The sequence below is a fragment of the Rutidosis leptorrhynchoides genome, chromosome 10 (genome assembly GCF_046630445.1).
Source record: "Rutidosis leptorrhynchoides isolate AG116_Rl617_1_P2 chromosome 10, CSIRO_AGI_Rlap_v1, whole genome shotgun sequence".
In the NCBI taxonomy this organism is placed as follows: domain Eukaryota; kingdom Viridiplantae; phylum Streptophyta; class Magnoliopsida; order Asterales; family Asteraceae; genus Rutidosis; species Rutidosis leptorrhynchoides.
In genome coordinates, this window is record NC_092342.1 from 34697293 (window position 1) to 34769381 (window position 72089).

At 33.4% G+C, this 72089-nt stretch overlaps 2 protein-coding genes across 4 annotated transcripts; both read right to left on the minus strand.

Moving 5' to 3' along the window:
* Nucleotides 1–42964: 42964 nt before the first annotated feature.
* LOC139871933 (uncharacterized) lies at nucleotides 42965–45559 on the minus strand. Its single transcript, XM_071859691.1, has 3 exons — nucleotides 45481–45559; nucleotides 45178–45355; nucleotides 42965–44696 (listed from the first exon to the last, which is right to left on the minus strand). The coding sequence occupies exon 3, from the start codon at nucleotides 44600–44602 to the stop codon at nucleotides 43244–43246; it is 1359 nt and encodes a 452-aa protein (XP_071715792.1). The 5' UTR covers nucleotides 44603–44696; nucleotides 45178–45355; nucleotides 45481–45559; the 3' UTR covers nucleotides 42965–43243.
* A 471-nt stretch (nucleotides 45560–46030) lies between these two features.
* LOC139871932 (uncharacterized) lies at nucleotides 46031–50728 on the minus strand. 3 transcript variants are annotated; one of them, XM_071859688.1, is made up of 9 exons: nucleotides 50554–50728; nucleotides 49413–49851; nucleotides 48404–49089; nucleotides 48083–48240; nucleotides 47653–47703; nucleotides 47486–47536; nucleotides 47319–47369; nucleotides 47152–47202; nucleotides 46947–47034 (listed from the first exon to the last, which is right to left on the minus strand). In XM_071859688.1, exons 2-9 carry the CDS (start codon nucleotides 49812–49814, stop codon nucleotides 46967–46969), a joined length of 1518 nt encoding a protein of 505 aa, XP_071715789.1. In that variant the 5' UTR covers nucleotides 49815–49851; nucleotides 50554–50728; the 3' UTR covers nucleotides 46947–46966. The 3 variants fall into 3 exon arrangements, with proteins under 3 accessions (XP_071715791.1, XP_071715789.1, XP_071715790.1); XM_071859689.1 differs by lacking the exons at nucleotides 47486–47536; nucleotides 47653–47703; XM_071859690.1 differs by lacking the exons at nucleotides 46947–47034; nucleotides 47152–47202; nucleotides 47319–47369; nucleotides 47486–47536; nucleotides 47653–47703 and adding exons at nucleotides 46031–46200; nucleotides 46483–46533.
* Nucleotides 50729–72089: the final 21361 nt, after the last annotated feature.

A 72089-nucleotide genomic window follows, 5' to 3' on the forward strand; every position in this document is an offset into this window, starting at 1 on the left:
TTACCGAAAAGAGGGGCGCATATTTTTGATAATATTTGATTGATTAAAGTGGGATAAAAAGACAAAAAGATTTTTAATTTATTTTTACCATGTTTTTAAAATTAATATTTAAATCTTAAATTAATATTGTAAACTTTGTAAAAACAATATATTTAAAATTGTAAATATTTGAATTTTTAAATTAAGTTTGGTGTGAATTTTTAATTTTTAAAATATGAATTTTTAAATTAAGTTTGGTGTGAATTTTTAATTTTTAAAATATTAATTTTTAATTTTATGCATTTCAAATTTTAAGTTTGGTGTGAATTTTTTAATTTTTAATTTTGAATTTTATATTTATGTTGTGTGAATTTAAAAACAAAAATTTACTTTATCTCATTAAGTTAAAAATATGATTTTAAAATTCGTCGTAAGTTGAAGACTAGGTCTTTGAACCGAAATTGCTTTACCCGAGGGAGGGACGAGAACTTTTATTATCATTATTTTTAATCTTATTGATTTAAAGTATGCCAAAAACATTAAAAAACCCAAAAATCTTAGCTTTTAAAACAATCGCTACAAAAAGACAAATTTTAAAATTTTGTCGGAGGACGGACTAGGACATCGATCCGAAACGACCTCGTCCTAAATAACAAGGGAAACAAAATTTTAAAATTAATTTCTTAATTGTTTTATAAGTTAAAGATTATAAAAAAAAAAAAAAAAAAAAAAAATAAAAATAACTCCGCGACTCGCGGAGTTTTCAGTGAAAACCGCCGCGACTCGCGGAGGGACAAAATTACAGAAAAAAAAATATAACCAGCTGCACGATCTGTACACACAAAACACAAAAACACAGAAAAAAAAAACTGCGAAAAAGAGCTCGAGAAAACCCACGAAAATCATCCCAAAAACTCGATTTTTCACCGTTAATCTTCAAATTTTTCACTACAATCATGTTGAGGAGGATCTTATCTAAGAATTACTCAAGAAAACAGGTACAATTACACCCCAAATCACCTTTAAATCCGAATTTTAGTGTGTTCTTGAGCATATTTTCATAATTTGAATTTTGTTAATTTTTAGTGTAATTAGTGTTAAATTGTTAGTATATTATGCATGTATAACCTAGATTGATGCTTGTTAACATGATTTGAAGCCAAAAACTTCAAAATCTTTAGAATCTAGGGTTTGTGTTCTTGAGCAAATTTGGGGCTTTTTGATATAAACAGGTTATGGCCGATTTTTGTCATGAATTGTTGCTAAATTGAGTAGTGTAACATGTCTAGGTAGTTAAATGATCCAAACTTTGAGCCTAAACATGATTTTGAGAATTAAAGTGGACTTTTTCAAGTCCAAAATTCATGAACTTGATTTTTGAAAGATAATGCCATTTGAGACTTGTTTATTTTCTAGTAATGATTATTTTGACATGTTATTTGAGTTGAATGCTTATGAACTTGGCGAAAATTTTCGTATATGCTTATTTGAAAAAGTGTAGATTTGATAAAAATGTGAAAATGAGCTTAAGTTTGATATAAATTGATAATGTCATTGTAATTATTTTGATTGATGATTTTGCTGACACTAATGCATATTTGGATGCACAAAATTTGTGTTTGATGTGTTTTGCAGAATGAAAGGGGTGAATCTTCATCCCAAGCCCGTCATGCTCCTGCTGAGAACTTGGAACAACAGGAGGTAGATAACTACTACAAGCAGGATGTACCTCATCCAGTCATGACCTTTTCAGATATGCACTTGGAACAGTTGCACCCGAACCTGAGATTTGACAGACTTTGGATAGATTATCCAAAATATCAACGGGGTTTGCATACTCTTCATTCCAAGGTTGTTGAGGTACCGAGGGTCATAGAATGGGGACCCTTGGAAGCTGTAGAATTGGCCGGGCCAATTAGGGAATTACTGGTACAGAGGTATGGTAATTCTTATTTTAATGACTGGATATGTTTATTCACCATACGCAGACCTGTATATAAAGTATGGTGTGAAGAGTTGTTATGTAGTATAGAGTTGAATGATCGGGTAGCTAGTTTAACCGATCGTTCTTTTGTTAGATTTTTGTTAGGCGGTTCGATGCGCCACATGTCTTTACTAGACATGGCTCAGGCTTTACGTATATATACGCCTGAGGAGTTAGCGTCTGCCGATTGTAGAGGATTGATACTAAACGGTAGGAAAATAGATGAAAATTTTGATACACACGGTGTGTGGAGTCAAATGACAAGCCATCACCGTTTTAAAGGGGGAAACTACTCTTATTTGGATATAGATAGAGCCGAATTAAGAGTAATACATAGGTTTTTAGCTAACTCGATTACACAAAGGGGTAAAAACAAAGAAAAGGTAAATGAACAAGATTTGTTTTACCATATGTGTATTCGAGACCCACACAACGCTGTAAGTATACCATATTGTGTGGGTTATTATTTATCAGCTATGGTTCGAGGGATGCGTCCACATAGCATAATAGGAGGTGGTATTTTTATTACTTTGATTGGTGAATATCTCGGTGTGGATATAAGTCGGGGGGGATTATTAGTAGAAGAGCCGGAACCCCGCGACACTATAGGTTTAAATGTATACCATGGTGCGAAAGTGTTGAAGCGGCGAAATAACGCCGCAGTACGATACAATGGTAGACATCCACAGGTAGAGAGAAACCAAGAACAAGGTAATGTAGGAGGGGGGAACCAGATGCAAGAAATGCAAAGGTTTATAGCTTCTCAGGAATACGAAAATGCTAGACAGAGAGCATTTGAAGATTGGCAAGTTCATCAGAACCAGATCATAGCGCATTGCCAACACATAGGTAGAAACTATATTCCTACACCGAAACCCGTCTTCCCTCCTTGGTCGATAGAGATGCAGCCACCATATCCTACGTATGACCCTGCCGAAGCATTCTATAGCACTTATGGTTATGCGTGGAACCCCTATTGGTACCAATATCATCCTTAGTTTACTTTTTATTTTTATTATTTTGTAATATGTAATTATTGATATGTTTAATACTTTTGTTAATATTGTAATCATTTTTATAATTATCTAACTTTTATTCTTAGATTTTAATAATTTTTGAATGTGGGGTAATAAACCAAACTTCAAAAATATGTATATATGTTTGCAGTTTATTTTATGTACACAACAGGGTAAAACAACGCATTTTCAAAGACTGGCATTAAGTTCAGCAAAAGCAAGTAATTTTGACGACAATGATGCAAAATGTATGTGAAATAACAACAAGACGGAATGAACAAATGACGTGCACCATTTATCATTCAGCAAACAAACGCCAATATATTTGGAAACTTTGGTAAAAATTTAATCATTTTCACACAAATCACCCTCAATAATTTAAATTGTTACTGATTTCTTGCAAATGAGGGCATTGCAAGATCTTAAGTGTGGGAAGGGGTTAAATTCTTTCGGATTTTAAAACTTTTACTTTATACACTTGGTTACCATTAAAAATACTAGTAAAGCAGTAGTTGTATTAGAATCTAGTGCTCTCTGATAATAAAGAACAGCCCTGGTCTTATATACTGACTACCCAATTCTAGTAAAATTTTTAAAAATTTTCAAATAAATGAATTCAAAATCATGTTTAAACATATTTATGAACGATAAAACTAGGTTTTAACACCGAAATTATTGTTACCTCGGAAAGGAGATAAATTGAGAAACAAACTAAAATGTTAAAATTCATTTAAAATAGAATAGAGGACGATAAAAAGAAATAAAAAGCCAAGTGTGGGAAAATTTACCAAGTTATTTTAAACATATGCCACATATATTTGTAACAAATAACTGAAAATACTTTTGCTTTGGACTAAACTAAACTGTTTTACCCAATGAAAGAAAAGAAGAGATGGATCTACACGATGAATCAATTCCATCATTAAAAGGAAGTAAAGTCTTCCGAAAAAGACACGCGCTTCTTGATTTAGGTCATGAAGTTGTCGTTCAGACCAGCTGTAGGTTGACGAAAAATCTAGAAAAGTCATCACTAAAATCAGCAGGAAATCCACGGACCTCAGCATTAAACAGGGTCGTCAAGTGGTCAGATTTATCCTAACCATGAGAAGGATTTATCTCGTACAATGGGGAGGCACCGTGCAAATTAGCTGGATAAGACTAATGAATCAGATCCCCAGAAAGGATAATCTCCTTAAAGATTAAAAATCAGCTTTTAAGCCTGATATTACTCAATCCTTGAGATTGACCTTAAAGATTGAGAATTACAAACTCATGGAATTCAATGATATCTAAACTCGAGCTTAAACGAGAAAATATTTTGATCAAAAATACAAACCGATTTGTTTTCTGAAAACCCTATTTTCAATGCGTTCATTACCATTGAACGTAAAATCCTGAGAATTCATCAGAATTCATTAGGTCACCTGAACCAAATCGGGTGTCAACCGTAAGAACGGTGGTTGCATAACATGGTCAAAGACAGAACCTTGTGCCAGACCGAAAAAATCATAGGATGAGCTTTACTATTGCTCCTACCAAGGATAGTAATTGCGTCCGACACGTTATAGACCATAATCAAAAGCATGTCACGGGACATTGCCTTAACAGTTGCTTGTTCAACGCTTTCCTTTACAACCGGACGGTAGTTTGCCGAAAGGTAATATACGGAACAAGTAAACTGGACGTGTTGCTTTCCAAATACAAGGTTAGCAAGTGGGTGACACAAAACCGCAAGTTTTGAGCTAAAATTTTCAAATCTGAAACCCACCAAACCCACAAAAATATTTTGCAAACACCGGTAAAGGGTTATTCCGGAAAACTTATCTAGGGTAAAAAAAAAACTAGATTTAATTTTCAAAAGATCAAATGTTTTCATAAAGATCCAATTTCCTTAATGGATCTAAATTTTTATAGTCATGTGGGACTGTAAACCATATCATTACTACCATTGTTTATACCGCCATATAAAAATCACTGATGTACAAAGTGTGAAGAATAAAGAAGTGATTCTAGTATTTCAAGACGATATTGCTTGAGGACAAGCAACGCTCAAGTGTGGGAATATTTGATAATGCTAAAAACGAACATATATTTCATAGCATTATTCCTCAAGAAAGACAAGCTTTTAGTTGCAATTGTTCTATTTACAAGTGATATTCGTTTAAATAATAAAAGGTGAAGACAAAAGACAGATTCGACGATTTGAAGACGCAAACGACCAAAAAGCTCAAAAGAACAAAAGACAATCAAAAAGGTTCCAATTATTGATAAGAAACGTCTCGAAATCACAAGAGTACAAGATTCAAAACGCAAAGTACAAGATATTAAATTGTACGCAAGGACGTTCGAAAAACCGGAACCGGGACCAGAGTCAACTCTTAACGCTCGACGCAACGGACTAAAAATTACAAGTTAACTATGTATATAAATATAATATAATATATAATTAATTATATTAATTATATATATATTATATATATATATATTATTAAAACCGTCGGCAGCCAGAAACTCCAAGGGTGTAAAATGAAAATACCTCTCCGCGACTCGCGGAGTTTTAAGGCCATTTTGCCGCGAGTCGCGGAGCCCCAAATTTCACTTCTGGCTATAAAGCCAACCGAATTCTGATCGAATTTTACATCTTTTTTTTCATCTCTCTCTCAATATATACGAGTAATATATATTTATATTTATAATTTATATTTTAATTTTAATTATAATTCTAATAATAAGGGTATGTTAGCAAATGTTGTAAGGGTGTAAGTCGAAATTCTGTCCGTGTAACGCTACGCTATTTTTAATCATTGTAAGTTATGTTCAACCTTTTTATATTAATGTCTCGTAGCTAAGTTATTATTATGCTTATTTAAAACGAAGTAATCATGATGTTGGGCTAATTACTGAAATTGGGTAATTGGGCTTTGTACCATAATTGGGGTTTGGACAAAAGAACGACACTTGTGGAAACTAGGCTATGGGCTATTAATGGGCTTTATATTTGTTTAACTAAATGAAAGTTTGTTAATGTTAATATAAAGATTTACAATTGGGCGTCCCTATAAATTACCATATACACTCGATCGGACACGATGGGCGGGGTATTTATATGTACGAATAATCGTTCATTTAACCGGACACGGGAATGGATTAATAGCCACTAGAATAATTAAAACAGGGGTGAAATTACATTCAAGGGTAATTGGTGTAATTGTTAACAAAGTAGTAAAACCTTGGTTTACACGCAGTCGATAACCTGGTGTATTCATTAAACAAAGTATTAAAACCTTGTTACAATTCGAATCCCCAATTAGTTGGAATATTTATCTTCGGGTATAATAATAATTTGACAAGGACACTTGCAATTTATATTTATGACTGATGGACTGTTATGGACAAAAACCAGACGGACATATTGAATAATCCAGGACAAAGGACAATTAACCCATGGGCATAAAACTAAAATCAACACGTCAAACATCATGATTACGGAAGTTTAAATAAGCATAATTCTTTTATTTCATATTTAATTTCCTTTATTTTATATTTAATTGCACTTCTAATTATCGCACTTTTATTTATTGTTATTTCATTTTATCGCACTTTTAATTATCGTACTTTTTAATTATCGCAATTTAATTTTATCGCATTTTTATTATTCGCAATTTCATTATCGTTATTTACTTTACGCTTTAATTTAAAGTCTTGTATTGATTTAATATTTTACATTAGGTTTTAACTGCGACTAAAGTTTTAAAATCGACAAACCGGTCATTAAACGGTAAAAACCCCCCTTTATAATAATAATATTACTTATATATATATTTGTATTTTTATAAAAGTAAACTAATATAGCGTTGAGCTTTGCTTAAAGATCTCCCTGTGGAACGAACCGGACTTACTAAAAACTACACTACTGTACGATTAGGTACACTGCCTATAAGTGTTGTAGCAAGGTTTAAGTATATCCATTCTATAAATAAATAAATATCTTGTGTAAAATTGTATCGTATTTAATAGTATTTTCTAGTAAAATATAAGCTATTTTATATACACCTCGTTCGACATCACAAACCCTGCACTTGTTCAGTTCCGTCATATACATAATTGCTACGAAATACAGTATTTTGAGTTTCATTACTCCCTTTTTATATATATTTTTGGGCTGAGAATACATGCACTGTTTTATAACTGTTTTACGAAATGGACACAAGTACTAAAAACATATTCTACGTTGAGTTGTACCACTTTGCATATTTTTCCCTAATAGCTTGGTAACTACCATTTACATGCGGTATTGTAAACGCGAATCCTGTTGATAGATCTATCGGGCCTGACAACCCCAACCGGACTGGACGACCAGTATTCAACGGTTGCACAGTACTTCGTTTCAGTGACTACACTTGGTACAGTGTAGTGAGATTTCATAATAAAGGGAATATGCGACGTTGATTAAATGTTAAGTATGGTTACCAAGTGCTCAACCACTTAGAATATTTTTATTAAAACGTTTATGTATATGAAATCTTGTGGTCTATTACTATTACGGAAATGATTGATTATGATAAACTAAAGAACTCACCAACCTTTTGGTTGACACTTTAAAGCATGTTTATTCTCAGGTATTAAAGAAATCTTCCGCTGTGCATTAGCTCACTTTAAGGATATTACTTGGAGTCATTCATGACATACTTTGAAAGACGTTGCATTCGAGTCGTTGAGTTCATCAAGATTAATATTAAGTCAATTATAGTTGGATGTAATATGAAATGGTATGCATGCCGTCAATTTTTAATGTAAAGAAAGTTTGTCTTTTAAAAACGAATGCAATGTTTGTAAAACGTATCATATAGAGGTCAAATACCTTGCGATGTAATCAACTATTGTGAATCGTTTATAATGTATATGAACGGGTCCTTTCAGTTGGTATCAGAGCGGTGGTCTTAGCGAACCAGGTCTTGCATTAGTGTGTCTAACTGATAGTTGTTAAGATGCATTAGTGAGTCTGGACTTCGACCGTGTCTGCATGTCAAAAGTTTTGCTTATCATTTTTAGTCAGAAATCATCTACTTACCATCCTTAGGAAATTACCTGCTTATCATTCTTAAGTCTAGACGCGTTTTCCTACATTTATTGCATAATAATGTATAGACAAATTCTTATCTTAGCATATCTGTTACTGTGAACTTTGATTGACATCTTTCAAAGATTCCTCCATAATTTATGGAATTTTGGTATTATATATACATATGTAAATTATGTATTGAAGAATACCAAATCTAAATTCTACAATCTATTTCATACCAAAAATTCTTTCCCTGATCATACAAGATGGATCCCTCAACCAGTTCGAGTTCCTCGGATTCCGACAGCTATGCCGATATGGATTTTCACATGAGCTCCGAAAGCAGCGCGACCGAAATGGATCAACCAATTAGACATCATCTATTTTGGATGAATTGGGGATGAGTTCGTAATCTACTTAACCATTGGAGACAAGAAGAAGGTGATCCCTTTCATCCACCACATTTCCCTCTTGGCAATGAACCTGAAGCATTTACCAGTGAACCTGTCCGAAACACCATTTTCTCTCTCATTTACAGAGTATCTCGTCATGATTATATACAACACCAAATTCTAGATCTTATCTATCCGCTCGTCCGAACCGACAATCACCCCGGTGTAATAGAAGAAGTCAACGAGCTTCGCGCTCGGGTAGTGGCTTTGGAGAATATGGTGCAAAGGTTACAAACACCAGCAGCATAACCAGTACCACCATCAATAACATCAACAGTACCATTACCACCACCAACAACAACCGCTTTGCAAACCTCAACTTCACAATCTGTCCCACGAGCATCGACGTCATACGCCATGTAGATACCAAGGAATACCACAACGATGAATTATTGATTCATAACTTCATTGGGGAAACATTCTACGACGATTATGTAATTTCTAAAGTTTAGAAATTATCTATCCTAGCCTTAACCATAAATCAAATGAGTTTAATTTAATATTAACTCATTAAATCTATATTACATCTGAAGAAATATACACATATATATTTCCATAAAGACTGTAATAAAATTCTTTTGTGCAAAATATTAATTGTGAAATTTTTTTTTAACGGGTAGGTAATACCCGAGAGATACATAAATTCACAATTAATATGTTACATTCTTCGAATCTGATTCAGCAAATCATCCATTATACTCCCTACTTTCACAACAATATACATTCTTTTATAGAAATCAAAACAACCATACTCATTCAAAATCTAATTACATATTCTGATTTTGAAATCTCAGAATTCGATTCAAGATATAACCGAAATCATCACTCTTAGATTTCTACATCTTTCAAAACTATACTTTGACTTCAAAACTGTCCTAGAACCTCATTTCTATTCATGAAACTCACAAAAATATTTGTATCATTCAAAATCTTAGAACATCATATGTATATTAACAATTACAATATGTGTTCAAACACTTCGAAATTCTTAAAGACATACGAGATGATGATCCAACCACACATTACCCACTGTCATGCACCTGAAAAGCTCTCGAAACTAAAGTTATAGTTTAACACGTATCCGTGTGAGATCCTTTGATATTTATTACCAAATATAATTTTTCAATCTCTTTCCAAAATAGACAATTTTGTCATAGCTTCAACAAATCACCTTCATTTGTTTATACGAATAAACCTTATTATAACAATTACCCCTTCATCATTGTTACCGGGAAACCTTTCATATCTCGCCACATTAGCAGTAAACTTATCAACAACTTCATTAACCTTCGACTTAAGCCTCTCCGAAAAGCCACTATACTTATTCATTAAAACCCCATCATGTACTTACCTACATCCTGTAACAATAATTGTCACACCAACTACTGGGAATTGGCAATCAGTATTTTGAATTTCACTACAATTTTACGTCAAAAGTTATATGTATACATATAACGTCTATCTCCTAGACTTACATACTTCGAATGTGAATTTTCTGAAAAACATCCCAAACTATGAACTAGTTCTCCGAAATTGGAAAAATGCTGATGAAGCAGCAAAAACTGTAAACGACTTAACAGTCAAAAGTTTGATGATAAAGAATAGTATGGTGGTAAAGTTGAGAAAAAGAGAAGGTTTAAAACTGGAAAACGGATTGAGCAGACCATGAAGGAGGCTGTGGACAAATCACAAAGACTAATCCTGCCTTCAAAGGATCCAAATGATTCAGTGTCTACTGAAATCGTTAGCAAACACCTTACTTCTTATTCTAAACCTTCACAGACAAATATTCTTCATCATCCATCTATGTTAAGAATTCTAAGAAATCATCGTATCTTTTATTATAAATATCTTTGATATTCCTGAAGATATTTTCACAACTATTCTTATCCGAAATCTTCTATCTATTCGCAATATCTGCATTACAATATAAAAAGAAACTGTGTTAGTTTCTAAATTCTGAAGAAAAAAAAAATTCGAATTTAAAATAGGAATGTTTTTGAAGTAGTGTTGGGAACTGAAGCATGAGTTAGTATAATATAATGACACTTGATCAATGTGATTATATTACAGTAAGTCATACTGAGTTTCTAATGGAACGTGATGATTCACAGAACATACCGTCATCATGTACTATTTACACGACTCTTACATTCTACCCAATTTCCAAACATATTAAGAACATATCATCTTGATAGCTCTATATTTTCGGATATTCTGGTAATTTGCCAAATCAAGATCGTGCCATTACGATTTTCTTCTTGGAACATTAACTATGTTCATCCAAAAATTCATATCTACAAATTCTGGACCATTATCTGAAATGTCCCGTTCTTATTGATTAAAAACGTTCCATATTAATTGATTTCGTTGCGAGGTTTTGACCTCTATATGAGACGTTTTTCAAAGACTGCATTCATTTTAAAACAAATCATAACCTTTATTTCATCAATAAAGGTTTAAAAAGCTTTACGTAGATTATCAAATAATGATAATCTAAAATATCCTATTTACACACGACCATTACATAATGGTTTACAATACAAATATGTTACAACAAAATAAGTTTCTTGAATGCAGTTTTTACACAATATCATACAAGCATGGACTCCAAATCTCGTCCTTATTTAAGTATGCGACAGCGGAAGCTCTTAATAATCACCTGAGAATAAACATGCTTAAAACGTCAACAAAAATGTTGGTGAGTTATAGGTTTAACCTATATATATCAAATCATAATAATAGACCACAAGATTTCATATTTCAATACACATCCCATACATAGAGATAAAAATCATTCATATGGTGAACACCTGGTAACCGACATTAACAAGATGCATATATAAGAATATCCCCATCATTCCGGGACACCCTTCGGATATGATATAAATTTCGAAGTACTAAAGCATCCGGTACTTTGGATGGGGCTTGTTGGACCCGATAGATCTATCTTTAGGATTCGTGTCAATTAGGGTGTCTGTTCCCTAATTCTTAGATTACCAGACTTAATAAAAAGGGGCATATTCGATTTCGATAATTCAACCATAGAATGTAGTTTCACGTACTTGTGTCTATTTTGTAAATCATTTATAAAACCTGCATGTATTCTCATCCCAAAAATATTAGATTTTAAAAGTGGGACTATAACTCACTTTCACAGATTTTTACTTCGTCGGGAAGTAAGACTTGGCCACTGGTTGATTCACGAACCTATAACAATATATACATATATATCAAAGTATGTTCAAAATATATTTACAACTCTTTTAATATATTTTGATGTTTTAAGTTTATTAAGTCAGCTGTCCTCGTTAGTAACCTACAACTAGTTGTCCACAGTTAGATGTACAGAAATAAATCGATAAATATTATCTTGAATCAATCCACGACCCAGTGTATACGTATCTCAGTATTGATCACAACTCAAACTATATATATTTTGGAATCAACCTCAACCCTGTAGTTAACTCCAACATTCACATATAGAGTGTCTATGGTTGTTCCGAAATATATATAGATGTTTCGACATGATAGGTCGAAACATTGTATACGTGTCTATGGTATCTCAAGATTACATAATATACAATACAAGTTGATTAAGTTATGGTTGAAATAGATTTGTTACCAATTTTCACGTAGCTAAAATGAGAAAAATTATCCAATCTTGTTTTACCCATAACTTTTTCATTTTAAATCCGTTTTGAGTGAATCAAATTGCTATGGTTTCATATTGAACTCTATTTTATGAATCTAAACAGAAAAAGTATTGGTTTATAGTCGGAAAAATAAGTTACAAGTCGTTTTTGTAAAGGTAGTCATTTCAGTCGAAAGAACGACGTCTAGATGACCATTTTAGAAAACATACTTCCACTTTGGGTTTAACCATAATTTTTGGATATAGTTTCATGTTCATAATAAAAATCATTTTCTCAGAATAACAACTTTTAAATCAAAGTTTATCATAGTTTTTAATTAACTAACCCAAAACAGCCCGCGGTGTTACTACGACGGCGTAAATCCGGTTTTACGGTGTTTTTCGTGTTTGTAGATTTTAAATCATTAAGTTAGCATATCATATAGATATAGAACATGTGTTTAGTTGATTTTAAAAGTCAAGTTAGAAGGATTAACTTTTATTTGCGAACAAGTTTAGAATTAACTAAACTATGTTCTAGTGATTACAAGTTTAAACCTTCGAATAAGATAGCTTTATATGTATGAATCGAATGATGTTATGAACATCATTACTACCTTAAGTTCCTTGAATAAACCTACTGGAAAAGAGAAAAGTGGATCTAGCTTCAATGGATCCTTGGATGGCTCGAAGTTCTTGAAGCAGAATCATGACACGAAAACAAGTTCAAGTAAGATCATCACTTGAAATAAGATTGTTATAGTTATAGAAATTGAACCAAAGTTTTAATATGATTATTACCTTGTATTAGAATGATAACCTACTGTAAGAAACAAAGATTTCTTGAGGTTGGATGATCACCTTACAAGATTGGAAGTGAGCTAGCAAACTTGAAAGTATTCTTGATTTTATGAAACTAGAACTTTTGGAATTTATGAAGAACACTTAGAACTTGAAGATAGAACTTGAGAGAGATTAATTAGATGAAGAAAATTGAAGAATGAAAGTGTTTGTAGGTGTTTTTGGTCGTTGGTGTATGGATTAGATATAAAGGATATGTAATTTTGTTTTCATGTAAATAAGTCATGAATGATTACTCATATTTTTTGTAATTTTATGAGATATTTCATGCTAGTTGCCAAATGATGGATCCCACATGTGTTAGGTGACTCACATGGGCTGCTAAGAGCTGATCATTGGAGTGTATATACCAATAGTACATACATCTAAAAGCTGTGTATTGTACGAGTACGAATACGGGTGCATACGAGTAGAATTGTTGATGAAACTGAACGAGGATGTAATTGTAAGCATTTTTGTTAAGTATAAGTATTTTGATAAGTGTATTGAAGTCTTTCAAAAGTGTATAAATACATATTAAAACACTACATGTATATACATTTTAACTGAGTCGTTAAGTCATCGTTAGTCGTTACATGTAAGTGTTGTTTTGAAACCTTTAGGTTAACGATCTTGTTAAATGTTGTTAACCCAATGTTTATAATATCAAATGAGATTTTAAATTATCATATTATCATGATATTATCATGTATGAATATCTCTTAATATGATATATATACATTTAAATGTCGTTACAACGATAATCGTTACATATATGTCTCGTTTCGAAATCCTTAAGTTAGTAGTCTTGTTTATATGTATATAACTCATTGTTAATATACTTATGGAGATACTTACTTATCATAATCTCATGTTAACCATATGTATATCCATATATATATCGTCGTGTCGTTTTTACAAGTTTTAACGTTCGTGAATCGCCGGTCAACTTGGGTGGTCAATTGTCTATATGAAACATATTTCAATTAATCAAGTCTTAACAAGTTTGATTGCTTAACATGTTGGAAACATTTAATCATGTAAATATCAATCTCAATTAATATATATAAACATGGAAAAGTTCGGGTCACTACAGTACCTACCCGTTAAATAAATTTCGTCCCGAAATTTTAAGCTGTTGAAGGTGTTGACGAATCTTCTGGAAATAGATGCGGGTATTTCTTCTTCATTTGATCTTCACGCTCCCAGGTGAACTCGGGTCCTCTACGAGCATTCCATCGAACCTTAACAATTGGTATCTTGTTTTGCTTAAGTCTTTTAACCTCACGATCCATTATTTCGACGGGTTCTTCGATGAATTGAAGTTTTTCGTTGATTTGGATTTCATCTAACGGAATAGTGAGATCTTCTTTAGCAAAACATTTCTTCAAATTCGAGACGTGGAAAGTGTTATGTACAGCCGCGAGTTGTTAAGGTAACTCAAGTCGGTAAGCTACTGGTCCGACACGATCAATAATCTTGAATGGTCCAATATACCTTGGATTTAATTTCCCTCGTTTACCAAATCGAACAACGCCTTTCCAAGGTGCAACTTTAAGCATGACCATCTCTCCAATTTCAAATTCTATATCTTTTCTTTTAATGTCAGCGTAGCTCTTTTGTCGACTTTGGGCAGTTTTCAACCGTTGTTGAATTTGGATGATCTTCTCGGTAGTTTCTTGTATAATCTCCGGACCCGTAATCTGTCTATCCCCCACTTCACTCCAACAAATCGGAGACCTGCACTTTCTACCATAAAGTGCTTCAAACGGCGCCATCTCAATGCTTGAATGGTAGCTGTTGTTGTAGGAAAATTCTGCTAACGGTAGATGTCGATCCCAACTGTTTCTGAAATCAATAACACATGCTCGTAGCATGTCTTCAAGCGTTTGTATCGTCCTTTCGCTCTGCCCATCAGTTTGTGGATGATAGGCAGTACTCATGTCTAGACGAGTTCCTAATGCTTGCTGTAATGTCTGCCAGAATCTTGAAATAAATCTGCCATCCCTATCAGAGATAATAGAGATTGGTATTCCATGTCTGGAGACGACTTCCTTCAAATACAGTCGTGCTAACTTCTCCATCTTGTCATCTTCTCTTATTGGCAGGAAGTGTGCTGATTTGGTGAGACGATCAACTATTACCCAAATAGTATCAAAACCACTTGCAGTCCTTGGCAATTTAGTGATGAAATCCATGGTAATGTTTTCCCATTTCCATTCCGGGATTTCGGGTTGTTGAAGTAGACCTGATGGTTTCTGATGCTCAGCTTTGACCTTAGAACACGTCAAATAATCTCCTACGTATTTAGCAACATCGGCTTTCATACCCGGCCACCAAAAATGTTTCTTGAGATCCTTGTACATCCTCCCCGTTCCAGGATGTATTGAGTATCTGGTTTTATGAGCTTCTCTAAGTACCATTTCTCTCATATCTCCAAATTTTGGTACCCAAATCCTTTCAGCCCTATACCGGGTTCCGTCTTCCCGAATATTAAGATGCTTCTCCGATCCTTTGGGTATTTCATCCTTTAAATTTCCCTCTTTTAAAACTCCTTGTTGTGCCTCCTTTATTTGAGTAGTAATGTTATTATGAATCATTATATTCATAGATTTTACTCGAATGGGTTCTCTGTCCTTCCTGCTCAAGGCATCGGCTACCACATTTGCCTTCCCCGGGTGGTAACGAATCTCAAAGTCGTAATCATTCAATAATTCAATCCACCTACGCTGCCTCATATTCAGTTGTTTCTGATTAAATATGTGTTGAAGACTTTTGTGGTCGGTATATATAATACTTTTGACCCCATATAAGTAGTGCCTCCAAGTCTTTAATTCAAAAACAACCGCGCCTAATTCTAAATCATGCGTCGTATAATTTTGTTCGTGAATCTTCAATTGTCTAGACGCATAAGCAATCACCTTCGTTCGTTGAATTAATACACAACCGAGACCTTGCTTTGATGCATCACAATAAATCACAAAATCATCATTCCCTTCAGGCAATGACAATATAGGTGCCGTAGTTAGCTTTTTCTTCAATAACTGAAACGCTTTCTCTTGTTCATCATTCCATTCAAATTTCTTCCCTTTATGCGTTAATGCAGTCAAGGGTTTTGCTATTCTGGAAAATTCTTGGATGAACCTTCTGTAGTAACCAGCTAGTCCTAAAAACTGGCGTATGTGTTTCGGAGTTTTCGGGGTTTCCCACTTTTCAACAGTTTCTATCTTTGCCGGATCCACCTTAATACCTTCTTTGTTCACTATGTGACCGAGGAATTGAACTTCTTCCAACCAAAATGCACACTTTGAAAACTTAGCGTACAATTCTTCCTTCCTCAATACTTCTAACACCTTTCTCAAATGTTCACCGTGTTCTTGGTCATTCTTTGAGTAAATAAGTATGTCATCAATGAAAACAATGACAAACTTGTCAAGGTATGGTCCACACACTCGGTTCATAAGGTCCATGAACACAGCTGGTGCATTAGTTAAACCAAACGGCATGACCATAAACTCGTAATGACCGTAACGTGTTCTGAAAGCAGTCTTTGGAATATCATCTTATTTCACCCGCATTTGATGATACCCGGAACGTAAGTCAATCTTTGAATAAACAGACGAGCCTTGTAGTTGATCAAATAAGTCGTCGATTCTCGGTAGTGGGTAGCGGTTCTTGATGGTAAGTTTGTTCAACTCTCGGTAGTCGATACACAACCTTAATGTACCATCTTTCTTCTTGACAAACAAAACAGGAGCTCCCCACGGTGATGTGCTTGGTCGAATGAAACCACGCTCTAAAAGTTCTTGTAATTGGCTTTGCAGTTCTTTCATCTCGCTGGGTGCGAGTCTGTAAGGAGCACGAGCTATTGGTGCAGCTCCTGGTACAAGATCTATTTGAAATTCAACGGATCGATGTGGGGGTAATCCCGGTAATTCTTTCGGAAATACATCGGAAAATTCTTTTGCAATGGGAACATCATTGATGCTCTTTTCTTCAGTTTGTACTTTCTCGATGTGTGCTAGAACAGCATAGCAACCTTTTCTTATTAGTTTTTGTGCCTTCAAATTACTAATAAGATGTAGCTTCGTGTTGCCCTTTTCTCCGTACACCATTAAGGGTTTTCCTTTTTCTCGTATAATGCGAATTGCATTTTTGTAACAAACGATCTCTGCTTTCTCCTCTTTCAACTAGTCCATACCGATTATCACATCAAAACTCCCTAACTCTACTGGTATCAAATCAATCTTAAATGTTTCGCTAACCAGTTTAATTTCTCGATTCCGACATATATTATCTGCTGAAATTAATTTACCATTTGCTAATTCGAGTAAAAATTTACTATCCAAAGGCGTCAATGGACAACTTAATTTAGCACAAAAATCTCTACTCATATAGCTTCTATCCGCACCCGAATCAAATAAAACGTAAGCAGATTTATTGTCAATAAGAAACGTACCCGTAACAAGCTCCGGGTCTTCCTGTGCCTCTGCCGCATTAATATTGAAAACTCTTCCGCGGCCTTGTCCATTCGTGTTCTCCTGGTTCGGGCAATTTCTAATAATGTGGCCCGGTTTTCCACATTTATAACAAACTATATTGGCATAACTTGCTCCGACACTACTTGCTCCGCCATTACTCGTTCCGACACCATTTGTTCCTTTCGTTCTATTAACCCCTGGTCCGTAGACCTCACACTTCGCCGCGCTATGACCATTTCTTTTACACTTGTTGCAAAATTTGGTGCAGAACCCCGAGTGATACTTTTCACACCTTTGGCATAGCTGCTTCTGATTGTTGTTGTTATTGCGGTTATTATTGTTGTTAGGATGATTGTTGTAGTTGCTGTTGTTGTTGTTGTTGTTGGGCCGTTTGTTGTAGTTGCGATTGATGTTGCGATTGTTGGGATAATTGTTGCGATTATTGTTGTAATTGCTGTTGTTGTTGTATTGGTGATTCTTATCACCATTTTCCTCCCACTTTCTTTTGACTTGCTTCACATTGGCCTCTTCATTAGTCTGTTCTTTAATTCTTTCTTCAATCTGGTTCACTAGTTTGTGAGCCATTCTACATGCCTGTTGTATGGAGGCGGGCTCGTGTGAACTTATATCTTCTTGGATTCTTTCCGGTAATCCTTTCACAAACGCGTCGATCTTCTCTTCCTCATCTTCGAATGCTCCCGGACACAATAGGCACAATTCTGTGAATCGTCTTTCGTATGTGGTAATATCAAATCCTTGGGTTCGTAACCCTCTAAGTTCTGTCTTGAGCTTATTGACCTCGGTTCTGGGACGGTACTTCTCGTTCATCAAGTGCTTGAATGCTGACCACGGTAGTGCGTACGCATCATCTTGTCCCACTTGCTCTAGATAGGTATTCCACCATGTTAACGCAGAACCTGTGAAGGTATGCGTAGCATACTTCACTTTGTCCTCTTCAGTACACTTACTTATGGCAAACACCGATTCGACCTTCTCGGTCCACCGTTTCAATCCGATCGGTCCTTCGGTTCCATCAAATTCCAAAGGTTTGCAGGCAGTGAATTCTTTGTAGGTGCATCCTACACGATTTCCTGTACTGCCAGATCCAAGGTTATTGTTGGTATGTAGCGCAGCCTGTACCGCGGCTATGTTTGAAGCTAGAAAAGTACGGAATTCCTCTTCATTCATATTCACGGTGTGTCGAGTAGTCGGTGTCATTTCCTTCAAAATAGTCAAATGGAACAAGTTAATCATACAGAATATTAAGAGTAGTTAATAGTATTTCGTAGCATAATATGAACTCATTTATAAAAGCTTTTTCTTCATATTAGCATTTTATAAGTTTAAATTCGGGTAGTACCTACCCGTTAAGTTCATACTTAGTAGCTAATATACAATTCAACTACTACAATTCTATATGAAAAACTGATTATAATAATATTTCGCGTTCAAACTTTTACACAATATTTTACAAACTTACAATACCGCTTATTTTACATATAGCATGAAATATAGCACACAATAAATTTGATACAAGATGGTTGTGAAGATAATTCTAGCTAGTACACAAGTCGTTCAGCAAAGGCAATAAAGACACGTAATTCATACGTCCAGAAACAAGTCATGCATTCTGGTTTTACTAGGATTACTTCCCATACTTGGTCTTGTGGAACATAACCGTTATGGCCATTGATAAAACAGCGTGTTGTAACGTCGTCAAAGGGACGAGGGTTACGTAATGTCCAACAGTCCCGTAACAATCTAAAAACCTCATTTCTTACCCCAATTACCGACTCCGTCACTTGTGGGAACGTTTTGTTTAATAGTTGTAGCCCGATGTTCTTGTTCTCACTTTGGTGAGAAGCGAACATTACTAATCCGTAAGCATAACATGCTTCTTTATGTTGCATGTTAGCCGCTTTTTCTAAATCACGAAGTCCAATATTCGGATATATTGAGTCAAAATAATTTCTTAACCCATTGCGTAAAATAGCATTTGGGTTCCCCGCAATATATGCGTCAAAGTAAACACATCGTAACTTAAGGATTTCCCAATGTGATATCCCCCATCTTTCGAACGAAAGCCTTTTATAAACCAAGGCATTCTTGGAACGTTCCGAATGTCTTACAAACTGATCTCGCCTTAAATAGTTGTGCCGAAGAATTCTGACCGACTCTAGACAAGATTTCATCAATCATGTCTCCGGGTAGGTCTCTTAAAATATTGGGTTGTCTATCCATTTTGTGTTTTTATACTGTAAAATAGACAAGAGTTAGATTCATAAAAAAATACTTATTAATACAAGCAATTTTTACATATATCATAAAGCATAAGCACACTATATTACATATATTACACCACACGAATACAACTATCTTATTCCGACTCGCTTGTTTCTTCTTCTTCGGTTTTGGTTCGTTTTGCCAAGTTTCTAGGGATATATGATGTTCCCCTAATACGAGCCGTCGTAATCCACATTGGTTTAGAAAAACCTGGTGGTTTAGAGGTTCCTGGGTCATTGTTACAACTTAAGGACTTCGGGGGTTGACGATACATATAAAGTTCATCGGGGTTGGAATTAGATTTCTCTATTTTTATGCCCTTTCCCTTATTATTTTCTTTTGCCTTTTTAAATTCAGTTGGGGTAATTTCTATAACATCATCGGAATTCTCGTCGGAATCCGATTCATCGGAGAATTGATAATCCTCCCAATATTTTGCTTCCTTGGCGGAAACACCATTGACCATAATTAACCTTGGTTGGTTGGTTGAGGATTTTCTTTTACTTAACCGTTTTATTATTTCCCCCACCGGTTCTATTTCTTCATCCGGTTCCGATTCTTCTTCCGGTTCCGATTCTTCTTCCGGTTCCGACTCTTCTTCCGGTTCCTCTTCGGGAACTTGTGAATCAGTCCACGAATCATTCCAATTTACATTTGACTCTTCATTATTATTAGGTGAGTCAATGGGACTTGTTCTAGAGGTAGACATCTATCACATAATATCAAACGCGTTAAGAGATTAATATATCACATAATATTCACATGTTAAAAATATATAGTTTCCAACAAAATTTGTTAAGCAATCATTTTTCAAGTAAACACGGTCGAAGTCCAGACTCACTAATGCATCCTAACAAACTAGATAAGACACACTAATGCAAAATTCTGGTTCTCTAAGACCAACGCTCGGATACCAACTGAAATGTCCCGTTCTTATTGATTAAAAACGTTCCATATTAATTGATTTCGTTGCGAGGTTTTGACCTCTATATGAGACGTTTTTCAAAGACTGCATTCATTTTAAAACAAATCATAACCTTTATTTCATCAATAAAGGTTTAAAAAGCTTTACGTAGATTATCAAATAATGATAATCTAAAATATCCTATTTACACACGACCATTACATAATGGTTTACAATACAAATATGTTACAACAAAATAAGTTTCTTGAATGCAGTTTTTACACAATATCATACAAGCATGGACTCCAAATCTCGTCCTTATTTAAGTATGCGACAGCGGAAGCTCTTAATAATCACCTGAGAATAAACATGCTTAAAACGTCAACAAAAATGTTGGTGAGTTATAGGTTTAACCTATATATATCAAATCATAATAATAGACCACAAGATTTCATATTTCAATACACATCCCATACATAGAGATAAAAATCATTCATATGGTGAACACCTGGTAACCGACATTAACAAGATGCATATATAAGAATATCCCCATCATTCCGGGACACCCTTCGGATATGATATAAATTTCGAAGTACTAAAGCATCCGGTACTTTGGATGGGGCTTGTTGGACCCGATAGATCTATCTTTAGGATTCGTGTCAATTAGGGTGTCTGTTCCCTAATTCTTAGATTACCAGACTTAATAAAAAGGGGCATATTCGATTTCGATAATTCAACCATAGAATGTAGTTTCACGTACTTGTGTCTATTTTGTAAATCATTTATAAAACCTGCATGTATTCTCATCCCAAAAATATTAGATTTTAAAAGTGGGACTATAACTCACTTTCACAGATTTTTACTTCGTCGGGAAGTAAGACTTGGCCACTGGTTGATTCACGAACCTATAACAATATATACATATATATCAAAGTATGTTCAAAATATATTTACAACTCTTTTAATATATTTTGATGTTTTAAGTTTATTAAGTCAGCTGTCCTCGTTAGTAACCTACAACTAGTTGTCCACAGTTAGATGTACAGAAATAAATCGATAAATATTATCTTGAATCAATCCACGACCCAGTGTATACGTATCTCAGTATTGATCACAACTCAAACTATATATATTTTGGAATCAACCTCAACCCTGTAGTTAACTCCAACATTCACATATAGAGTGTCTATGGTTGTTCCGAAATATATATAGATGTTTCGACATGATAGGTCGAAACATTGTATACGTGTCTATGGTATCTCAAGATTACATAATATACAATACAAGTTGATTAAGTTATGGTTGAAATAGATTTGTTACCAATTTTCACGTAGCTAAAATGAGAAAAATTATCCAATCTTGTTTTACCCATAACTTTTTCATTTTAAATCCGTTTTGAGTGAATCAAATTGCTATGGTTTCATATTGAACTCTATTTTATGAATCTAAACAGAAAAAGTATTGGTTTATAGTCGGAAAAATAAGTTACAAGTCATTTTTGTAAAGGTAGTCATTTCAGTCGAAAGAACGACGTCTAGATGACCATTTTAGAAAACATACTTCCACTTTGGGTTTAACCATAATTTTTGGATATAGTTTCATGTTCATAATAAAAATCATTTTCTCAGAATAACAACTTTTAAATCAAAGTTTATCATAGTTTTTAATTAACTAACCCAAAACAGCCCGCGGTGTTACTACGACGGCGTAAATCCGGTTTTACGGTGTTTTTCGTGTTTGTAGATTTTAAATCATTAAGTTAGCATATCATATAGATATAGAACATGTGTTTAGTTGATTTTAAAAGTCAAGTTAGAAGGATTAACTTTTATTTGCGAACAAGTTTAGAATTAACTAAACTATGTTCTAGTGATTACAAGTTTAAACCTTCGAATAAGATAGCTTTATATGTATGAATCGAATGATGTTATGAACATCATTACTACCTTAAGTTCCTTGAATAAACCTACTGGAAAAGAGAAAAGTGGATCTAGCTTCAATGGATCCTTGGATGGCTCGAAGTTCTTGAAGCAGAATCATGACACGAAAACAAGTTCAAGTAAGATCATCACTTGAAATAAGATTGTTATAGTTATAGAAATTGAACCAAAGTTTTAATATGATTATTACCTTGTATTAGAATGATAACCTACTGTAAGAAACAAAGATTTCTTGAGGTTGGATGATCACCTTACAAGATTGGAAGTGAGCTAGCAAACTTGAAAGTATTCTTGATTTTATGAAACTAGAACTTTTGGAATTTATGAAGAACACTTAGAACTTGAAGATAGAACTTGAGAGAGATTAATTAGATGAAGAAAATTGAAGAATGAAAGTGTTTGTAGGTGTTTTTGGTCGTTGGTGTATGGATTAGATATAAAGGATATGTAATTTTGTTTTCATGTAAATAAGTCATGAATGATTACTCATATTTTTTGTAATTTTATGAGATATTTCATGCTAGTTGCCAAATGATGGATCCCACATGTGTTAGGTGACTCACATGGGCTGCTAAGAGCTGATCATTGGAGTGTATATACCAATAGTACATACATCTAAAAGCTGTGTATTGTACGAGTACGAATACGGGTGCATACGAGTAGAATTGTTGATGAAACTGAACGAGGATGTAATTGTAAGCATTTTTGTTAAGTATAAGTATTTTGATAAGTGTATTGAAGTCTTTCAAAAGTGTATAAATACATATTAAAACACTACATGTATATACATTTTAACTGAGTCGTTAAGTCATCGTTAGTCGTTACATGTAAGTGTTGTTTTGAAACCTTTAGGTTAACGATCTTGTTAAATGTTGTTAACCCAATGTTTATAATATCAAATGAGATTTTAAATTATCATATTATCATGATATTATCATGTATGAATATCTCTTAATATGATATATATACATTTAAATGTCGTTACAACGATAATCGTTACATATATGTCTCGTTTCGAAATCCTTAAGTTAGTAGTCTTGTTTATATGTATATAACTCATTGTTAATATACTTATGGAGATACTTACTTATCATAATCTCATGTTAACCATATGTATATCCATATATATATCGTCGTGTCGTTTTTACAAGTTTTAACGTTCGTGAATCGCCGGTCAACTTGGGTGGTCAATTGTCTATATGAAACATATTTCAATTAATCAAGTCTTAACAAGTTTGATTGCTTAACATGTTGGAAACATTTAATCATGTAAATATCAATCTCAATTAATATATATAAACATGGAAAAGTTCGGGTCACTACATTATCCGCTTGACTTAAGATCGGGAAGAGAAAACGAAAGCATGAAGCTCCGAAATATAATGGAGAATATAAAGCCCGATAACAACCCAGAAATTATAAACCTTGTATATCAATGCGTATAGCAATATAAAGATACGGGAGAATGAAAAACACAATAACCCCAAGGTAATGGTAGAAGAAAATAACTTCCTCCGGTGGTAGATGAAAAAGAAGAATGACAGATATGAAAGTTAAGAGTATATCAAGAATCAATACTGGATGAAGCATATTAACGAATGCTTTAAAGTATGAATTGGGGAGAAAGACTAGAAGGCGTGAGCTGTGGAAATAAAGAAACGAAGGGGGTGGATTTATAGTAAAATATCAGACAGAGAAATCGAGATAGATTATCGCATTTAATCAAATAAGATCATGATTTCCTTAATCGCCGAAGAACCAAATCTTATAGCAAAGATTTTCCTTAAATTTCATGAATTCCGGAAATCAATCATAACTACGTCATCGGTTAAAACGAATATACGTTTACTCATTTCACTCTCTTGCGATAGCTTCACTTATACTATTCGCGTAATCAAATTGTTTAATCTATATTACTCAATGATGATAAAACTCTATTTATCAACTCATATTCGTCATGAAAACATTTTTAAAGTTAGCCATGATGACCTCGATCAAATTTCGGGACGAAATTTCTTTAACGGGTAGGTACTGTGACGACCCGGAAATTTCCGACCAAATTTAAACCTAACCTTTATATGTTTTCGACACGATAAGCAGAATTTGTAATGTTGAGTCTCAAAAAGTTTGGAACTACATTCATGTAATCAATTACCCTTTGACCGTATTTGACGATTCACGAACAATTATGTGTATATAGATATGTATATATAATATATAATAACTGAAAACATTAACAAAGTATTTGATATATATGATACTTTACATGAACGTATTTGTTTCGATATATTTATCGACAGAATTAAGAGATAATATCAAATGATTGAATTATCATATACATGATGATATGATTATGGGCCAATGTTATGAGGTCCACTGTGATTTAAGAAATCTATTCTTTTTGACAATATTCGGAAAATGGTAAAGTGATCTATAAGTAAGAATGTGGAGTGTAAATAACTTAGATGTTGGATATCGACAAGTTAAGTAACTCGACATTTTTCATTAAGATGATTTCATACGTTTATTAAACCTTTGGACTTTATCCCATGCTTCACCAACATACTGTAATTTAAAAACTTGAAACCTATTATGAATATAAATAATTCTACTTTTCTAAAATGTTTTATGATATAACGATTTAAATTAATATTAAATGTATTTTTACGCGTATTATACGTACATAGTTTTATACTTTTACTATACTTTAACTTTACCTTTACTTTACTTTTACTTTACTTTAACTTTAATAATTCACTTTAATAATTCACTTTAATAATTCATACTTTAATAATTCACTTTAATAATTCATACTTTAATAATTCACTTTAATAATTTAAAAATCTATTATAAATAGAATTCAATAGGTTTCATTATTTCATAGAAACTTGAAAATATATTTCTCTAAACTCTCTCAATCGAATTACATATATATATTTACTTAGTATTATTTCAAGATATTATTAGTATACATAAAATACTACGACGGAGTTATATTCAGACGATTTCAAAATAAGTTTTCAAACGGGATAGAGCTAAGGAAATTATGGGTTATAGCTATGGAGGTTATGGGTATTGTTCGAGGGTATTGCTCGTCAGGTCAACCTAACGTTTATCATTTTCGTTGCGTCTACGTACTTTCCTGCAATATTGAATCACAATATTGATACGTGAGCATTCATATCTTATTTTTTTATATTCATAGTGTATCCCTGACTAGTGCTCGAGTATATATGATTATGCATGTTTGTATGCTTAGTTTCATCGTTAAATAGTTTATGATAAATCACGAATTTGATACATATGCTACTGAGATAAGGTATATGATATGCATATCGTTAAAAAGCTAAAGAAAAATTAATAACTTTTCATTTAGAAATCGTGTGGGTTCGATGAGCGGATTAAAAGATATGGCCAACTGAATTATTATTAATTTTAATATTATTATTAAAACTATTATTATAATTGTTATCAGTTGATGTTATTACTAAAATTATCTTTATTACTAAAAATTAATATTTTTATTGAAACTATCATTTTATTATTTGTATCATTATTATTATTATCAATATTATTTAATCAAATAAATATGCGTACAAAGATATTTTTACCACACGTAATATAATTACATTAATAATACATACCACTATATTTTTATGATATCAAGTGAATTTTATAAATTTTATTACTTGAGATTTATAAAAGTATATTTTTATCATATATGAATTTAAATATAAATTTTTATTTATTAATAAATGACTTGTATTATTTAGTATAATAAGATCTGATAAATATATTTAAATATATAAAACGACTATATATAAGTTATATAATAAACATGTATAGATTTTGAAAGTCATTTTGGGTCAAGTTGACTTTTGTTGACTTTTGCATGTCGGTCTCGAGCATTAGGATTGTGATACACTACGACTTGACCTAAATTGTTAGACAGATATTGACCAACATATAAATATATATACTTAATATAGGTTCATGAATCCGAGACAAACCCTGCACTTGTTCAGTTCCGTCATATACATAATTGCTACGAAATACAGTATTGTGAGTTTCATTACTCCCTTTTTATATATATTTTTGGGCTGAGAATACATGCACTGTTTTATAACTGTTTTACGAAATGGACACAAGTACTAAAAACATATTCTACGTTGAGTTGTACCACTTTGCATATTTTTCCCTAATAGCTTGGTAACTACCATTTACATGCGGTATTGTAAACGCGAATCCTGTTGATAGATCTATTGGGCCTGACAACCCCAACAGGACTGGACGACCAGTATTCAACGGTTGCACAGTACTTCGTTTCAGTGACTACACTTGGTACAGTGTAGTGAGATTTCATAATAAAGGGAATATGCGACGTTGATTAAATGTTAAGTATGGTTACCAAGTGCTCAACCACTTAGAATATTTTTATTAAAACGTTTATGTATATGAAATCTTGTGGTCTATTACTATTACGGAAATGATTGATTATGATAAACTAATGAACTCACCAACCTTTTGGTTGACACTTTAAAGCATGTTTATTCTCAGGTATTAAAGAAATCTTCCGCTGTGCATTAGCTCACTTTAAGGATATTACTTGGAGTCATTCATGACATACTTTGAAAGACGTTGCATTCGAGTCGTTGAGTTCATCAAGATTAATATTAAGTCAATTATAGTTGGATGTAATATGAAATGGTATGCATGCCGTCAATTTTTGATGTAAAGAAAGTTTGTCTTTTAAAAATGAATGCAATGTTTGTAAAACGTATTATATAGAGGTCAAATACCTTGCGATGTAATCAACTATTGTGAATCGTTTATAATGTATATGAACGGGTCCTTTCAAGTTTCTTTGAATTTTTCTTTGGGAGGTTCGTGAATCCGAGGCCAACCCTGCATTGTTCAATTTAGTCATATGTATTTTTACTACAAAATACAGTATGGTGAGTTTCATTTGCCCTTTTGCTCTTTACATTTTTGGGCTGACAATACATGCAAATGCTTTATTAACTGTTTTACAATATTTATATGCGTGAGTTTCATTTGCCCTTTTTACTCTTTACATTTTTGGGCTGAGAATACATGCAAATGCTTTATTAACTGTTTTACAATATTTATATGCGTGAGTTTCATTTGCCCTTTTTACCCTTTATATTTTTGGGCTGAGAATACATGCGCTGCTTTTATAACTGTTTTACGAAATAGACACAAGTACGTGAAACTACATTCTATGGTTGAATTATCGAAGTCGAATATGCCCCTTTTTATTAAGTCTGGTAATCTAAGAATTAGGGAACAGACACCCTAATTGACGCGAATCCTAAAGATAGATCTATCGGGCTCAACAAGCCCCATCCAAAGTACCGGATGCTTTAGTACTTCGAAATTTATATCATGTCCAAAGGAGGATCCCGGAATGATGGGGATATTCTTATATGCATATTGTGAATGTCAGTTACCAGGTGTTCAATCCATATGAATGATATTTTTGTCTCTATGCATGGGACGTATGTTATGAGACATGGAAATATGAAATCTTGTGGTCTATTAAAATTATGAAATGATTATTTATGTTAAACTAATGAACTCACCAACCTTTTGGTTGACACTTGAAAACATGTTTATTCTCAGGTTTGAAAGAAATCTTCCGCTGTGCATTAGCTTATTTTAAGGATATTACTTGGAGTCATTCATGACATATTTCAAAAGACGTTGCATTCGAGTCGTTAAAGTTCATTAGAGATTATTATTAAGTAAATGACGGATTAGGTCATTTATAGTTTGGATATTATGAAATGATATGCATACCTGTCAACTTTCAATGAAATGAAAGATTGTATTTTAAAAACGAATGCAATGTTTATAAAATGTATCATTTAGAGGTCAAGTACCTCGCGATGTAATCAACTATTATGAATCGTTTATAATCAATATGGACTTCGTCCGGATGGATTAGGATGGGGCGTTTCAGAGGTTGTGTCCGAAAAGGAAGTATTGAAGTAACCATCCGATCTGTATCATTTGTATATTTGCATTTGCATTTTGCATTATTTTTGCATGTTACTTAGTTTATTTTTCTGTTTTGCATGATCATTTTATTTTCTGTTATGCATTTTAAAATTGAAAAACCAAAAAGATTGTGTTTATTTGCTTTCTGTTAAGTAGAATAGTTGCGAAAATTGCTTCATCAGAAAATACAAATACAGTGAAAAATGAAAAAGCCATAAAAATCTGAAAATCAGAAAACGAGAAGTTGTTATGTGAAAATGGGAAATGATTGAATTACTGGACTTGCATGTTAAACGTTCTGCGTAAAAAGTAAGTAGTACATGATTAGTTATTGAATGTTGATAAATTTTGAGGATTGAATTTTGGAATGAGAGGATCTCTTGTGCATAAAGTAAATAATCTTGGCAAGGAAATCGCGGAAAGGTTTACAGCGATTGACAGTAGTCACCTACCTATCACTGAGAATGTATTGAGAAACGATTGTTCAGGAACTCAACAGACGGTTGAGGTCTCCCCTACTACGATTTATACTCTAGTGAAGGATTGCCAAGTAAGTCCACAAGGTGAGTTTACTCTGTTTGAACCTATACCAGTTTTTATTTACCTTTATTGCTTGGGCCGAAACGCCTTAGGTTAGTCAGGTATTCAAAGGGGGGTGTTCTCACTATGAACGGGTCGAAAAGTGCAGTTCTGTATCACAGACATTACATCGGTTTGAGAAAGTTATTAAAGGAGACTGCTTCAACGCCAAAGATTAAAGTTGCAGTGTGGTTCATCTCTAAGTGTGGTGCATCATCATCAAAGTTGTATCCATTTATTTTAAGTTATTCATTATTTATGTTTATGTTTGCAAAAGCAAAAGAGCAACATCAGAAAGAAAAAAAATTAGATTATGTTATTGGTTTTTTATTCATGTATATATGTTTTAGAAGAAATAAAAATGATGCACCACATCAAATACAAAGAATTCGTGCTATACAAGTTTAGACTTCGTGTCTATGAGAAATTTAAAGTCTACATGTGAAAGATGATCAAATGCTATGTTGGTCAGAATAATTTAAGTTATCTATATTCGAGGGGGAGAAGTGTGCCAGAGTTTCAGATCTAGAAAACTCAAATCATTCTATCTGTCCTGGTAATCATAATTTTAGCAAGTTTTTGCTTATCATTTAAAGGGACGTTACATCTATTGTCTGTGATATGGGTTGTGTCGATTGATCTAGATAGCTTGGGATATCTTCTGGTGGGTATTCTGACTTAGAATTCCATCACTCCCAAAAATCATCATATCATTCCATCATTATTAGCTTTCCGCTCAAGCATGGGGTTTATAGCGACTGGTAACTGTGTTCTTATGGAGTATGCAATAAAATTGAGATAAACAAAGCCTTCGGAATCGAAAGGTATAAGTTTAAGGTAGAAGCTCATGGCTGACAGGGTTGCTAGAAACATCGTGAGATGTTCCTGTTCAATCTAGTCTAAAGTACATCGAGGTGATAGCGGACATCATCAATATATTGTGCTCAATTAACTACCAAATAAATTTGTGCAATCTCAAGTGAGGACTAAGTTTTAGATTATTTACCCATGTGCGCAAGTGATTTTCAAAAAGTCTGGGAGGAAAGTCTGATAAGTTTATTGATTTTCAAAGACTGAAAGTGTATGTGCTTGGAAATCTAAATGGAACAAAAAGTTCTGAATGAATGAATTTAACGATGTTAATAATTGCAAATTATAGTTCAGTTCTGATCCCAAGAAAAATGTTGATTAATTCATCTTCTCACAAAAATATGTGTTTATGCTATTTTAGCTGTATAGTTTCATTCTTGATAGTTTAATCTGTTTTCATGCTTGTGATATTCACCATGCTAGTTTATTGATTTAATTCAGCATAATGTACATGCATGCATTATTTTAGTTTTCCATAGTTTGCATTATAAAATGGAAAAGACAAAAAGATTTAGTGTGTTTTAATATTTTTGCATGTTTCATACTGTATATTGTGCATATCATTTGGTGGTTACTTCATAAACTCTGTATGTGTGGACGAGGGGGAGTAAGCAAGTATGTAAGTGGTAGTGGGAGAGATCCGTAAAACAAAAAGTTTGTTAAGTCGGGTATTAATTTATTTGACTTAGGTTAAAATGCTTTTGGATCAGGAAAAGATGAGTAAAGTTGAGATTATATGGACTGGTTTACAAAAGTGAGTTGAATTGGTTGAGAATTAGCGTTAGATGAAACGAGAATTGAAAAATTAAAATGTTAATGATTTTATTGAAACCGGACGGTTACACAATGCAACCGCACGGTTACACCATGTAACCGCCCGGATAAGTGTGATTTAAGGGTTTTTGGACTTAAAATCTAACCACACGGATACATATTGCATCCGTACGGTTACATACTTTTGGGCCAGATACAACCCTGCAACCGCACGGTTGCAGGATGGGTATAAATACCCAAAATCAGAACCGTGGGTTGCTTGTGCTCTCATTTGGCTAAGTGTTAAATTTATCAAAAATTGCAAAGTGTTAAGGGGAGCTTTTGATCTCGTTTTTCTGATTCGACTTGAGTTTCTCGTCAATTTCATCTACAACAGGTTCTATTTCATCCATTAAATCTCTAGTTTTAATTAGTTTTTATTTTTTATGAACTTAAGATCAATACAGGGAGTGTTGATGTGTTTTAACTGAAATTGTTGTTTTAAACATGCTAATCGGAGGTATTAGTTGCTATTACAATGATTTGTTTGATGACTAATACTCGTTTTGGTGAATTTGGGTTTTGAAAACCCTAACAGTTCGGACCCTGCAATCGCACGGTTGCACCCTGCAACTGCACGGGTGTGCTTGCAACCGAGTATTATTCTGTGCATCCGCAAGGTTGTACAGCAGTTTCAAAGTACCAGTTAATCAATTTTTGTGTTATGAATTGTAAGATCTATGTTTTGCTTTAACCACTGTTGAGTTTTGTGTGTTATAGTTTATGCTATGGTGAACAGAGCATCACGTAGGATTTCCCAAAGTGAAACTGAGAATGCTATCACTCAGAGAAGAAGTTTGGTTGCAAATCATGCTATCCTCACAGGTTGTCATGTGAGAGCTCAACCAGGTTTTACTGCTTACTGGAGAGGGATAAGTGCTGGAGCTTTTCTGAATAGAGATAGGACTTACTGTCCTAAGCTTATCAGAGAGTTCTATGCTAATTATGAGTTTAATGAGCGAAAGATAAAATCTATTCATTTAAATATGTTTGGGTATCCCTATGATTGGACTCTAGAAGAGTTTGCTGTGATACTAGATATACCTGATGGTGATTTTAAGTTCTTTAGCATGAGCAAGGATATAAACACTGCTCTAAGAAGTTCTGAAACTGGAAACCTGTTTTCTTCACTTGGTTTTGTCTCTGGGTTGTGTAAATCTGGGTTCAAGTGGCCAAGAAGGGGACCAGTAATCATCCGAGAGGAAAACATTCTGGACGAATACAGACAGATGATGAGAATCATCAAGAGAAATGTTATGTTTAGAGATGAGGATGATTTAGAGCTGACTGTGACTGAGGTTCTGATGTTAATGTGTTTGATTAGTCAAATTCCCTTCAACTTTGCTTATGTTGTAGCAAAAAGGATGATAGGGCTGCCTGAGTCTGCTGATCGAGGTTTGCCTTATGGTTTTCTATTAAACAATTTCTTTGATGATGATGATGAGTTGGTGCATCCAACTGATGTGGAGGAAGTTGAAGCTGAAATTCTGTATGCGGCTTAGGCGTTTATTTGATGTTGATTGTCTTTTGGTGATCTCTTGATGAAGCTTTGTTTGTGTAATATTGGTAACTCTGTCTTTTGATTATGGCATGATGGTATGTAAATTATGAACTTGATGGACTGAGATGCTTACATCTGTGTAATATATGACTAGTTTATCTTGCTATGCTTGTGATATCCATGCTTAATGTCTATCTTATGCTTTTGTTTTCATGAACTGTGAGCTTGAACATTTTCCTTTGGATTTTGTTCGATTTGGTTGTAATAACTTGATTTTAACGTTTTAAAATTTTATATTATTGAATGTGTTTGACTGTGTGTTTAGTTGTATTGCAGTGAAAGTACAGTTTGTGATTTTAGATAATGAACTGGGTCCTAGGGGGAGTTTATTGGTGCATAATTAGTCCCCGAGTTCATTATGATCATGTTAATAAGCTTAATCGTTTAGATTTCTCTACTGGTGTGCAACCGCACGGTTGCAGGATGCAACCGTACGATTAGAACACGCAACCGCACGGTTGCAAGGTGCAACCACACGCTTGCAATGTGTTGTGTGTATTTAATGGGTATTTCGGGTTCATTGTTAGAGTTACGTATCCTAGCCTATTCTACACGTACAATCCAATTTCCTGGTGTTCTAGCATTCAATATAGTCGATCTTTAATATATCTAAGTCAATTTTATCATTAAGATCAAAGGTTTACATTGAGTTTTGAGTATAAAACCCAATAACGAGATTTTCGCACTCGTTATTGAATCTAAGATCGTTTAATCCTGTTTACACGATCCAACATTATCCAACATTGTTATTAATGAAGTTCAACAGCCTTTCCCATAACCGTGCCTTATCACCCACCTTCCTTTTACTATAACGAAGTTAATATCGCACCATACTCTACTTTTAACAAAGAAGTCCGGGTCCCAAATCGATATAATACCTCCAGACATACCACGAGATAATGAGCAAGTATAGTCAAACACGTAATTCCCCACATCGTTTTGATTCGAAATAATTCTAAAATCGGCATTTTCGATTCTTGTACCCCTAAAAAATAAATGTTATTCGCATAACACATATCTTTGATCCAAACCCGTTTCTTCCTCTATTTACATCCCCTAATGTTTTATCGATAATAACCTCATTTTTGAAACATTGTGACCCCAATCGATCCTACCAGATGCGAGAACATTTCTCTAGATTTTTCCGCATCAATGCCAAGTTTGGCACCAACAGAGACAAACAGATCCATATCATTTTCACTCCACTTCGAATTTGGTTTGGATGCCCCAGGATGCGAACTTGCACCAAAGTGGACATCCTTGTATTCCACGTTCATCTCACCTGTATTAGAACCGTCAACATTCCCATTCATTTTTGAAGCATCCGAAGAAAACTCATCCCCTTCTATTTTGAAACTCGTTAACTTTTGGTAACTCCTGTTCCTTTTCAAACGTAGTTTCATCAATAGACGACTCGTATTTCTCCGTGAGATTAGTAGACGCATCCTCCTCTGAATCGTTGATATCTTCTTCCTCCAGTTTTATAGACCAAGAAGCAACCTCATGGACATAAACATCATACATCACACCATTGATCTCCACATGTGTCCATTCGTTAATAAAACTTTTTTGTCTCGTTCCGATACAAACCCGACCAAGACTCATAACTTTACCACTTTCTTTATCGAAAAAATATGAATCTACCGAACAATTCAGCCACTCTTTTAAATGCACTCGCTTTCCAAGCACAGAAAGGCATGCCCGAAATCTCCACCCATGTGAGTCTTTCATCCATGACAAAAATTTTTGCAATCGGCTTAGCATATGAATACAAAGTTCTCAGTTTATTATTGACTTTAAACGCAGCACAAGCATCGACCGTGTCAAACATACACCAAATCCACAGCCCCCCAACATACTGAAATTGAACATCTTCGAATCCTTCTTCCTTGAAAACTGTACGAATACTAGACATTGTCTGCACATCCTTTAGTTTTATCAAGATCGATTCCATTGGATTGGACATTTGCACAAGGTCCTGCTCCGTTAGAATGACCTTTTTAACCGGAACATGTTCATTAACCTTAACGGTGTCCGAAACCACAGTAGCACATGTACCATTATTCTTATTACTAGATACAGTATGTGACTCGTCCCCCTTTTTAAATTGATTCTATTCCTGTTATTGAACAGGGGGTTTCGTTTTGTTATATTTTGCATGATATCCTTCTCCACGTTGAAACCTGGCTACTTCGCATAAAGATTCATGTCATCCACTCGTATAGTTGACAAGAGTTTAGCGAACGTTATTGGATCTTTCACATCCTCAAATCCAAATCGTGTACCAAGTCTCGATTTTTTAAACGCCACATATGAGTCCACTATATGGCCATATGATTCACAAATCGACCATAAACCCTTGCGGTCTACCTGATCCGGGATCATTGATATGCTTATTATATACCAATAATTAAATATGCACTGATCTTTACCCTTTGTATTTCATTGTTAGACTATAGTTGTTGTTGAGTAATTTCTTGTGATAGTATGTAGGTGTTTCACATTACTACAAAGGGTATATGAAACTCAAGCCACCAAATGATTTCTTACAATGATCCCGAAGGTCATCAAATTTTGAAATAGGAAAGGGTGAATGCATCTTCTATATCAAATGGACATCTATTAGCCAGTTGATGTAACATACTGAACAAGTTGGTATGTAACTTCTTTTATTCTAGAAAAATTTACTTAATGCATGTGGCAAAATGAGTGGGTTGAACTAATTATCATTCTAAATGGTTGGTGACCCACTTCTGTTTTGCTTTTCTTAAGATGCATATGAAAATGTTTAAAGTATTTTAATGTGGTTTCTGAATCATGTATTTTGGATGAAAGATTAGAAAAATAAAGTGTAAGTTTTATATTTGGTTTCAGAATTATGTATTTTAGATAAAAGATTAGAAAAATAAAGTGTGGAATGAACTTGAGAAGATTAAAGAGAGTACTTTGATTAAAGAGTAGTTTGATATGTATTCTGAAATATGTTTTATATTTTGTATTTTCTTTTGACATATGATGCTATGGTGCATACGTTTCCATGTTCGTTTGTTGAGTCTTTGTCTTTTTAACAACATAACCTTTCATCAATGGGCCTTGGTTATTTTTTTAATTAAAAAAACAAAGAAAACGTATTAAATTAGACTAAATTAGATGGCGTGGTCGAAATTTCAAGGTTTACTCACACCTGCATTCACTCACACTCACCCGACATGCACCATCACTTTCATCACCATACGGCTTAATGTAAAAAATAGCTAATGGTAAATCTTCATAGTGTGTTATACAATTGTTAGCAGCGTAGCGCGCACCCCTCAATCTTATTATAACCATCTACACACAATAGTTTAACCTAACAATAGTTTAAGCATTGGGCTAAATTGTTTAAGCATCATTTTATTATTTTTGTATAACATATAAAATACAGTAGTCCGTAGAAAATATAAATATATAAAATAATTATAAATATAAATATAAATATGTGCGACTTGTTCTAAACTAGTATCTTCCTTTGAAATAGTTTTCCCTCAACATTTGAATGCATATCCTGCCTCCCCCTCTGTTTCTTTCTTTCCTTTAACTTTCTTTTTTATTTTATCCCCTTTTAATTTCATTTAAAATTAACACGAATTTGAAATCTTCATTCCAACTCTCATTCTATCCATCTGTTACCAAATTATCATCTACATTCAAAAACACCATGAAATTCTTTCAATCAGTATCCTCTGATACCCAACTAACCGATTTCAAATGCGCTTCTATTAGCTGTCTTTCAAGACTAATTTACCGCTTGCCATGTTTTAGTAGTCATACCACACACCACCGCATCGCTGAATCAACATAGCTTTGTTATACTGCTGGCAATCCCGGAGTTGTAGCGAAGTTAATGGGATTAGATTCAATTCCACAAAGGGTTCGTTCGGTTAATGAACGAGAGAATAATCATAATTTAAACGCTCAAAGTCAACCCACTAGTCAAACTCCAATGGTTGTAAAGGTTGAAAAAGGAAAATTCTTCGTTCTTGGCTTTGAATCAGGATGCAAAGGTAAAGATAAAAACTTTAAATGATCTGATCTCGCTTATATTCTTCATTTTGATAACCAGACTCAAAACCTTGGTGTTTAGCTGTTATATATAAGTTGACATATATATTGTTTATTTATTTATTTTGATGGTTTCCAGTGGTTTCCAGCCGTCATCTAGATGGCTCTGTTCCAGCCGTCATCTAGATGTTCAAAGCTGCCGACGTTGACAACCCGTATGGAAGTGTCAAACTTGAACACGATGACGGCCGCCAACTTCTGCCAACCTTCTTCGTTCACACCATTCACCGCCATAGAATTTTTGCTATAAATAGAGATGCAAACTTTCATTGTAAATCATCCCAAAATCACTCAGAGAAGTGTAATCACAACCTAGAGAGTGTGTGTGAGTTTGAGAGTTTTTTTTTGTAAGAGTTTTGTAATACTCTGTAATCTATTCTTGTGAGTAATAGAGTTATTTTCTCTCAAATTTATATCTCCCAACGTCCAGGCGATCCTCTCTTCCCAATAAGGGGTATCAAGAGCTTAGTTAGAGACGTTGGTTGAGTTTTTGAGTCTTCTGAAGTTTCCTCAAAATTCAATTTTGAGTGTACCATTGGATTCGTCTCGTCGAACCGAGTCCAACGCAAAAAACGGTGACTTAAACGGAGTTATAACGAGCCCAGAAAACGTGGTCAAAGTTTGGTCAATCGCCGGAATCTTGCCGGAGAAGACGACCGGTGCCGGAATTTTCGCCGGAGAAGACGATCACTGTAGCAGCCATGTAGCAATTCACTGTAGCAGCCCTGTAGCAATTCACTGTAGCAGCTGGCGGCACTGCAGCAAGTTCCTGTAGCAGTACTGTAGCAAGTTCCTGTAGCAGTACTGTAGCAATTCTGAAATTTTACAATTTGGTCCCTGAAATTTTCAGAATTTCATTTTTGGTCCCTGAAGTTTATAAAAATTATAATTTTGCAGCGTAAGTGAAATTTAAGCCGCGAAGTGTCTATTCCACCATTTTCAACCGTTCTGGACGTAACGGTGATTTCTGTTTTCTACAATTCAACTCTGTTTGTGTTGAAAAATTGTTTGTAAGGTGATAATGTCCATAGAAGAGTCAACATCATCTTCGGGAGCTATGATTATGCTCACAGCCACAAACTACACGCTGTGGAAACCTCGGATGGAAGATCTCCTCAGCTGTAAGGATTTGTTCGATCCTATTGAATTGAAGGGTATAAACCCTGATTCTGCCAAAGAGAAATAGTGGAAGAAATCAAACCGAAAAACTATTAGTCAGATCCGTCAATGGATTGATCATAGTGTCTTCCACCATGTTGCACAAGAGACAGACGCATATGTCCTCTGGAAAAAGTTGGAGGACATGTACCAGGCCAAGACTGCTCAGAATAAAGCCCTGTTGATGAGGCGTTTAGTCAACATGAAGCTTAAAAGTGGAACTTCAGTTGCCGAACATACCAGTGAGTTCCAGAGCTTGGTCAACCAGTTATCGTCTGTAGAGATGCCGCTTGGCGATGAAGTTCAGGCACTACTGCTACTTAGTTCCCTTCCCGATAGTTGGGAAACGCTGGTAGTAACACTCAGCAACTCAGCCTCGAATGGCAAACTTACCATGTCAATGGTCAAGGATGCCCTATTCAGTGAAGAGGCAAGGAGAAAGGACATGGGCACAGATCAGACTCATGTCTTTGTCATCGAGAATCGGGGGAGACAACGAATGAGTAGCAAAAACAAATGGAGAGGTAGAAGCAAGAGCAGGGGCAGGTCAGCTGATGGCAGAAAACCGACATATAAATGCCATCATTGTGGATTAGAGGGACATATGAAAAAGAACTGCTATAGATTGAAAGAGGAACAAGGTCAAAGCAGTTCACAGCCGAAGAATAAGGGTGGAGAAACATTAGTTGCTATCACAGGTGATGTAGCTTACTGTTCAACCCATGATGAGACATGCCTTCACGTCTCACGAGAAGACACAGAATGGGTGGTAGATACTGCAGCTTCCTACCACGTGACTCCATACAAGGAATACTTCACAACATACAAAGCTGGTGACTTTGGAGCTGTGATGATGGGAAATTCCAGTTCCGCTGAGATTGTCGGAATTGGTGATGTCAAGATAAAGACAAGTTCTGAGAGCATAATCACTTTGAAGGATGTCCGCCATGTGCCAGATCTTCGGCTGAATTTACTCTCTGTGGTAGCTCTAGACAAACAAGGCTATGATAGTCATTTCTGTAAAGGCACATGGAAATTGTCAAGAGGCGCTATGATAGTCGCTCGAGGACACATTTGTGGCACACTATACAAAACTCATGTGAAGATCTGCACAGACAGCCTTAATGTTGCAGAAAAGGAGGCTTCACAAAATTTATTGCACCAGAGACTCGGTCACATGAGTGAGAAAGGGTTGTCTACCCTAATAAATAAGAAGCTTATCAATGTAGACAAGGACGCTGCACTAGATCCTTGCAATCATTGTCTGTTTGGTAAGCAGCATAGAGTCTCGTTTAATTCCTCTTCAACGAGAATATCAGAGTTACTCAGTCTGGTACACTCTGATGTTTGCGGTCCCTTGGAGGTTGAATCAATTGGCGGCAACCGATACTTTCTAACATTTATCGATGATGCTTCTCGAAAGGTGTGGGTATATTTCTTGCGGACGAAGGACCAGGTGTTCGATTACTTCAAACAGTTCCATGTCATGGTAGAACGTGAGATAGGAAAGAAGTTAAGTGTCTTCGATCCGACAACGGTGGTGAATACTCTTCCAGGCAGTTCGATGCCTATTGCAGATCATATGGCATCCGACATGAGAAAACAGTTCCACGTACCCCTCAACACAATGGTATAGCAGAAAGAATGAACCGAACAATCATGGAACGTGTTCGGAGCATGCTCAGTATGGCTAAGCTACCAAAGCCATTCTGGGGAGAAGCAGTCAGAGCCGCATGTTACTTGATCAACCGATCTCCATCAGTACCACTGAATTTTGAAGTTCCGGAGAAACTTTGGTCTGGAAAGGATCCATCATACTCTCACTTAAGAGTATTTGGATGTTTGGCGTACGCACATGTATCCAAGGAGCTCAGGCAGAAGCTAGATGCAAGGACCACTCCATGCATATTCATAGGCTATGGAGATGAAGAATTTGGATACAAATTATGGGATCCAAAGGAGAAAAAGGTGATCAGAAGTAGGGACGTAGTGTTCCATGAAAGCCAGACAATAGAAGATATTGAAAAGCCCACAATATCTCAGAAGTCAAATGTTGCTGCTCAGGTGCCAGAGGCAACAACGGAATCATTCATGAGAAATGAATTTTGAGTGCAAGAAGAAATGCCAGAAGTAGAAGATAATGAAGAAAATGACGGTGCTGAGCAGGGGGAGCCCCAACCCCATCTGCCAGACATTCCAGAACCATCACAAGGCCAAGATGATGGTGGATCTCCTCAGAATATTCCAGAAGTTCGTAGATCTGAACGAAGCCGGATTCCATCGAGTAGATATCCAGAATCCGAGTACCTTCTACTTACTGAAGATGGAGAACCAGAGAGTTTTCATGAAGAGTAACTCATAAGGATAAAGAAAAATGGTTGCTCGCAATGCATGATGAGATGGATTCTCTGCAGAAAAATTAAACTTATGAGATTGTAGAACTTCCACGCGGGAAGAAGGCACTGAAAAACAAATGGGTGTTCAAGCTGAAAAAGGATGGTAGTGAAAAAGTGATGAAATACAAAGCACGGCTTGTAGTCAAAGGATTCCAACAGAAGAAAGGGATTGATTTTGACGAGATATTTTCACCAGTAGTCAAGATGACTTCAATTAGAGTCATACTTGAATTGGTCGCAAGTATGAACTTGGAGCTTGAACAGATGGATGTAAAGACAGCTTTTCTTCATGGAGATTTACAAGAAGAAATTTACATGGAGCAGCCGGAAGGTTTTAAGGTTTCAGGAGATAACCTCGTATGCAAGCTGAAGAAAAGTTTATATGGTTTGAAGCAGGCACCTAGGCAGAGGTACAAGAAGTTTGACTCGTTCATGGTGAGTCAAGGGTACAAGAAAACTGCAGCAGATGAGTGTGTCTACATTCAGAAGTTTTCTAAAGGAAATTTCGTTGCTCTTCTACTATATGTAGACGATATTTTGATCGTAGGGAAAGACGCAACGAAGATCAACCATCTGAAGAAGGAACTCTCGAAGTCTTTTGACATGAAAGACTTAGGACAGGCTCAACAGATTTTGGGAATGCAGATAACTCGAGACAGGAAGAATAAAAGGTTATGGCTATCTCAGGAGAAGTATATTGAACGAGTGCTTTCACGTTTCAATATGAACAATGCCAAACCTGTTAGCATTCCATTAGCCAACCATTTTAATTTAAGCAAGAGTTCTTGTCCCTCATCCAAGGAAGAGATCGGGGAGATGTCTTCAGTACCATATTCTTCAGCAGTTGGAAGTTTAATGTATGCGATGGTGTGTACAAGGCCCGATATTGCTCATGCAGTGGGAACGGTGAGTCGTTTTCTCTCTAACCCCGAGAAAGAGCATTGGAATGCAGTAAAATGGATTCTCAGATATCTTAAAGGTACAACGAATCTATGTCTTTCTTACGGGGGAGCTGATCCAATCTTGAAAGGCTATACAGATGCGGATATGGCCGGAGATCCTGATAGTAGGAAATCTACTTCAGGATTCATTTACACTTTTGCAGGAGGAGCTATTTCATGGCAGTCAAGACTACAGAGGTGTGTTGCATTATCCACAACTGAAGCAGAGTATATTGCTGCCGCAGAAGCTGGAAAAGAAATGTTGTGGTTAAAGCGTTATCTCCAAGAATTTGGAATCAAGCAAAAGGAGTATAGGGTACATTGTGACAGTCAGAGTGCTCTAGATTTGAGCAAGAACTCCATGTACCATTCCCGTACAAAACATATTGATATTCGCTATCATTGGATACGCGAGGTAATTGATCGACAACTGTTGAGACTAGTCAAGATCCATACAAAGGAGAATCCTGCGGATATGTTAACGAAGGTGGTGACTCAAGAGAAGTTGAAGTTATGCAGAGACATAACTAGAATGTTCGTGGATTCGACTGGAGGGGGAGAATCGATGGTTTCCAGTGGTTTCCAGCCGTCATCTAGATGACTCTGTTCCAGCCGTCATCTAGAAGTTCAAAGCTGCCGACGTTGACAACCCGTATGGAAGTGGCAAACTTGAACACGATGACGGCCGCCAACTTCCGCCAACCTTCTTCGTTCACACCATTCACCGCCATAGAATTTTTGCTATAAATAGAGATGCAAACTTTCATTGTAAATCATTCCAAAATCACTCAGAGAAGTGTAATCACAACCTAGAGAGTGTGTGTGAGTTTGAGAGTTTTTTTTTGTAAGAGTTTTGTAATACTCTGTAATCTATTCTTGTGAGTAATAGAGTTATTTTCTCTCAAATTTATATCCCCCAACGTTCAGGCGATCCTCTCTTCCCAACATATTTATTATTATTTTTTTTATAATGATGTTTGATATGTATATGTATGTACACATGCAGGTAAACGTGATTCGAAATCGGATTCAAAGAGAAAATTACTAGATGATTATGGATCGAAGAAGAAGAAGAAACTTGTGATAGAGGCATCAAAAGTTGATTCCGAGTTGGAGTTTTATGATCAATTGCTTCTCGAATTAATATACATTTTCTGAGTTTTTTTTATTCCTTCTTGTATTTTGGTAATTTTCTCAGTTGCCATTACAATAGATTACATCTTCTGTTTGTGTGCTAAATGTGATACTTCAAGATTCAAGGAATTGAAATGAGGAATGCTTATGTAATTTTATAATTTGCCTTCAAAACGACAAACGACAAACGACAAACTGTTGAGTATTGTTCTTTACTGAGTGATAACAGAAAAACATTAAAAAAAAAAAAAAATCAATCTATAACAATGTCCTTCTAATTTTTTGCAACCAAAAAATCATCAAGAATTATTGAATTTTGTTCAACAAAAAGGTTTTACATAAAACCAAATCAACATGGTAGAATCAATGAATCATTAAGTGGTTGGCCTAATCAAACATTCATAATTCCATGTTTTCTCAAAACCACACATAGGTCATTATCTCATATTACTACAAAATTTTAATTCCAAGATCTTCATAACATGTGTCCGTTGATATCTTAATATGTATCCATAAGAAATGCTGTTTCCTCCTTTTAGAATCATAAGAATCAGTTGCAAGGTAGTTAAATAATCAAAATGCGTTAAACTAAATGGATCATATCATATAAGTAGTAAATGTATCAATCTATTACTACTTGTAATGGGTCAAATCAGCCCAGTACTTGTAATGGGTCATGGATCATAAACACCCAAAACCCATCAACAGCCTAGCTACTAATAGCCCACTCCTCCAAATGGGTCATGGGTCTAGACATACCCAAAACATAAATTTATTAAGTGAAAACTATTTATATATATTAATATATAGTACAGAATAGAATCTCAATTTATTATTTTATTACACAGAAAAGAAGATCATTAATAATTCACACCACAATAACACTCACACTTACGTACTGATAAGCAATTCATAAACTTCACACCACAATAATACTCACACGTACGGATAAACAATTCATAAACTTCAAACCATACCACACCACACCACACCACAATAACATTCACCACGTAGGGATAAGCAATTCATAAATTAACTTCACACCACATAATTAACATTTCATGGATCGTTATGGAAGGAGACAAACGAGGTTGCTAGTTCGTTTCCAAATAAGCTTCCTTTTGTGCCAACCCTTTACCTTTTATGTCGAGGCTAGTTGATCCTTCCTGGGACTCGGCTGATCCTTCCTGGGACTCAGCTTTCCATTTAAAATATGACTCATTGATTCTTGTATCCTCAGATTTGTCTTTCATGACGTTGTACAAGCTGATAAGTAAGGTGGGGTATTCTTCACGTACTATCTCCTCAGACTCTAAAGTAACTTTAGTGTGAGAAATAATATTTCTAACGTTTGTTACCAAGTTTATAGCCGGCTTATCAACAATATCTCTCATTCCTTTCAATCGGTCAACTTGTTCTTTTCGAAGGAAAGTAGCATCCATTCCACGTAACTCATCAATCGCTTTCGATAACATCTCCTTCACTTTCAATGACACCCTATTCACTTCCGTTAACACCTTCTCCACTTCTGGTAACACCGTATTCAATTCATCCGTCGCTTTTGATGATTCCACAGTCATTTTCGGCGACTTGTCACGAATCAGTTGTGATATCTCCCTAATCTCTTGTAATAACACCTCAGGCCCATGATAACGTGTCAATACTTTTGACATTTTTTTCAACTGTTCCAATTGTTTGCTTGAACGGGATTTAACTTTCTTTAACTTCTCAGTGGCTATATGTGATTCATTAGCCACCTTCTGTAGGACCGTATTCAATTTCTCTAACTCGGCAACCACTTTCTTTTTCGCATCCTTTTTCGCATCCAATGATTCCTCACCCACTTTGGGTAACTCTTCAATCCCTTTCAATCGATTCTCAATCGCTATCAATAACTGCTCTCCTTGCTCTGTCTGCTCATCAATATATGTCAATAATTCTTCCATTTGTTTCAATTGTTGTTGTGAGAAGGAAGCAACATTAACTGTGTTTAAATTGTTAATCGCCCTAGTCACTTTCGATGACACATGAGTCTCATTCGATAACTTCGTAGACACATCCGTGAAGTCCGCAAGCACATTAAATAGCTTCTTAAACTCTTCATCCCCTACCGCCCCAGTCCCGTTAATATATGTCGATAACTCTTTCATTTTTTTCGATTGTTCTTCTAAAATGGAAGCAACATTAACATTCTGTAAATTGTTAATCGCCGTCTTCACTTCCGATGACACATTAGTTTCATTCCAAAACTTCGTAATCACTTTCTTTAACTGCTCAATCACTTTCGTTATCACCGCCGTCGCTTTCTTTTTCCCCTCAGCTGCTTTCGATGAAAGCTTCTTAATCGCTTCCACTGAACGATCCTCAATCACTTTCAACAACACCTCAGTCCCGAGAGAATCTGTCAATAACTCTTCAATTTCGTTGTGGAGTCTCGTATCCGTCTTTACCATTTCACCTAGGTAATGACGATTTTCGCTAAAAAAATGGGTGACCTTATGTGGTTCAAAACGGATTGGGTGCGCTTCCACCTCTTCAAACTTTGTTCTAATAATAAAGAGTAACAAACAAAATTAAGCATATACAAATTAGTTTAAATTAATGATGATCAATGTCCACTAACAATTTCTAATTATGTTAGTTTTTTTTTTTTAACGGCGAATTTGCATCAGCGGATCATTTATTTCAACGACCCTCATCATTTGCACCCACACACGCTAGAAGGAAACTTCTACCCGGGTTGCTTGGCAACTAATCGCGGGACCTGGGTTGCTTGACAACTAATCGCAGGAAATTGGAGAGAAAACCTTCCGTCCCAGGAATTGAACCCGGGTTACTTGTCAACTAATCGCGGGCCCTTCCACACTGAGGCTTGATACCGTTGAAGCAAACAATTAATAATACTTAATAAACTATATATATTCACATCTTGTTGAGGGCGTTTTTCTTTTGAAAACAACATCGTTTCTATATAAGTCTTCGTTTTTTCGCCAAAGAAAAAAAAACTATATATATATACAAGACATACCCACTGGAACGAACAAGGACTTTAAAGATGAGATCGTGTGCTTCCGGGTGATCTTTGGAGAGTTTTTCTAAAAACTCTTTAGGATAGTCACCGTCGACATCAAGTTCATCTCCAGTGAGAGCGAGGAAACACACTTTTCGTAAAGCTTTTAATTCTTCCTGGAACGAACTTTCCTCATCTATATGAAGTCGTAGTATAGATGAATCAGTCTGTTATCTAACTTTAACAAATTGCTAAAAAAAAATATTAATATAATATAATTTCCGTCATCATATAGATTAAATCTATAAAAAAAAGACTTGCATGGTTCGAATTCGAATTTATACGGTCCGTCCTCGTCGCCCTTGATCAATTCTTTTGAATCTATATGACGTCATCGTATAGATGAATCAGTCTGTTATCTAGCTTTAACAAATTCCTAAAAATAATATAATATAATATCCGTCATCATATACAAGAAATCTATAAAAAAGACTTACCTGCTTCTTTAGGCTTTGGAATGACTTCGCCCGCGACCGATTTTTTTGAATCTATATGACGTCATCGTATAAATGAATCAGTCTGTTATCTAGCTTTAACAAATTCCTAAAAATAATATAATATAATATCCGTCATCATATATATGAAATCTATAAAAAAGACTTACCTAGGCTTTAGAATGACTTCGCCCTCGACCGATTCTTTTGAATCTATATGACGTCATCGTATAGATGAATCAGTCTGTTATCTAGCTTTAACAAATTCATAAAAATAATATAATATAATATCCGTCATCATATAGATGAAATCTATAAAAAAGACTTACCTGCTTCTTTAGGCTTTGGAATGACTTCGCCCTCGACCGATTCTTTTGAATCTATATGACGTCATCGTATAGATGAATCAGTCTGTTATCTAGCTTTAACAAATTCATAAAAATAATATAATATAATATCCGTCATCATATAGATGAAATCCATAAAAAAGACTTACCTGGTTCTTTAGGCTTTGGAATGACTTCGCCCTCGATCGATTCTTTTGAATCTATATGACGTCATCGTATAGATGAATCAGTCTGTTATCTAGCTTTAACAAATTCATAAAAATAATATAATATAGTATCCGTGATCATATAGACGAAATCTATAAAAAAAAATTACCTGCTTCTTTAGGCTTTGGAATGACTTCGCCCTCGACCGATTCTTTTGAATCTATATGACGTCATCGTATAGATGAATCAGTCTGTTATCTAGCTTTAACAAAATCATAAAAATAATATAATATAATATCTGTCATCATATAGACGAAATCTATAAAAAGACTTACCTGCTTCTTTAGGCTTTGGAATGACTTCGCCCTCGACCGATTCTTTTGAATCTATATGACGTCATCGTGTAGATGAATCAGTCTGTTATCTAGCTTTAACAAATTCATAAAAATAATATAATACAGTATCCGTGATCATATAGATGAAATCTATAAAAAAGACTTACCTGCTTCTTTAGGCTTTGGAATGACTTCGCCCTCGACCGATTCTTTTGAATCTATATGACATCATCATATAGATGAATCAGTCTGTTATCTAGCTTTAAAAAATTCCTAAAAATAATATAATATAATATCCGTCATCATATAGATGAAATCTATAAAAAAGACTAACCTGCTTCTTTAGGCTTTGGAATGACTTCGCCCTCGACCGATTCTTTTGAATCTATATGACGTCATCGTATAGATGAATCAGTCTGTTATCTAGCTTTAACAAATTTCTTAAAATAATATAATATAATATCCGTCATCATATATATGAAACCTATAAAAAAGACTTACTTGCTTCTTTAGGTTTTGGAATGACTTCGCCCTCGACCGATTCTTTTGAATCTATATGACGTGATCGTATAGATGAATCAGTCTGTTATCTAGCTTTAACAAATTCCTAAAAATAATATAATATAATATCCGTCATCATATAGATGAAATGTATACAAAAAGACTTACCTGCTTCTTTAGGCTTTGGAATGACTTCGTCCTCGACCGATTCTTTTGAATCTATATGACGTTATCGTATAGATGAATCAGACTGTTATCTAGCTTTAACAAATTCCTAAAAATAATATAAGATAATATCCGTCATCATATAGATGAAATCTATAAAAAAGACTCACATGCTTCTTTAGGCTTTGGAATAACTTCGCCCTCGACCGATTCTTTTGAATCTACATGATGTCATCGTATAGATGAATCAGTCTGTTATCTAGCTTTAACAAATTCATAAAAATAATATAATATAATATCCGTCATCATATAGATGAAATCTATAAAAAAGACTTACCTGCTTCTTTAGGCTTTGGAATGACTTCGCCCTCGATCGATTCTTTTGAATCTATATGACGTCATCGTATAGATGAATCAGTCTGTTATCTAGCTTTAACAAATTCTTAAAAATAATATAATATTATATCCATCATCATATAGATGAAATCTATAAAAAAGACTCACCTGCTTCTTTAGGCTTTGGAATGACTTCGCCCTTGACCGATTCTTTTGAATCTATATGACGTCATCGTATAGATGAATCAGTTTGTTATCTTGCTTTAACAAATTCCTAAAAATAATACACTTCTTCCGTCCTATATTAATTGTCCCCATTTGACTTTTAAAGTTTTTTGTTGTCAACTTTAACCGTAAATATTTTTATTTGTGTTATAATAATACTCCGTATTTGATAAAATTTATATGAATGAGTGGAGTTTTTAAACTAGTTTTTATTTATATATCTTTTATCAAATCAAATAATATATAATACAAATAAAAATATTTACTGTCAAAGTTGTAAAATAAAGAATTTGAGAACATGTGGATAGTTAATGTGAGATGGAGAGTAATATAATATCTGTCATCATATAAATGAAATCTATAATTGACTTACCTGTTTTTTTTCTACACAAAAGCGATAGATCTTCAACCTTTGCAATGTAAGAATTAACAGAACTATTTTTGCATATCTTGACATTATCTTTTGTTAAATTTACGTGCTTCCTTTTAGGCTTATGGTTATGCAAAGCCACGAATCCTTCAACAATGTCCCTAAATTAATTATTAACTAATTAAGTATTAAAAGGATTTGTAAAATGGATAAAACTATCATGTAAATAATTAAGAATTCGGAATTAGTCAAGAAACAAATATGATGGCAAAGAAAAACACACACACACACATATTATACATGTATTATTAATTACTAGCTAACCTGACAAACTTTTCCTTCATCTCAGGTTTCCGAAGCTCTGGCATTTGTAGAGATTCACTTAAGGTACGGTAAACATCTTCGGAACCATAACGATAGTAGTACGCATCATCGGATTGATGTGTAATTAGAATGTTGGGATGATAATGACGATTTTTGTAACCTTCCTTTTCAAGTCTCTTTAAAAGATCATCACCAACTTTAACATTTTTTCTATCTTTTAGAATCGATGTCATTTTTATTACTGAACCCAAGATGGTTTCTTCTACTTTCTGAGATCTAGTCTTAGAAGCGGCTTCTAACTCAATGCGTTTTTTCTCATTACGTTCAACTTTGGCCAAATACGTATCAAAATTATAAGCTTGGGGAACGGTATTATGTAATGGAGAACTATATACCCCATAACACAGCTTGCAATTTTCATGTCCACCATATTTGAATTCAGTAAACTGGATATAGCGTTGTTCACAACCAAAATAAACTGTGTATACAGTTCTCTTTAGCTTGATTTCATACTCATACTTACCATTACGATTCTTATATTCATAATCATATTTATATACATCAGAATGGTCATCTACTTTTGCATTCAGCCATACTTTATCAGAAGAAGAAGAAGAAGAAGAAGAAGAAGAAGAAGAAGCGTATCCTGCAATTCGAATTACATCACTCATCCCGTTTGGAAGTGGCTGAAAATAGCAAGAGATATTAATTAGGTAAGCTGAGCGAGAGTGATGATATTGAAAAGATTAAGCTAAGCTAGCTTGTCAGTAATTAATGTGATACGATCTCTTGAAAGTTCATTAATTTTTATTTTTTTTACTTTTTTTTCAAGGTTTTATTGTTGGTGTTGCATGTATACCTAAGTATCAAACTTTTTAAAAAAAAAAAAAAAAAAAGTACCAATCATTTAACCATGAACAATATACGGAGTACTTATGTACATTATTTTTTATTATAATTAAATGAAAATGAAAAAAAAGGAGTAGATCGACGGACCCTACGTACATACCTTGTCTTCTTTACCCTCCTTACACTCATAGAACTCCCCGTCAGCTTTGCGACACATGTAGTAACCACACTCTTTGTAATCCCCTTCTATAGAGTATATTGGTTTTTTGCTCAATGGATACACTTTACTTTTATTAGGTTGTAGTATATTTTTAAGATCAACAGATGTTTTCCACACGCGCAGTTCCTCTGTCGATTCATCAATCATCAAACATATTGGGGAGACAGAGAAGACAAAGTTCCATTTTGATATGCCCACAAACCTATAAATAATGATAGGTTCTCCCTTCTTTTGAAGCACTTCATCCTCAGTTTCGAAAAGATGTCTTTGCTCATGGGCCTTAGTCTTATCAGCATTGTCTATAAATTTAAGAACCGGGTGATCTTCTCTTGCAATTCCCATAATTGACGAAACAGTTTTATTGAAATTTGCTGTACTTCTAAAAAAATAACAAAGCAGTTTGACTTGTAATCAAATTTGGGTTATGCAAAAATCATTTACTGTATATATATATCAACTGAAATTTAATATATATCAACTGAAATTTAATTTACTCGTAATATTTTTCTACAAGATGATGGTACTATAAATAAAACAGTATCAAATATATATGCTTGGAATGTGATATACAATTGGTCTGTCTCCTGCACATGATTCGCTTTCAATATAAACACCATATATGCTTAATTAGCACGTGATTAAGATTAGTACTCTAGTAGCTAATAGTAGCCAGATTGTTAGTACTATATATATGTAATTCTGACGTAACAATCATTCGCTTACGAGTTACAACAATTCAAATTCAATTTCATTACTCTATCTTTGTGTGAGTTTCGAAATAGAATCTATTAATTAGTTCAACTTCAGTTACAATTAGCCTAGATGTTCATAACAACTACCGATATCCAGATGACCGATTTGAGAAAAAAAAAAATTTCAGCTAATTTTAGATTCGAGTGTTTAAAGACGATTCAAACTAGTTTACGATGGTGTCATGGTGATATCTAGCTACAACGAGTTCAGCTGTTGATGAGAGTACGAGGAAATATATGAATGATTAGTTGAACAATTAAGATATGGCAGAAAAGAATAATCAAAATTAATTAGGTAGTTTACATGGAGATGAGGGAAAACCACGTACCAGTAAAACACTAGAAGATATGATACTTATTGTTCACCGAAGAATCACGTTAATTAAACATTAAACATAATAATAATAATAATAATAAAGAGAGAACCTTTGATTTGATTTGAAAAGTGTGTTTGTTATGTAATTTATGAAAACCTTTAGATTGATTTTTTAACTGTATATATGAGTAGCAAAGCAACCTTCAATTTGGGGGTATTATTTATCAACACTTGATGGTAATTAAAGACACGTTTTTTGACATTTTCCGGCCGGCCACCTTCCTTTTCTTTTCCTTTTCATTAATTTAAGGTCATCTTGAGGTTGGTCCCACCAATTTTTTTTTCCTTTTTTTTTTCTTTTTCCCTTTGGCTTTTTCTTCTACATTTTCGTCGCAAATGTCTGATGACCCACTTTCCTCATTTTAAACCCTTTTCAAAATCTATATATATTTATATACTAGTTTTATAAACTCGTGCATTACTCGACAATTATATAAATTAGTATTGATACTTATCACATGTATAACATAATTGTTGGAGATATGGAGAACTTTAAACAATTAGAAGGAAGATTCCAGGAAACTCACACGAAACTTCCACGAAGTTGTTAGGAAACTCACAAGTAGCTTCCACGAAGTTGTTAGGAAACTCACATGTAGCTTCCACGAAGTTGTGAGGAAATTCACATTTAGCTTCCACGAAGCTGTCAGAAAACTCACATGTAGCCTCCATGAAGCTGTCAGGAAACTCACATGAAGCTTCAAGGAATTGTTTTTACCTTACTCCTTAAACCATTCTATAAATAGACCCTCTTGTAACTCATTGTAAACACACCACAAATATTCAGTAAATACATTCTCTAGTTGGTCCGTGGACTAAAGCAATCACAACGATTGCATATAACCACGTTATCTCTTGTGTCGATTTACATTTCTTGCATTTTTTATTCTTTCGTTCATTAAGTGAGTTAGTAATCTTGTAGAATTACTATCGGTGAGTGATCTTGTTGAATCACTTGCGTTGTTTTGGGTCCTAATATCATTACAACTGGTATCAGAGCAAAAGGTTTCGTTAAGGGAACGATGGCGGAAGACGGGAAGTTTAGAATCGACCGATTCGATGGGAAAGACTTTGGCTTTTGGAAGATGCAAATTGAAGATTACTTGTATCAAAAGAAGCTACACCAACCCTTGTTAGAGACCAAGCCTGAAAGCATGAACGATGTCGATTGGACGCTTTTGGATCGTCAAGCTTTGGGCGCTATTCGTCTTTCACTTGCTAAGAACGTTGCATACAACGTTGTGAATGAGAAGACAACGTTTGCTTGCTTGAAAGCACTCTCTAACATGTATGAGAAACCTACCGCTTCTAATAAGGTATTTCTCATGCGTCAATTGTTCAATACAAAGATGAAGGAAGGTACGAGTGCAACGGATCATATCAATGAATTTAATAATATCGTTTCAAGGCTTGAATCGGTAGAGATTAAGTTTGATGATGAACTAAAAGCTCTAATCTTGCTTTCATCATTACCGGAAAGTTGGTCGGGTACGGTTACCGCGGTTAGTAGCTCTACGGGAACTACTAAGCTAGCGTTTGAAGCAATAAGGGATTTGATTCTTGGTGAAGATACTCGTAGGAGAAACTCGGGGGAATCGACATCCGGTTCTTTGTTAAGTACCGACAACCGTGGTAGAAAATTTGATCGCGGTGAGAAGAAGGGTAGAAAGAAGTCTAAGAAGAGGTATCCATCGAAAGATAGAAGTGAAGCTGTTTGTTGGGGTTGCAATCAAATAGGGCACTTTCAAAGGAATTGTAAAAATGATCTGGTGAAAGGTGTTGTGATGACCCGGGAATTTCCGACCAAATTTAAACTTGATCTTTATATGTTTTTGACACGATAAGCAAAGTCTGTAATGTTGATGTTTTCAAAAACTTTGAATTGTGTTCATGTAATCAATTACCCTTCGACTATTCTCGACGATTCACGAACAATTGTTTGTAAATAAAAATTTATATATATACAAATATAATTGTATACTTTAAATTTATTATTTTAATATATATATTTAATATACTTATCGATGTAATAAAATTTGATAAAACATAATTGTAGATATTGTAATTTGATTATATATATATATATATATATATATATATATATATATATATATATATATATATATATATATATATATATACATATATACATATATATATATATATACATATACATATATATATATATACATATATATATATATATATATATATATATATATATATATATATATATATAATTTCTATATATAGTTGTTAATTGTATGTATATTATAATATAATAAATTGTATAAATATTAAATATTCAAAATATGATATTATATATATACACTATGAAATATTACATAATATTAATATTATTAGGATTAGTATCATTATTGGTATTATTAATAATATTATTATCAATTTTTATTAAACTTAGAAATTATCATTTTATTATCAATATCATCATATTAATACCATTATTTTAGATGTATCATTATTATTAATTTATAAATAATACTATGATTATTATCATTCATATAATTGTTATTAATTATTATTATCTTACTTATTTATATTATCCTTCAAAATATTAAAAATAATATTGTTATTTTTATTAATAAATATTAATTATTAATATTAATGATAGAACAAAAATCTGTGTATTCTTTTCAAATCTGTTACATGTCGATCCTGCTTTATTTTGATTTTGTTTTTTTGTCAATTGAGTAGTACCAATCAGTGTTGGATTTTAGGAACAAACCCAAAATCTGTTTTCAATCAGTTTCTTCATCTATTTATTTATTTCTTTATTTTCTGCTCTAAAATCCAAATCGAGACCCATAACTTTTTATATAACGATTAAATTACTCAGAGTTATGTTAAACAACACGACATTATCCTATCTATATCAGTTATCAATTATAATTACTTTAATATGGCGAATTAAACTGAAATAAGAGATACATCAGGTACATTCTCTGTTTTTACTATCATTTATTCAACGGCTCGATTTCAAATAATTTATCAAAATCTAATAATACAGTGTTGTTAGGAATGATGTACTTAAACTTTTTGTAAAATTTCAAGAACCAATTCCTCATAACGAATCCAAATTGTTGAGTCAAAGTTTAAAATCAAAAAGTCAAACTAATTGTTCATCACAAAAATTCGTGTTCGTTTTGATGTTTCTGTTGAAATTAACGATCCACAAAGTTTCTAACGATGATTTACCACAGGTTTCATTTTGTAATTATTATGTAAAACAATCTCTAAATCAAAATCAATGTTTATTTTTTTTTCCTGAGTCACGAACGACGGCATCCCTTTTCTGTTTAATTTTTTTTTTCCATTAATACAATTAGTTAAACACTGATTATTTATGATTATATGGATGAATTTAAATCATTGTTATAATGATTTAAATTGTTGGCCGATTATATTGAAATGAAGAATAAGAATAGAGAAAACATAAGACTTAAGATATATATATTTCGGTTTCCTTTTATTCCAGATTATATGAATTGGTGGAGTGGTATGATGTGTTTATGGGTGAGCGAGAGGTCATGGGTTTGAGTCCGGTCTCGGACAATTCTTTTTAGAATGACTTTCCAAAGGGTATACACTTCTTTTTATTATTATTATTATTATTATTATTATTATTATTATTATTATTATTATTATTATTATTATTATCATTATAATTATTATTAGTTTTAGTATTATTATGATTATAATTATAATTATTGTTGTTATCAAGATTGTTGTTACTATGGTTATTATTGTTATTAATTAGTGTTATTTTTTTACTAGTATTATAATTATTATTAGTATTATAAATATCATCATCATTATTATTATTATTACTAATAAAAGTGTATTTATAAAAGATATCATCTAGTACTAAAATAATGTTAGAAACAAATATGATTATTATTAAGATTGTTATGAAAGTAATAAGGATTATTATTACTTTCATTAATATTAGTATTAGTATCAATTTTGTAACTATTAGTATTGTTATTATTATTATTATTATTATTTAAACCAATGTATCATTATCAAAACTATTATTTTCACTATGATTATTATTAAACTTTTCATTTTACTAAAAACTACTGTTATTATCATAAGATTTATTATTAAAACTATCATTAATATTATTATTAATAAAATCATTAATACTATTATCATTATTATTAATATTAGTATTATCATCATCACTAATTTAATCGCTACTAATGTTATTTTAGTATTATTATAATTACTATTTTAACAAACAGATGTATTATATACATATAAAATATTTGATACTTATAACATAACAAAAGTTATATTTTTATATAGTAACAATGAAATATATAAATTAATAATATAAAACATTATATCAATAATAAATAATATATATAATCGTTCGAAAACAGGTATATGTATTAATATATATATGAATGATATAGGTTCGTGAATCCGAGGCCAACCCTGCATTGTTCAGTTATTCAATGTCATCATATGTATTTTTACTACAAAATACAGTACTGTGAGTTTCATTTACCTTTTTACCCTTTTTATTTTTGGGCTGAGAATACATGCGCAACTTTTATAATTGTTTTACGAAATAGACACAAGTAATCGAAACTACATTCTATGGTTGAATTATCGAAATCGAATATGCCCCTTTTTATTAAGTCTGGTAATCTAAGAATTAGGGAACAGACACCCTAATTGACGCGAATCCTAAAGATAGATCTATTAGGCCCAACAAGCCCCATCCAAAGTACCAGATGCTTTAGTACTTCGAAATTTATATCATGTTCGAAGGAGGATCCCGGAATGATGGGGATATTCTTATATGCATATTGTGAATGTCGGTTACCAGGTGTTCAATCCATATGAATGAATTTTATCTCTATGTATGGGATGTATATTGAAATATGAAATCTTGTGGTCTATTAAAATGATGGAAATGATTATTTATGTTAAACTAATGAACTCACCAACCTTTTGGTTGACACTTGAAAGCATGTTTATTCTCAGGTATGAAAGAAATCTTCCGCTGTGCATTTGCTCATTTTAGAGATATTACTTGGAGTCATTCATGTCATATTTCAAAAGACGTTGCATTCGAGTCGTCAAGTTCATCAGAATTATTATTAAGTTAATTATAGTTAAATATATTATGAAATGGTATGCATGCCGTCAACTTTTGATGTAATGAAAGATTGTATTTTCAAAAACGAATGCAATATTTGAAAAATGTATCATATAGAGGTCAAGTACTTCGCGATGTAATCAACTGTTGTGAATCGTTTATAATCGATATGGACTTCGTCCGGATAGATTAGGACGGGTCTTCACATTTGGTATCAGAGCGGTGGTCTTAGCGAACCAGGTCTTGCATTAGTGAGTCTAACTGATAGTCGTTAGGATGCATTAGTGAGTCTGGACTTCGACCGTGTCTGCATGTCAAAAGTTTTGCTTATCATTTCTAGTCGGAAATCATCTGCTTATCAATCTTAGGGAATCACTTGCTTATCATTCTTAGTCTAGACACATCCTACTGCATTGATTGCATAAATAGTGTATAGACAAAATTCATATCTTAGCGTATCTGTTATTGTTACGTTTGCCTGACAGATTCCGTAGATTCCTCCGTAACTTATGAAATTTTAGTATTATATATGCATATGTAGCTTATGTATTGCAGGGTACTAATCTACATCCTATAATCTGTTTCTTATTGAAAATCCTTCAGCTGATCGTACGAGATGAATCCCTCAACCAGTTCGAGTCCCTCAGATTCCGATAGCTATTCCGATATGGAGTTTCACCTAAGCTCCAAAAGCAGTGTAACCAGAATGAACCAACCAATCATCCATCCCTAATTCATCTGATGAGTTCGTAGTCGACTTAATCAATGGAGACGCGAAGAAGACGATCCCTTCCACCAACCGAATTCATCTCTTGGCGATGAACCTGAAGCACTTACCGGCGAACCTGTTTGTAATACTATTTTCTCTCTCATTTCCAGAATATCTCGCCACGATTATATTCTATCCATAATTCTAAACCTTATTCATCCGCTCGTTCCGACGACAATCATCCCAGAATAATAGAAGAAGTTAGCGAACTTCGCGCTCGAGTAATCAATTTGGAGAATATGGTGCAAAATTTACCAGCTTCAACAACATCACCGGCACCAACAGTACCATCAATAACATCACCAGTACCATCAACAATCCATGCCTCAATATCACCATCTGTACTTTGAGTATGATCTTCGTTCTACGTATCTTCTACCTCATTTATCTTCGTTCGATATGGCGAATAAGTAATCTCTAAAGTTTTAGAGATTATTTATTCTAGTTCCAACCGAAAACTAAATGAGTTTAATATCATGTTAACTCATTAAATCCATGATTACATCTGAAGAAAATATATATGAATATATGTTTTCATAAAGATTGTAATTAAGAATTCTTGTGTACAAACTGTTAATGGTGAAAAAAGGGTAGGTAATACCCGAGAAATATTTAGATTTCACATTAATAAGTTACTTTGTACATTCTTCAAATCTGATTCAACATTCACTTACTATCCTACCTACATCCACAGTTATACGAATCCGTTCACCGCAGAATAACCATTTTCATTCAATTTCATATTTGGATTTTGACCTATCAGAATCCAACAAGTGGCATAATGAAGAAAACATTTGACAAAATAAAATTTGTTAGAAACAAATAAATTAACTATGAGAAATTTTGTTAAGAATCCACACTAACGAAATCCTAGCTAACTGTTCCTAGCTAACTGTTCCTAGCTAACTGTTAATTCCGTATTACATTTTAATTATCGCAATTTATTTATCGCAGTTTATTTATCGCAATTTACATTCTCGCAATTTTATTTATCGTCATTTAATTTCTGTTATTTACTTTACGCACTTTATTTATCGTCATTTAATTTCTGTTATTTATTTTACTCTCTTTAAATATCGGGACACGTATACAAGGTTTTGACATATATATATATATATATATATATATATATATATATATATATATATATATATATATATATATATATATATATATATATATATATATATATATATATATATATATATATATATATATATTATTTGGAATCACCATAGACACTCTATATGCAGTAATGATCGAGTTCTCTATACAGGGTTGAGGTTGATTCTACAATAATATATATACTTTGAGTTGTGATCGAGTCTGAGACATGTACACGGGTCACGATACGTATTAATTAATTCGAATATTATATATTAAACTTTATATGAATTATTGGACTGTCAACTGTGGACTATCGACTGTGGACTAATAAGATTGGACAAATAAAATGAATTAAAATATTAAAATATTGATTATAATATATGAAACTAAACAATTCTTCAAGTTTGCCACTTGATTTCATCTTAAACCTCATTTGTATCTTGACGATTACAATCTGCGTTCAAACCTTTCGTAATTCTTGAAAACACCTCAATCGAGAGGATGAACCAACCGCACTTCACCTACGGAAGAAAAGATTTATGCATATAGTTATGCACCTGAAAAATACTCGGAACCCTGAGTAAACGTTTAACACGCATCTGTACTAGCTCCTTCGGCATTGCTATTACCAAAAATAACCATGCAATTCTTTTTCAAAGTAGCCAATTATGTCACAGCTTCAGCAAACCAATTTCAACTTTTCATTTGAATAAACCTTATTATAACTTTGATATATAAGTTTACCTTTCGTCATCGTTACCGGGGAACTTTTCATATTCCACCATGTTACCATCAGCGTTTAATCATCTAAAAACATAATTCTCTTGAAACCACTTCGAATTGATAACCAATGATTCAGATATGGTAGCATTAAAAGCAGAGGAAACATCAAAATCGTAGATGGTCTAAACGGCCAACAGTTTGATAATAAAGAATGGAATGTTGGGAACGCTCGATAGAAAATTTGGTACTGAAAAACAGATTGAGCAAACCATGAAGGAGACCAAGGCCAAATACCAGGACCATACCATATATTCAAAGAATCTAGGTAATTCTAGATCCGATGAAACTTTCAACGAATATCTTGCTCCGTACTCATGTTAAAATCTTGCGTAAAATCTTTCTTCATCAATCATCGAACTTAGAAATCCCAAAATATCATCATAAATATCTTCCATATTTCTGAGGATATTTTCATAACTCTTCTTGTCCGAAATTAGTATCTCTTCGTGCTATCTGGATTACATCATAAAGGAAACCATTTTAGTTTCTAAATTTCTTTAAAATCGAGTTTAAATTATGAATGACTTCTGGAGTAGTGTTGAAAATTAATGCATGAGTTAGTATAATATAATGACACTTGATCAACGTGATTATATTACAGTAAGTCATGCTGAGTTTCTAATGGGACATGATGATTCACAGATCATAACGTCATCATGTGCCATGTTACATAACTCTGTCATTCTGCTTAACTTCTGAACATATCAAGAAAGTATATTCTTGATAATCCTATTCTCAGTAAATTTGGTAATTTGACAAATCAAATCGTGCTATTACGTTCTTTCTTGCTTAAAACATTAAGTTCATTCAGAACTCCATACCTACAAATTCTGGACCAATACTTGCGAAAAGAAAACAAAAGCATGAAGCTCCGAAATAGAAAGGGGGTATAAATCGCAGCAAATAAGAGAGAGCATTAACTGTGGATGACAATGATTAAAGGAGACAGAAGCAGGGACACCGAAATATAAGAGAAAATATAAAGCCCAATAACAACACGGAGATTACAAACCGTGGATATTAATACGAATAGCAATATAAAGACACGGTAGAATTATGAATAGTATCATCCCAAGGTAATAGTAGAAGTAAACAGATTCTTCTGGTAGAAGATTAAAAAGAAGGATGACAGAAAGGATAATTAGGAAAAATATCAATGATTAGAACTGGATTAAGCATTTTCACAATCTTTTGGATATATGAACTAAGAAAGAAAGTACAGGAATGGTGAGAATAATAGAACGGAGGAGTTTAATTTATAATAGAAATATCAGATAGAGTAATCGAGGCAGATCACCGTATTTAATTATAGAAATCTTAATCTCCTTATTCGCCGAAGAATCAAATCTCTAAGATTTCGAAGATTTTCTTTAAATCCCTTGAATTCCGGAATTCAACGAAGTCAACGTCAAAAGCTAAAACGCACCTTATTTTCTAAATTCAACCCTGACTACGTCAAAAGTTAAGGCGAATCTTATTTTCCTCATTTCAATCTTTTGTGATAGCTTCATTCGTGCTCTTCGAATAATCGAATTACTTTATCTGTATTATTCAATATTGATAAAACTCTATTTATCAGCTCATATTCGTCAGGAAAACATATTTATTGTTAGCCATGACGACCTCACTCAAATTTCGGGACGAAATTTCTTTAACGGGTAGGTACTGTGATGACCCGGGAATTTCCGACCAAATTTAAACTTGATCTTTATATGTTTTTGACACGATAAGCAAAGTCTGTAATGTTGATGTTTTCAAAAACTTTGAATTGTGTTCATGTAATCAATTACCCTTCGACTATTCTCGACGATTCACTAACAATTGTTTGTAAATAAATATTTATATATATACAAATATAATTGTATACTTTAAATTTATTGTTTTAATATATATATTTAATATACTTATCTATGTAATAAAATTTGATAAAACATAATTGTAGATATTGTAATTTGATTATATAAATAAATATATATATATATATATATATATATATATATATATATATATATATATAATTTCTATATATAGTTGTTAATTGTATGTATATTATAATATAATAAATTGTATAAATATTAAATATTCAAAATATGATATTATATATATACACTATGAAATATAACATAATATTAATATTATTAGGATTAGTATCATTATTGGTATTATTAATAATATTATTATCAATTTTTATTAAACTTATTGAAATTATCATTTTATTATCAATATCATCATATTAATACCATTATTTTAGATGTATCATTATTATTAATTTATAAATAATACTATGATTATTATCATTCATATAATTGTTATTAATTATTATTATCTTACTTATTTATATTATCCTTAAAAATATTAAAAATAATATTGTTATTTTTATTAATAAATATTAATTATAAATATTAATGATAGAATAAAAATCTGTGTATTCTTTTCAAATCTGTTACATGTCGATCCTGCTTTATTTTGATTTTGTTTTTTTGTCAATTGAGTAGTACCAATCAGTGTTGGATTTTAGGAACAAACCCAAAATCTGTTTTCAATCAGTTTCTTCATCTATTTATTTATTTCTTTATTTTCTGCTCTAAAATCCAAATCGAGACCCGCAACTTTTTATATAACAATTAAATTACTCAGAGTTATGTTAAACAACACGACATTATCCTATCTATATCAGTTATCAATTATAATTACTTTAATATGGCGAATTAAACTGAAATAAGAGATACATCAGGTACGTTCTCTGTTTTTACTATCATTTATTCAACGGCTCGATTTCAAATAATTTATCAAAATCTAATAATACAGTGTTGTTAGGAATGATGTACTTAAACTTTTTGTAAAATTTCAAGTTCCAATTCCTCATAACGAATCCAAATTGTTGAGTCAAAGTTTAAAATCAAAAAGTCAAACTAATTGTTCATCACAAAAATTCGTGTTCGTTTTGATGTTTCTGTTGAAATTAACGATCCACAAAGTTTCTAACGATGATTTACCACAGGTTTCATTTTGTAATTATTATGCAAAACAATCTCTAAATCAAAATCAATGTTTATTTTTTTTCCTGAGTCACGAACGACGGCAGCCCTTTTCAGTTTAATTTTTTTTCTTTTTTTTCCTATTAATACAATTAGTTAAACACTTATTATTTATGATTATATGGATGAATTTAAATTATTATTATAATGATTTAAATTGTTGGCCGATTATATTGAAATGAAGAATAAGAATAGAGAAAACAGAAGACTTAAGATATATATATTTCGGTTTCCTTTTATTCCAGATTATATGAATTGGTGGAGTGGTATGATGTGTTTATGGGTGAGCGAGAGGTCATGGGTTTGAGTCCGGTCTCGGGCAATTCTTTTTAGAATGACTTTCCAAAGGGTATACACTTCTTTTTATTATTATTATTATTATTATTATTATTATTATTATTATTATTATTATCATTATAATTATTATTAGTTTTAGTATTATTATGATTATAATTATAATTATTGTTGTTATCAAGATTGTTGTTACTATGGTTATTATTGTTATTAATTAGTGTTATTTTTTTTACTTGTATTATAATTATTATTAGTATTATAAATATCATCATCATTATTATTATTATTACTAATAAAAGTGTATTTATAAAAGATATCATCTAGTACTAAAATAATGTTAGAAACAAATATGATTATTATTAAGATTGTTATGAAAGTAATAAGGATTATTATTACTTTCATTAATATTAGTATTAGTATCAATTTTGTAACTATTAGTATTGTTATTATTATTATTATTATTTAAACCAATGTATCATTATCAAAACTATTATTTTTAGTATGATTATTATTAAACTTTTCATTTTACTAAAAACTACTGTTATTATCATAAGATTTATTATTAAAACTATCATTAATATTATTATTAATAAAATCATTAATACTATTATCATTATTATTAATATTAGTATTATCATCATCACTAATTTAATCGCTACTAATGCTATTTTAGTATTATTATAATTACTATTTTAACAAACAGATGTATTATATACATATAAAATATTTGATACTTATAACATAACTAAAGTTATATTTTTATATAGTAAAAATGAAATATATAAATTAATAATATTAAACATTATATCAATAATAAATAATATATATAATCGTTCGAAAACAGGTATATGTATTAATATATATATGAATGATATAGGTTCGTGAATCCGAGGCCAACCCTGCATTGTTCATTTGTTCAATGTCGTCATATGTATTTTTACTACAAAATACAGTACTGTGAGTTTCATTTGCCTTTTTACCCTTTTTATTTTTGGCCTGAGAATACATGCGCAACTTTTATAACTGTTTTACGAAATAGACACAAGTAATCGAAACTACATTCTATGGTTGAATTATCGAAATCGAATATGCCCCTTTTTATTAAGTCTGGTAATCTAAGAATTAGGGAACAGATACCCTAATTGACGCGAATCTTAAAGATAGATCTATTGGGCCCAACAAGCCCCATCCAAAGTACCGGATGCTTTAGTACTTCGAAATTTATATCATGTCCGAAGGAGGATCCCGGAATGATGGGGATATTCTTATATGCATATTGTGAATGTCGGTTACCAGGTGTTCAATCCATATGAATGAATTTTATCTCTATGTATGGGATGTATATTGAAATATGAAATCTTGTGGTCTATTAAAATGATGGAAATGATTATTTATGTTAAACTAATGAACTCACCAACCTTTTGGTTGACACTTGAAAGCATGTTTATTCTCAGGTACGAAAGAAATCTTCCGCTGTGCATTTGCTCATTTTAGAGATATTACTTGGAGTCATTCATGTCATATTTCAAAAGACGTTGCATTCGAGTCGTCAAGTTCATCAGAATTATTATTAAGTCAATTATAGTTAAATATATTATGAAATGGTATGCATGCCGTCAACTTTCGATGTAATGAAAGATTGTATTTTCAAAAACGAATGCAATGTTTGTAAAATGTATCATATAGAGGTCATGTACTTCACGATGTAATCAACTGTTGTGAATCGTTTATAATCGATATGGACTTCGTCCGGATGGATTAGGACGGGTCTTCACAGGTGTGAACTTGACCGCGGAAGAAAGTGATGATGCACTTTTATGTAGTGTTGAAAATTCTATGGAGTCTTGGATTTTGGATTCGGGAACTTCGTTTCATGCTACTCATGTCAAAAGCATGATGAAGAATTTTCGTTCATATCAAGGCAAGGTGAGATTGGCGGACGACAAACAACTCAATATAGAGGGCATTGGAGATGTTTTATTGAAGACTACTATTGGCTCTAATTGGACCTTGAAAAACGTAAGGTACATTCCTAAATTAAAAAGGAAACTTATTTCAGTTGGTCAATTAGATGATGAAGGTAATGCGGTTACTTTTGAAAACCGCCAATGGAAGGTGGTTAAGGGTAGTTGTGTAGTGGCTCGTGAACATAAAAGGGGAACTCTTTATATGGTTGAAGTGTTTGATGAAGACACGGTGGTTGCTATGGTTAATGTTGAGTCTGAATCAACTCTATGGCACCGAAGACTCGGGCATATGAGTGAGAAGGGTATGAAGATGCTTGTTTCGAGTGGGAGAATTCCGGTTTTGAAAAAGGTAGAACTTGGGTTTTGCGAACCATGTGTATATGGGAAGCAAAATAAGGTGACTTTTGGGAAATCGGGGAATGCTCCTAAGTTGGAGAAATTGGAGCTTGTTCATACAGATGTATTTGGTCCAACGAATGTAGAATCACATGGAGGTTCTCGCTATTATGTCACCTTCATTGACGACTCCACTCGAAAGGTATGGGTTTATTTTCTTAAAGCTAAATCTGATGTATTTAATACTTTTGTGAAGTGGAAAGCTATGGTAAAAAATGAGACTAATTTGAAAGTCAAGTGCTTGAAGTCGGATAATGGAGGGGAATATGGTAGTCTTGAGTTTAAAGACCATTGTGAAAAGCTCGGTATTAGAATGTTGAAAACGGTATCTGAGACACCGCAACACAATGGGGTCGCCGAACGTATGAATCGTAAGATAAATGAAAGGGCTAAGAGTATGAGACTACATGTCGGTTTGCCTAAGATGTTTTGGGCGGATGCAGTAAATACGGCGGCTTATTTGATAAATAGGGGACCCTCAACACCGTTGGGTTTCCGAATTCCCGAGGAAGAATGGCAAGGTAAGAAGGTGAGTTATAATCACCTTAGGATCTTTGGGTGTAATGCTTATGTGAAGACCAAAGATGCAGATAGAGACAAACTTGAAGCTAAGTCAAAGAAGTGTATTTTCGTAGGCTACGGGTCAGATGAAATGGGTTATCGTTGTTAGGATAACTAAGCTAGAAAAGTGATTCGTTCTCGTGATGTTACCTTTGATGAAGATTCGGTTTATGGCAAACCGGAAACGGGGAGTTCTAAACCGGGTCATGTTACTTTTGATGATGTTTCTATTGATGATCTTGCAGGTTCTAGTGGGAGTACGGGTAATAATGAATTGCCAATTAACGGTGAGGCGTTGGAAAATGCTAATGATGGAGATGGTTCGAAAAGCGGTGATGATTCCGAACATAGTGCGAGTTCTAGTGATGAGGAGGACACAAATGAAACCGGTCCAACCATTTTGGTTGCTCCTACACTAAGACACTCGACTAGAGTGCCCAAACCTGATCCTAGGTATTATCCATCAGCAAACTACTTGCTCTATACCGAGAATGGTGAACCCGAAAGTTACTTTGAGGCAAGGAAAACAAAAGAATCCATACAATGGGAGCTTGCTATGAAAGAAGAGATGGGGTCACTTGAGAAGAATAAAACTTGGTCACCAGTGAAATTACCTCATAATAAAAGGGCGTTGCAAAGTAAATGGGTGTATCGAATCAAGAATGAGTTGGATGGCAAGAAAAGGTACAAGGCTCGTTTGGTGGTTAAAGGCTTTCAACAAAAGAAAGGAGTTGACTACCAAGAGATATTTTCACCGGTGGTGAAGATGACTACTATTCGTTTGGTACTTTCTATGGTTGCATCCGAGGACTTACATTTAGAGCAACTAGATGTGAAGACCGCATTCTTACATGGTAACCTTGATGAAGAAATCTATATGAGGCAACTCGAGGGCTTTGAGGTAAAGGGTAAAGAGAAGTGGGTTTGTAAGCTAAAGAAAAGTTTGTATGGATTGAAGCAAGCACCTCGTCAGTGGTACTTGAAGTTTGATGATTTTATGAAGAAGATTGGTTTCTTAAGATGTGAAGCGGATCACTGTTGCTACTTGAAGAAACTCAAGTCTTCTTATATAATCTTATTGTTGTATGTTGATGACATATTACTTGCAGGTTCTAACATGTCCGAAATTAACAAATTGAAGGGATTACTTTCCCGTGAATTCGAGATGAAAGATCTTGGTGGTGCTAGGCAAATACTTGGCATGAGTATTGTGTGTGACCGTGTGAAAGGTACTCTATACTTGTCTCAATCCAAATATATTGAGAAAGTAGTAGAGAGGTTTAATATGGAGAATTCAAAGGCTCGTTCTATGCCTTTAGGTAGCACGATTAAGTTATCGAAAAGTCAATCACCAAAGATGGTAAAAGACAAAACGGATATGGAAAAGGTTCCATATGCATCGGCCGTGGGTAGTATTATGTATGCCATGGTTTGTACAAGACCCGATATTGCTCAAGCAGTAGGAGTTGTAAGTCGTTATATGTCTAATATGGGGAAAGAGCATTGGGAAGCGGTCAAATGGTTGCTTCGTTATTTGAAAGGTAATTCTAATATGAGATTGTGCTTCTCTAAAAGCAATGTCATACTTAGGGGTTATGTGGATGCTGATTTGGGTGGATGTGACGATTCGGGGAAAAGCACTACGGGTTATGTTTTCACAATAGGGAAGACGGCGGTTAGTTGGATGTCTCGACTACAAAAGAGTGTTGCTTTGTCAACCACCGAGGCCGAATATATGGCTATTGCAGAAGCTTCTAAAGAGCTTGTTTGGTTGAAAAACTTCTTAGGTGAGTTGGGTAAAAGACAAGACTATTGCGTCTTGAATTGTGATAATCAAAGTGCGGTTCATCTTGGGAAGAATCCGGTGTTTCATAGTCGTACGAAACACATCAAGATAAGGTATCATTTTATTCGACAACATATAAATGATGGTACTTTATTATTGGAGAAAATCCTTGGTACGAAGAATCCTGCATATGTTTACTAAGGTTGTTACGACAGAGAAATTGAGGTTTTGCATTACCTCAATTGGTCTTCAAATGAATTGATAAGAGAAGACCCCAACTAGAGAATTAGAGAGTTAATGTTTCAATTCTAACAAGTAGTGTTGAAGACCTTGTATCGAAAGTCTGCTCATCCGAAGTATGTGTTGAGTGTGCGTGTCCCAAATGGAGTTTGGCGGTATAATGGTGGTTTAACGTTCTTGGTTAGATCGTTGATATTTTGGGTTGACGAAGGTTGGGTTTGTTCAAAGTCTCCAAGTGGGAGATTGTTGGAGATATGGAGAACTTTAAACAATTAGAGGGAAGATTACAGAAAACTCACACGAAGCTTCCACGAAGTTGTTAGGAAACTCACAAGTAGCTTCCACGAAGTTGTTAGGAAACTCACATGTAGCTTCCACTAAGTTGTGAGGAAATTCACATGTAGCTTCCACGAAGCTGTCAGGAAACTCACATGTAGCCTCCATGAAGCTGTCAGGAAACTCACATGAAGCTTCAAGGAATTTTTTTTAGCTTACTCCTTAAACCATTCTATAAATAGACCCTCTTGTAACTCATTGTAAACACACCACAAATATTCAGTAAATACATTCTCTAGTTGGTCCGTGGACTAAAGCAATCACAACGATTGCATATAACCACGTTATCTCTTGTGTCGATTTACATTTCTTGCATTTTTTAATCTTTCGTTCATTAAGTGGGTTAGTAATCTTGTAGAATTACTATCGGCGAGTGATCTTGTTGAATCACTTGCGTTGTTTTGGGTCCTAATATCCTTACAACAATTACAAAAAAACAACCCTTTTATTAATACATTAAAACATTTGTATCGAATACATTAAAATATTGAATAATAACGCATAAATTTTGAACTTGTCCGTTGAAATAATTTTAACTTCAATTAATAAATACGTAGTAATCGATAAAACACTAAACATGAGACCATAAAAAGTTGCTTTAAAACTTATCGTTAATAATAATTTTTATGTACATCTCTAATTATATACTCCTATGATTTTTGTACAAACTAATTTCATTATATTAAAACTTAAGTTGTAGCTCAAATATTATGTAACCATATTATATATTTTCTATTTGAATTAAAATTAAAATTTTGTCATAATATTATCCTAATTACTTACGGAGATATATCAACTACTTAAATAGTGGGATATTCATGCACATTATTTATAGACTTTATATTGCAAAAGGATTATTAAGTTTTTTTTTTTTTTTTTTTTTTTTAATCTCACCTCGTTCAATTGTCTACGCAGAAAATTTTTATAAATTATCTACATATTAAGTTTTATTTTTAATAAATAAATTCCTAATTAGCTTTCACGAATAATTGATATTTTTTTTTAAATTACTCTGTATTGACTATTTATTTAGTTTAACACGTGGTAATATTTTTAAAAGAGAAGTTGAGTATATATAATTTAATATACCTATATTGGTACGTGGTATATTGATTGTACTGAAAACTAAGCACATGCTTTTTAAATGAAAGATATGTATGGATAAAATTTTTAAATCTATATAATCTAATTAAGAATTGATAATTTATAGAGTTATTTTAGGATTATAATTAATATTTAATTTAGTTTAATAATAATATGACACGTATGATTAGTTTAATTGAGAATTTACAATTGGGATTATTTAATTCAGATTAATTGAAAAAATAACACATAGAATTTATTTCACGCGCTTTATAATAATGTATAGATAGATTCTTTTCCCTCCCTTCGTTCCAAAATTTATTATTCTAGATAAAAATCATACCATTCAAGAAAATATAATTCTTACATGTATTTTTTTAGCTTTTAATTTTTACTCATTATTACTTTTTATTTATTTTGCATATATAAAGTAAAAACATAAAAGAAAATTATTGTATTTTTCTAACAATGTTTATAAAAGTAGACAATTAATTTTTTTTAAAAAGAATAATGAAAAATAAACATAGAACTAATAGAGTATATAATAAAAAATTTGTTTTTACCTAATATATTTTTTTGTTTTGTTTAGTTGAAAAAAACAATGATTAAGATTAGTACTTGTAGGATCATGTAAACAGGATTAAACGATCAATACTTCAATATCGAGTGCGGAATAACTCGATATTGGGTTTTATATCAAACAAACACTTTAAACAAAGATCTAAACTCGTTATTATGACTTTAGAATGTGTTAGATCGAACCACACAAGTGCTAGTACCTCTGGATGTCGGATACAAGAGTTGAAATGGTTTAGAGTTCGTAACCCTAACAATGAACCCGAGATTAACATTAAATACTACCAGCACATGCAACCGTGCGGTTGCAGGATGCAACCGTGCGGTTTCCCATTGAACCTGTACAGATTCACTATGCATCCGTGCGGTTGCACAAAAGTGTGTAAATTAAACATTAAACGTATAGTAACTCGTATACTATTACACACCGCATATAAACCACGATATGACGCTTATAATGAACTTGGGACTAACGTTATGCACCAACAACCTCCCCCTAGGACCCAGTTCATTATCTAAACAATAAATTCAACATTAACTTGCAAAATTGAAACAACCACGCATTCAAACGATTCAATAAAAAATAGTTCAAACGTTTACGTCTAGTTATTACAACCAAATCGAAAATAAAAGAAACTTTCAAGTCCAGAGTTCAAAAGTTCATGATCGAAAGAAAAATGTTAAGTGCAAAGATCATATGCATAACAAGTACGAACAGCCCTGTTGAACTGGATGGCTTGTTCCATGTTCTGCAACTCATGAAAGATCGGGTGTCGTCGCAACACCTTTATATCAGCCCTGCATAAGATTTTGATCCACCTCGGATCAAGAATCCTAATCTGGTCCAAATCACCCCCAGATTCTAACAGAATTACTTCCTGCCTCGGTTAACCCGTCATAATACCACCACTTAAACCTTTTACCGACATTTTGTAGCATCTTGCGAACAGGAGCAAATTTCATCATCTTAGCACGTTTATACTTAACAACCTTTAGCCTCCTTCCAGTTTCTTTATCGATACAATATGATGTCTTTGGAAACTGCGGAGCCAGACCAACCATACTTGAATTCTCTCTTAATTTTGAACTGCCCAACCATCCGTTTCCCAGTACAACAACGGCAAGCGAGCTAGTTCCATCATTTCAAAATACAGTAGGGTTTTGAGATCAACAACGTGTTTGAAGTAATCAACTTCGTTTTCCCTTCTCACCGTAAAACAATTAAGATTCTTGAGATATGCCAAGCTAAGAATCTTCCAACCAGTAACCTTTCCCGTTCTATCATAAAACAACTTGTATTTCGGCTCTAACTGTAACTTCTTAAACCAAGACTTGGTAGTTTTCTGATATTCCCTCCATTCTTGATTCTTTTGCTTATTCACCGCATCAAGATTCTCACCATCCTTATTTACACCAGAAGACTCACCCTCCTCAGCAGATTAGGATTTAGCAACTCGCAAAAAGACAGAACGGAACCATAGCGAGTTGATTTGTTGGTCCGATTAAGGATCATAAACAACCATATTCGAGCAAAATCAAAGACGGAAGAGATATACACGATGAATTCAAAGTAAATCACTATAATTGAATAAACGTTACACTTACATGAATGACTAAATAGAGAAACATCGGTGGTCAGGGGAGATCGATCATGATCTCCCCTATGCACTGGATCGCCAAAACGCGGCTCTCCCAATTAGGGTTTAGACTCTTATCTCTTAACCCTAATGAACGCAGTTAACTGATATATATATAGGCAACATACGAATGGCCTCTAGACATTATGGCACAACAGTTACATATGCTCATGTAATTGATCAGTTTCACACGTGTATATAAAGTAGGTGTACAATGTAATAATAAACGTTATTCGCCCAGCGACGGCCATACACAATTGCATAAACAGTATTCTACTAGCTAATAGCATATTGTTAGTGCTATATATATGTACTAGCTCGAGATAATAAACTTGGAAGGAGATCAGTTTTTGTGTGTAAACACTTACTTTCTCTCTGTAATTCTAATGTAATGTAATGATCATTCACTTACGAGTTACTACAATTCAAATTCAATTAGCTATGGCAGAAATGAGTAATTAAATTAATGTTTTATTACTGAAGATAAAAAAAGAAAAAAAAAAACTGTAAGGAAAAATGCAATTAAGAGAGACAACCTTTAATTTGGACGTATCTTCAGAGCAAGCACGATTTATAGAGAAAATGTGTGTTAGCTGTGTAATTTACGAGAACCGTTGATTGATTTAACTATGAGTAAAATAAAAAAAAAAAAAAAAAAAAAAAAAAAAAAAAACTATGAGTAGCAACCTTCAATTTAGGCGTATTTATATTGCTTATTTTCGAGAATCTGAACAGACAAATGGATACCAAAACCTCGCAAACAACCACATAAAACTTACTATGGAATAAAAGTAAAGAACAATATTGAGAATTTAGTTTTATACTTCCTCTCTGATAGTTTACTACCTTATTTATTTTAAATTAATAATAATTATAAAAAATAATTATTAAACATTACTAAACTCTGAAAGTTATCGTTATTTATTAATCTAAATCAATCATATTTTAAATATATTTAGTTAAACATACCTTATCATACATATCTTAAACCACATCAATATTAACTTTATTAACTTTTATCACTGCTACTTTTTCGCTAATGAAAAAAACTCTAGAAATCTTACTTTCCGATCGAGAATCTCTAAAAAGTTGCAGAGCGTACACCACCTAATTTTAGCCGTACACCACCAAATGTGCTTCACAGGGTTATACAGTACAACACTGTAAAGTATGTTTGGTGGTGTATGGCTAAAAATAGGTGGTGTACGAATCATCCCCTTTTCAAAGATGACTCCCCTCCACCACTATTGTTGAGTTGAGAGCGCGGACCCCATATTTGTGATTTTAATTGACTTGCGGGCATAGCACAACGGTTCTCCCATGTACTTTGTGGCATTGGATAGGAAGAGGTCATGCGTTCGATCCTTAGGGATGACATGATTTTCTGTAAAACAATTGAACACCAATAATGGTGGTATATATTGACCCTAAAGGGAGATTTTACCGGATTCGTTCACGAACCTCTACCCAGGAACATTGCCCGAATGGATGTGTTCCTGGGTACCGTCGATCGAGTTCGGGTTTCCGCCCGAACATGTATAATACATGCAAATGATGAGGGTCGTTGAAATAAATGATATACCGATGCCAAAAAAATGGTCGTTAAAAAAAAATTGTGATTTTAATTACATTGGCTATTTTTGTCTAATTGTAATTTACTTAATGTTCGGTGTCGAAGGGCCGGTCAAAAATAAACCTAATTACTCTACTTTAGATAGGGCAAGCAGGATATATTCCACGGAAAATAGTGGTTAAAAGCAAGCAATTTTCAGGAGTTGATTTGTA

What these genes read in the sequence shown, in the direction of transcription:
- LOC139871933 (XM_071859691.1), bottom strand. Translation starts at nt 44,602, where the DNA reads ATGGTAAAGACGGATACGAGACTCCACAACGAAATTGAAGAGTTATTG.
- LOC139871932 (XM_071859688.1), bottom strand. Translation starts at nt 49,814, where the DNA reads ATGGGAATTGCAAGAGAAGATCACCCGGTTCTTAAATTTATAGACAAT. An exon ending in TTTGTGTAGAAAAAAAACAG is followed by an intron (nt 47,704 to 48,082) that starts GTAAGTCAATTA and finishes GACGTCATATAG; the next exon opens with ATTCAAAAGAATCGGTCAAG. An exon ending in TCCAAAGCCTAAAGAAGCAG is followed by an intron (nt 47,035 to 47,151) that starts GTAAGTCTTTTT and finishes CACGTCATATAG; the next exon opens with ATTCAAAAGAATCGGTCGAG.